General features: G+C 31.2%; 1 protein-coding gene across 1 annotated transcript; it reads right to left on the bottom strand.

Moving 5' to 3' along the window:
* Positions 1 to 20,543: 20,543 nt before the first annotated feature.
* LOC124913998 (probable LRR receptor-like serine/threonine-protein kinase At1g05700) lies at positions 20,544 to 43,932 on the bottom strand. The gene is made up of 15 exons (XM_047454460.1): positions 43,657 to 43,932; positions 25,900 to 25,942; positions 25,617 to 25,816; positions 25,250 to 25,575; positions 24,646 to 25,049; positions 24,431 to 24,563; positions 22,575 to 22,646; positions 22,398 to 22,469; positions 22,250 to 22,321; positions 22,028 to 22,167; positions 21,706 to 21,917; positions 21,488 to 21,614; positions 21,348 to 21,410; positions 21,043 to 21,232; positions 20,544 to 20,966 (listed from the first exon to the last, which is right to left on the bottom strand). The coding sequence occupies exons 1-15, from the start codon at positions 43,930 to 43,932 to the stop codon at positions 20,552 to 20,554; spliced, it is 2,745 nt and encodes a 914-aa protein (XP_047310416.1). The 3' UTR covers positions 20,544 to 20,551.
* Between the last annotated feature and the right edge of the window lie 14,462 nt (positions 43,933 to 58,394).

Genomic DNA, 58,394 nt, shown 5'->3' with positions numbered 1-58,394 from the left:
TTTCTCTCTCATAGTATCTCCATTCAACTTACTTAAGAGTCTTCAACTTCTATCTCTTCAACATTCTTTAGTTTTTGTTCAAAGTCTCCAATAACAAAAAAATGTTATATTTTTCAACCTCTACCATATAAGTTACATGACTATGCAAGTAAGTAATGTTTTCATTTAATAAAGTTATGTATGTTCTTCATCTTTTACAATCTTATATTTATTTATTAACTTAATCTTCAATCTTAATCTTTATTTTTGTAGTTTCTTCTTCCGTTTTAAAAGCAAAAAAATTAATTTTTTTCAGTGAGTTCTATAAGTACATAAGTAATACTTTCATTATTTCTAAACTTTTTTGTTTAATATGTGAAATTTCTGAATTACTTGACATTTTCCTATTATATATATATATATATATAATTGATAGATATACTTTTATTATATATAAATTAAATAAATCACATTAAACATTGTATAAACCAGTGATGAATTTTTACAACTCACAAACTAAGGTTCTAAATTGTAATAGAATATTAATATTATTAAATATTTTTTATGAAATAATATATAATTTAATAAAGTAATACAATAAATAAATTTATTTTTCATAAGACAAAAATAAAGGGTCAAAGTATTTTTTTAAGGAATATTAAAAGTTCCTTATATTTAGTTCAATATATTAGTTCAAAAATAAAAGAATTTTTTAAATACTATGTTTAACTATATTTAGGGAATAATAGTTCAATATATTAGTTAAATACTTTAATCTTAATTCTATTTTTTTATTTGTTAATGTTGATTTTTTATTTATTGATTTTGTAGGTTGTAATTGACCTGTTGAAGAAGTGTATTCAAGAAGAATGTTTTTTGTGAGAAAATTAATTTGATAATTTTTGAAGTTTTTGTGTTTAATTAAAAATTGTGTTCTATCACTTTTAAGTTTATTTATATTTTTATAGTATGGATGAATTTATATTATGTAGTATGGATGAATTTATATTATATACTGTAAATAATTTTATATCTATTGTTTAATAATATAATATTTATTAATAGTTTTAGGTTAATTATATTTTGTAATAAACATATTATATTTAATTTATATAATTTTAATTAATTAAAATATATATTTTTTAATATTTAATATCGGGTAATGGGGTACCCGTCGGAGATCGGGTACCCGACAAATCGGGGATGGGGATATAAATAGAGATACCCGTCGGGTTCGGGGTCGGGTAGTAATTTAAAAATCGGGTTCGGGGATGGGTACTTCACTACCTGGCGAGTAGGGTACCCGTTGCCATCCCTAGTTGGGGGTGAGCATAATGTCCAAGATATATATCATGTATCCGGAGGTGATAAATTATATGGTAACAGGGAGGTGAGACCTCCTAATTATGAACTATCTAGGGCATTAATCTGGAAAGGGCAAGATCCTGAAAATATGAGTTGATTATTTTGGACCAAGAGTAGAAGAGATTGAGATTCTTGAGGACTTCTTAGGCCTTGTTCAGTAGTGTTTTGAAAAAAATTAAGAGACAGAAAAATTGAATGTTTGAGTAATGATTTTGAGAAGATAATAACTATTTTTGGTAAAATGATTTAAAAAATATTAATATATATAAATAAAATAAAAAATAATAATTTAAAATAAAGATTATTTTAATATTTTAAGTAATGAATTGAACGATGTGATTGATAAAAGGAGAGTGAAATAATGTTTAATTTGTATGAGATTTTTTAAAAACTCATATGATCTTATGTTAACTTTAATTGATTTGATAGCTAGGACAATACATACAATAATTTCATTATTAATAATTTTCATTATAAAGTCTTAAAGAGGAAAGTCATAGATCATTGCATATGTAAATATTTAGAAAAAAAATCCATTGGTTGGGCAAGAGAGATGCTAAATTACATTGTGTTATTATCTATGATCATGTATATTATAAGGCTCACCTAGGCACATATCTACAAATTATAGTTAGTGTTAGGTAAAAAAAAATGAATTTAAAAAATATAAAGAAAAAAACATAATCATGGGTTTGCTTGGAAAGGCTAAACACATGCCAAATTCACATTCAACCCGATCCATGTTTGGAAACATGTTTTTTGGAAACATGTTTTTATTAAGAGTAATGATAGGGGTTAATTTGATTCTACCTTTACATGTACTGGCTCAACATGTACAAATAGGAAAGCAAAAATAAGAAATGTTGGTTTTCTTTGGTAAAGAAAGAGTTAGTAAGATATTCGATTTTCTCTCCTATTTACTATGGCGACGAAGAATCAAATTTTCACTATATTTATTCATTTTTCTACTTCTTCTTCCAAGTGCAGGATAACCTCAAGGGGTTGTGGGTTTTTTTCCTACCAATTGGAGCCCTCCCTTCCCCACCCCCATGGGGATGGTCTACAGGGTTCATAACTACTCCTCTTACTACGGGACGCTTCCATAGCCAACGCTATTAATGACTTTTGGTTGATTCAATCAATTTGAGACCTCAACCGACTCACGAATGTTAAAAATAACCTCCCTCAACACTTCCGTAGCGAAGAAATCACTTCTCAAGCTTCAAATCCGAAAAACACAGAAATCCGCCATTGAAGCTCAAAACTTCTGGATTTTTGGAATTTTCACCACAAGCCTTAAAACTCGGATCTAAATATCTAGAAAGTTTCCTTAGGTCTAAGGAGTGTTCTCCAATACTTGGTAATGTTACAATCAGAATTTTTTTAATTCAGTTTTCATAAGCTTGTATGTTGTCTGGTTCTTGAATTTGATGACTGGAAATCGATTTTATGATCATTTATGAGCTTTCTGTGAAAGCTTGAACTGATCAATCGGTCTTAAAAAACCCAAATTTGAATTTGGAAAATCAAAAAATCAGGTTTTTTGTTCTTGAGCTAATCTTCAAAACAACGGCTCAAAAAGTTTCCCAACATGTTTCTAATGATGTTGGGTAACTGTTTGGATCATTTTTCATCGAAATCAAAAATTTTAAAATAATTAAAAATTTTGAGTTCCAAACAAACAGCTAGTGTTCTTGTTTTGGTACCAATCAATATATATATATAAAGTATAAGGAAGCTATCGACAAGTTCCTTACACTTCAAAACAACTTTAAAACCCTAAACCCGATTTTTGGCTACAAACTGTTTTAAACAAATTGATCATCACCTAGGTCGATTGATACATTGGGATGATGTTCTAAATGTTCCTGAGAGATTTGTGAAGTTACACATGCCTTGAATCAAAGAATTCAAGCCTTCATCAAAATTGAAAAATTTATAGTTTTGATGTTCTTGAGGATCGAGAGGTCCGACCGAGAAATTTAATCTAGGATCGAGGTTTTTCATCCAAGACCGAGAGGTCCGGCTAATGTTCTTCATCTAGTACCGAGATGTTCGATCGAGGCTTTTCAGCTAGGACTGAGAGGTTCAACAGATGTTCTTCATCTATGATTGATAGGTTAAACCGATAATTTTTTACATCCGACCAAGAAGTCTGACCTAAGAACGAGGAGTCTTGTACCCGACCGAGAACTCCCGAACCATGACCGATGACTTCCACATATGACCGAGAGGTCCGACCGAGAATTCTGGCACCCAACCGAGAATTCTAACCCAAGACCGAGAGTCCTTAGCACTCAGACCGAGGCTTTTCATCTAGGACCGAGAGGTCTGATCGAGAGGTTCGACCAAGAATCCTAAACCCCAAACGAGAGGCTCTTAACCAAGGACCGAGGACTCTTAGCTCTCGACCGATAAAACGAACCCAGGACCTATGACACCGATCCTAAGGCCTGTTGGTTCCCATTTCCAAACTCCAAAATTATTTTTGTAATTTTTGAACCCCAAATCATTTTTTAAAAATCTCGGAAAATTAGAAATGATTTCAAAATATTTGGGGGATATTTCCACACATAATATTTTGATAAAGGCTCGTTATGATTTATATTTAAACCATAATATCTCTAAAGACTGATGTTCTTCAGGTATTTTCCTCCCTAGTCAACGTCAACCACAACAAGTACCAACATTTAAATAATTGTTTTTATAATTCTTTAAATACGCACAAACCTATGCATGCTTAGGAACGAAAGAATAATTGGTTAAAATAAAACATTATACAACCGATTTTCAATAGCCAAATTTATAAGTAGAGACCGTTTTCAAAACGGGTACGGAGGATGAAGCGCGAAAGCCCTTTCTCGAGTATTACCAAATTCTGAATTAAAATAAACTCTAGCCAATACGTTTATACACGTACGCTCTTTTTATTAATTATAAAAAATTAATTGACGACTCTATTTAAAATAAATACTCTTTTAAATTAATTATTGTTAATTAATTTAAAACATTTGATTTCTAAAAACTAAAATTGTAATTTAATTACAATAAATCCCCAGATTATTAAACTTGAACCCAAATTAATATTTTATAATTAATTTCAAAAGTTAACCGGAATTATTTAAAAATTTTTAAAATAATATTTTATTTTAGAAATGTTTTTGACACGCAACCGAGATTAAATATACAAACCTTGAACTTGCCATTAAATCAAAGGGTTAAATCAAAGTTTTTTTTGAGATTACATTAGTAATTTATTTATCCGTAATTTTTTATTATTAAATTAATATAAATATATTTGTAAATTATTAATATATTAGTATGTTCTAAAATTAATATAAAGAAAGTGAATAAAAAATATATTATTTTTAATTATTTATTGTTTGGTGTGTTTAATTTTTTTAAATAAATAATATTTAATTATATTACAATTAATTAAAAACACTTACTCATTAATTTACTATTTTAGATTAAATTTAATTGAACAGTACTTATAAAATATAGTTATTAAAAACACACCTATTTAAATATTGTTCAAAAGTGAGTAGGGTTCCCCATCAATTAATCATTTATTCTTAAAAAATAAAATAACATAGTATAATTGAAAAAACATTTAATCATCAATCAATATAGTTTTTTTTATGAGTCTTTCATAGTAACACATGAACATCTCAAAACTTTATATATATTTACAAAATAAATTAGAAACAAAATATAATTTAGAGTAAAAATAATATAATTTATACTAAAATTAATAATTTAAGACATAATAAATTTATTTTTCACAATTGTTTCTCTTTTTAATAAGTTTATATATTTTGTTATTTAACTTATTCATATTCTTCCTATTATGGCTTCCAATGTCAACTTCTTTATTTGATTAATGAATAATGGGATATAGGCAAAAACACATATTCTAGGTTTATAAATTAAATCACATCTCACATCAGCTGCATATTAAATACTTGTAAGTTTATTAAATTCAGACGTTAAAAACTCAACATTATCATATTTCTACTAGTGGGTGTGCCATAAAAATGGTATATTACTACTATTTTGACTTAATCCTAAAGACCCCACACCCAAATATATAATATGATGGGTTATTACTCATAATAATAATATTATTAATTGTTGATAGCTTCTTAAAATATCCCTAATCTAATAATACCATTTAACCAACCCACAAATTGAAATAAGTATAGTATAACTATTACCCATTGTCAACTGACTTTGTACGTTTGTACCTATGTTTAGAATGTTTGTATAAGTGAAATTCTCATTCGTTGAATGTTCGTGGAAAGTGACTTTCGTTTAAGGTTTAAGTGGGTTAGTTCTATTTTTTTTAAGTTCGTGATGGTTTTATTAATGGGGAGTGATAGGGGAGAAAATTTGTGAGAGTGGATGAGGGAGGGAACGACGTGTCACTCAATCACTGACCGTAAAATGAATAAAGGATAAGTAGAAAGAAAAGAGAAAAATTTTGTTATTTTTTCAGCGAATAAAATTGCACCACATCATTCCCTCTTAAATTTCCTCCTCCAATCATTTTGTTTAACATGTTATTTAAAAAGTGTGATAGTTTTTATTTGTAATTTTTGTTATGTTTATGACATTTTTTAGCCCAAAAAATCGTTGAATAAACTTTAATGAAAAAAATAAAGAGACTTTTAAGAGGAAGACATTTGTAACATAAACTAAGTTTTTTATATCATAATAATCAAATACAAGTTGTGTTGTGTTTTTCTTTTTAGTAATAAAGATAGTTCTATGAAAAAGACCTTTATAACGTAGACTAATAAGTTGACTCATATCATAATAATCAAATACAATTTGTGTTATATTTTTATAATAACCAACCTCAACTGCTAATTTATAACCGTTTAATTGTAATTAAATGCTCATATATATAGTTTTACTTTCAAAAGAAGCAACAAACTTTTGTCTTTATCTATTCAAACAAATCCTACTAATTAATTATGTTGATATTTGATTATTTTGATGGTATTCATCTATTTTAATAGCTAAGACCGAATATGTCGGATAGCTGTGATACACTTAAATTCTCAGGATTTTTAGTTATAATAATATTTAATAATATATATATATATATTTAAATATTAATCACTTTATATTTTTAATAAATCATCAAACAACATATAAGTTATTACTTAATTAAATATTTATAAGTTTAATATTTTTACATAAAAATAATTTGAATTTTAACTTAATTCTAAATTTTAATAAATTGTTTTATTTAAAAAAGAATTTATTTTAAACTAAATTAGATAAATAGATTATCTCTACAAATTTGTATTAATATAAAATATTAAAATTTAACTAAAATAAAAATAAGTACATAAAAATCTAAACCCAAAAAAACATCAATACATATAAGAGTGTTTAATTTTAGTTTTTTACTAAATTTTCTATAAGAAAAAAAAACAGTAAGTAATTTATATTTTTATTTGGTTTAATTAATAATTAAATAAAAAATAAATAAATATGTAAAGAAATGAGAAAAAAATTTAAAAAAGGATAGAAGATAAATATGAATAAAAAAAGCTAGTGAAAAATGTTAACATTATCAACTTAAACACTATTAGATGAAGGTAGAAAATAAACTACAAGTCATGTTTTTTTATTAATAATTTGTTAGTTTTGTAGAAGGAACAATCTTAGAATTGGCATTGAAATTGAAATTGAAATTGAAATTGAAATTGAAATTGAAATTGAAATTGAAATTGAAATTGAAATTGAAATTGAAATTGAAATTGAAATTGAAATTGAAATTGAAATTAAAATTGAAATTGGAATTGGAATTGGAATTGAAATTGAAATTGGAATTGGAATTGGAATTGGAATTGGAATTGGAATTGGAATTGGAATTGGAATTGGAAGGTCCAATTCCAATTTTTATGTTTGTTAGACACTTTAATATTAAGAATTGGAATTGGAAATAACTTCTAATGGAATTCAATATAGTGTAATTTGATAGTTCTCAATTCCAATCTTTTTAGGTCGGAATTGTAATTCCAAATTAACACGTTTTTCATATTTTTGACATGTTTAACACGTTTTTCACACATTAAACACGTTTAACACGTTTTCACACGTTTAACATATTTTTATATTTTGGCACAATTAACATGTTTTTGACACATTTAACACGTTTTTTACGTCATTGACACGTTTAACACGTTTTTGACACGTTTAACATGATTTTCACATTTTTAACACGTTTAACACGTTTTTGGCACGTTTAACACGTTTTGACACATTTAACACGTTTTTCACGTCCTTGACACATTTAACACGTTTTTGACACATTTAACATGTTTTCACGTTCTTGACACGTTTAACACGTCATTGACACGTTTAACACGTTTAACATGATTTTCACATTTTTAACACGTTTAACACGTTTTTGACACGTTTAACACGTTTTTGACACGTTTAACACGTTTTGACACATTTAACACGTTTTTCATGTCCTTGACACGTTTAACACGTTTTTGACACACTTAACACGTTTTTCACGTTCTTGACACGTTTAACACGTCCTTGACACGTTTAACATATTTTTGACACGTTTAACATGATTTTCACGTTTTTAACACGTTTAACACGTTTTTGACACATTTAACACGTTTTTGGCACGTTTAACACGTTTTTGACATGTTTAACACGTTTCGACACATTAAACACATTTTTTACGTCCTTGACACGTTTAACACGTTTTTGACACGTTTAACACGTTTTTCACGTCCTTGACACATTTAACACGTCCTTGACACGTCTAACACGTTTTTGACACGTCTAACACGTCCTTGACACGTTTAACATGTTTTCACGTTTTTAACACGTTTAACACGTTTTTGACACGTTTAATATGTTTTTGGCACGTTTAACACATTTTTGACACGTTTAACACAATTTGACACATTTAACACATTTTTCACATCCTTGATACGTTTAACACGTTTTTGACACATTTAACACGTTTTTTACGTCCTTAACACGTTTAACACATCCTTGACACGTTTAACATGTTTTTGACACGTTTAAACTTATTTCACGTTTTTAACACGTATCACATGTTTTTGACACGTTTAACACGTTTTTAGCACGTTTAACATGTTTTTGATACGTTTAACACGTTTTGACACATTTAACACGTTTTTCACATCCTTGACATGTTTAACACGTTTTTGACACATTTAACACATTTTTCACGTACTCGACACGTTTAACACGTCTTTGACACATTTAACACGTTTTTGACACGTTTAACATGATTTTCATGTTTTTAACACGTTCAACACGTTTTTGACACGTTTAACACGTTTAACACATTTTTGACACGTTTAACACGTTTTTCACATTTTGGCACGTTTAACAAGTTTTTCACATGTTTAGAACGTTTAACACATTTTCATGTTTTTAACACGTTTAAAATGTTTTTAACATGTTTAAAACGTTTTTAATACATTAAACACGTTTAACACGTTGTTGACATGTTTCACATGTTTTTTTACGTTTTTGAAATGTTTGATACATTTTAAACACATTTAACATGTTTTTCACGTTTTGACACGTTTAACAAGTTTTTCACTTATTTGGCACATTTTAAACACATTTAACACGTTTTTAACACTTATTTTACACGTTTTAAACATGTTTAACACGTTTTAAACCTATCAAAACATGTGAAAAACATGTTAAACGTATTAAAAATGTCAAAAACGTGTTAAATGTGCCAAAAACGTGAAAAACGTGTTAATAACGTGAAAAAACGTGTGAAAACGTGTGGGAAAACGTGTGTAAAACGTGAAAAATGTGTTAAACTTGTCAAAACATGAAAAACATGTTAAACGTGTCAAAAATGTGTAAAACATGTTAGACATGCCAAAAATGTGTTTAACGTGCCAAAAACGTGAAAAACATGTTAAATGTGTGAAAAATGTGTTAAATGTGAAAAACGTGTGAAAAACGTGTTTAACGTGTTAAATGTGCCAAAACGTGAAAAAATGTGTTAAGCGTGTCAAAAATGTGTAAAACGTGTTAGATATGCCAAAAACGTGTTAAACGTGAAAAACATGTTAAACGTGTGAAAAACGTATTAAACATGTTAAAAACGTGCTAAAACGTGTTAAACTTATTAAAGTGTGTGAAAATGTGAAAAACGTGTGAAAACGTGAAAAACGTGTGAAAACGTGAAAAACGTGTTAAACTTGTTAAAACGTGTGAAAAACGTGTTAAACTTGTTAAAACGTGTGAAAAACGTGTTAAAACGTGTGTAAAACGTATGAAAAACGTGAAAAATGTTAAAACGTGTGAAAAACGTGAAAAACATGTTTATCGTGTGAAAAACGTGTGAAACGTGAAAACGTGTGAAATGTGTGAAAATGTGTTAAATGTGCCAAAACGTGAAAAAACGTGTTAAACGTGTCAAAAATGTGTAAAACGTGTTAGACACGCTAAAAATGTGTTAAGCGTGTAAAAACGTGAAAAACATGTTAAACGTGTGAAAAACGTATTAAACGTGTTAAAAACGTGCCAAAAACGTAAAAAACGTGTAAAATTTGTTAAAACGTGTGAAAAACATGTTAAACGTATTAAAAATGTCAAAAACGTGTTAAGAAAACCAAAAACGTGAAAAACATGTTAAACGTGTAAAAATGTGTTTTAAGTGTGAAAATGTGTTAAACATGTCAAAAACGTGTTTGAACGTTGCAAAAACGTGTAAAAATGTGTTAAACATGTCAAAAACGTGTTAGAATGTCAAAAACGTATTAAACGTGCCAAAAACGTGAAAACATATTTGAAAAGTTAATATTTTGAACCGATATTTTATTTTACAAACATAGGAATTAGAATTGAATTACAATTCTATCAATTTCCCAAACATAGGAATTGAAATTGAATTACAATTTTATAATTTTTTCAAACATAGGAATTGAATTGTAACTCAATGTCAATTCTCATGGAATTGAATTAGAATTTCAATGCTAATTCCAATTCCAATTCCTCCTCATCAAACACACCCTTTTAGTTTTTTTAGGAATTCATTTTCATTCAATTATAATAAGAGTTATATATATGAAATTAATTAGTAAATAACCCTTTGTTAGTCTAGAGGGAAGGAGGAGGCTAGAGATACATAGAAAATAAGATCTTTGTTAAATCATTTATAATTTTGTCCTAACTTTATTGAAATAGTGAGGACGAGCCACATGCAGGGAAACACGTGCCTTGCACGTGTGGTTCTGAACTCTAAGTCTCTGCGTGGCCCAGACAAGTGCAAGGCATGCCTTTTCAAGGCGGAAGAGTATCTAGACTCATAACCCCCTATGTTGTAAGTGGTAAGGGGAGAGTCTTACTCATAAAAAAAGCCCTTTCCTCTTTCTTTAAAAGGTAAACTAAGAAGGAACCCAGAAGAAGGTAGCAACTAGTTTTAATCCATGCATGCCAAAGCCGTCAATCCTAGATTGAACAACCCACCGCTCTGTGGGGCTTGAAGAACTGCCTTGATTGAGGGAGAAACGCTTTGGAAGAGGCAATTTGTTACTGAACCGTCTTATTAGAATAAGAAGAGCATATCTGACACTCTCATTTTAGCCTCTCATCTTTTCTAGATAAACAAAACTCGAGGTGCAAGACTTACAGAAGTACCGAAGCAACCACAATATGCACCACTTCCAATAAAGAAAGACAACTACAAACAAGAAAGCTCACAGAGCGGTTACAGTTCCTGTCCCGAAAGCAGAAGTAATTCACCTATTTATTGACCATAGAAAGTTTCGTTGAATCGTCAGATAACATTTACAAAATTAAAATAAATAATTGATAATCTAGATATAAAATCGCATAAATAATTTATAAAAATAAAACTACTAGTGAAAAAATCCAACGATCATGCGATTTGTTGAGGATTTCTCCAAAAACAAACTCATTTGAGTTCTTTAACGATGAGTGTTGAAGTAGAGCAGGTCAAACTAACCAATAAAATAGTGTCAGAAGAATCTCTACCAAATATTTTAAGCATTAGTTAAAATTATCTTTAGCCGATGGTTGGTAAACAACGCGGAAAATGTCATGCCAAATAGGGGTGTTCAGTATTTGGTTTGAACCGAATATCCGACCGAATTCATATTCATCGAATTCGAATAAACTGAATTCAAATTACATTTTCGGTTTTCGAATCGAATTCTAAACCGATTCGAATTTAAATACGGTTTTGGTTTGGTTTTCGAGTTTATGTTTCAATACTTTATCAGAAACGGTTTTCTAATAAACCGTTACCAATACTCTATCAGTAACGGTTTCTCACCTAAACCGTTACTAATAGTCTTCTAGAAAAGTTAATCTATAGACATATCAGTAACGATTTTCTCATAAACCGTTACTAATACCCTTAATTCGAAGAAAAAAGTCGCTGGTATCAGTAACGGGGTTTCCCTATATCCGTTACTGAAGATTTTTATCAGTAACGGCTATCTGTAGCCTTTATTGATATATTTGTAACAGTAACAGTGTATCTTAACCGTTACTGATAAAAATTATCAGTAAGAGCGTTCGAACACCGTTACTAATCTTCGTTACGAAAGATTATTTTTCCACTAGTGCTCATCTCCAACTTTAAGAATATCTAAATTCTTCACATATATAGTTATTTTACTAGTAATATCCCTACTGTCATCAACACCTCTCCACTACAATATATTATCGTCGTAAACACTATTTTACTTCCATCGTTCAATTGTCGAATATTGACGGTGAGTCACTAAACTTAATTTGCGTTATTTATATTTTTTTATATAATTTAATAGATAAGATTTCTTATTTATTTTATTAACTCTTTTAAGAAATTATTTTTATCTTATGGGTAGGTGATGTTCAATATATGGTTTAAACCGAATATACGGCCGAATCTGAATTTATTCAAATCGGTTCGGTTTTCGAATTTTCTTAAAAAAATAAAAATTCAAAGATTACTAACTGAAAACTTGAATAACTCAAAAACTGAACCGATGAACACCCCTATTGTCAATTGAAAATGAACCATCTACATATATGTATGTAGAGTTGACCATGAGTTTTGGGTTTCCGTAACCCCACGTAGAAAAAATATGCATTTTTTTTGTTGCCTTAAATTTAGTTTAAAAAATTATTTTTTTTGAGATTTAATTTTATAACCAAATAAAAATCCGAAGTTTTATCTTGATCTATTATGCTAAAACATTTTATGTTTAATTTTTTTTAACTAAATATCTTATATTTTTAGTAATTTTTTGAGTTGCTTTAACCTCAAAAAATTATCATCAACACAATCGGAGGGTGTGAGCAGCAAATGGCCCATCAACGATTAAAAGTATTATTCATGATATTATAAATCTGAAACAAAAAAACCGGTCTAACTAAACAGAATGTCGAACCGTGAAAACGCAACATCAACTCAAATTTGAGTGATGAAAAGAAAAACAAGGCACCCTCCTCCGATACTAAAAAAAGTTATTGGAGGGTCAAAAAATATTAATTTTTCAATTTCTCTAAAGTTTATTTTTCTAAAATAAAATTTTAAATTGAGATTTTTTAAAATTAAAATGATTTATATATAAATATATAAATAAAAGTATATTTAGTGAATTACAAAATAAATATTTCCTGGCCTAATAATCAATTAATATTGATTAAAATATAGAATTACCTGATCCAAATTAAAATATCACGTATCTATCTCTCTTCTTTTCTTTTTTTCGAGTTCCAAATTAGTAAGTTTTCTTGATTTATAAAGAATGGTTAACTTCGTCTAAAAACCTTTTTAGTGTTGCAGATTTCTACTAAATACAAATTAATAATAGTAGTGGACCACTGGAGTCTGGACCCAATCTTTGGGCAAAAGTATCTCCATTAAATATATAGATTGGATTTTTCGCCAAGTAGATTTCCAACTCTTAATTTGGTGGTGTTAACAAGAGTTTTTAATGATTGTTTTTCATTCCTTATTGTTGTCAATTTTCCATAATTACTTTGTTTTCCAACCATGTTAGGGAGTAGGGACAATAAGGAGATTATGAATTCCATATTAATTTTTTTTTATGTCTTTGATTATCTTAAAGAAATAGTGGCTAAATTAAAACTCGAAGCTAGATAAATAAACTTGTCTCTAAATAATAGAACCACCACCTAACGTTGTTCTTTGCTAAGTATCTTATTTGAAATAACCCATTGTTTGGGAACACAACTTAAAAATGCAACAAATTAATATAGTTTTTCCGACACGACAATGCGCCGCTAGGATTATCCGGCGCATATGACGCGTCGTTGAAAGATGCATCAAAAGTTTACTGACGTTTAATCTAGCACAGGTATGGAATTTTATGAGACAACAAAATATTATTGACGTTTGTCTAGCGACATTTTCATCATTTGGCGACGTGTTTAAAAAAACATTTATGGAATTTTTTTAAAAATTATCAAATTTAAAATATATATTAAATAAAATAAAGATAAAATTTTAATATTAAAATTATTAAGAATTTAACTTCTTTTTTTTAATCAAGGTGCTTAGACAACTTTCATCTACATACACCAATGAAACTTGAAGAAATTAAAATATAATTCATTGTAATTGAGAATTTCATTATCTAGATACAAGTTTGGATGTGTTAATTTCCTCAAAATCCTAGATTTGATTCTCATTAAGTTTTTAATTTGCAGATTAATCCATCACAAAACTTAAAACGGTTAAATTTTAAAATAAAATTAAAAATAATATATATATCTTGAATTTAGAACCAAACAAATAAGCTAATAAGTTTAGAAACTTATAACATTGCATTTATATAATTTTTTATTTATTAATTTCTCATAACTTTAATATAATATATATATATATATGAACACAGTTTTCTCCAATCAACCATCCGAGAACGGAAGAAGACGGGAGAGGAGGGAAGAAATATTCCTCTTAGATAACTTGCCCCTTTAAAAGAAAGTAAATCACAATCAAGTTTTGAAAACATTAAAATTAAGTTTTTAGAATATGACAATTAGTATCTTGAACGAATGGAAGAAGCCGGAGTGAAGAAGCGGGGATGGAAGAAGAGGGGGCGACGGGTGAAGAAAGCTTCATCTTAAATACCTTGTCTCTGTAAAAGAAAGAAAATGACAATTAAATTTTGAAAATATTACACTGAACTTTTGAGAAGATGATGACAATTGTTACATTGCAGGAAAGGAAATAACAGGAATGAAAGAAGCGGGGGCGGGGGAAAGCTTCCTCTTAGAGGAAACTTTCTTCCTCTTGTATACCTTCAAACTGCAAAAGAAAAAAGATTTAATAAACTAAATGTAATGTAATGTCTGATAAAATAAAGTGTAATGTCTGAAAAACTAAAGTGTAATGTTTGATAAACTAAAGTGTAATGTCGAATAAATTAAAGTGTAATGTCTGATAAATTAAAGTGTAATGTATGATACACAAAAGGGTAATGTCTAAAAAACTAAGTGTAATGTTTGATTAACTAAAGTGTAATGTCTGATAAATTAAAGTGTAATATTTAATACACTGAAGTGTAATGTCTAAAAAACTAAAGTGTAATGACTGATAACTAAAGTGTAATGTCTGATACATTGAAGTGTAATGTCTGATACACTAAGTGTAGTGTCTTATAAACTATAATGTAATGTCTTATAACTTAAAGTCTAATGTCTTATAACCTAAACTGTAATGTGTTTCTAACATTTGAAGTCTAACATTTCTTACGGTCATTGTCTAACATTTTATTCACTATCTAAAATGTTTTAATCGATTCTTACCTTTCAGTTTCAGCGTTGTCAGAGAACTTACTCTTCTTAGATTCGTTGGCTTCGTTCTAACTCTTCCTTGTTTTGTTCGGACTCTTGGTTGTTTTGCTCGGACTCTTGGATCTCTTTGTTCGGACTCTTCCTTGCTTTGTTCGGACTCTCCCTAACTGTGTTCGGACTCTTCCTTGCTTGGTTCTTAGTCTTCTTGGCTTCGTTATTTTTCAATGCATAAAATATCACGATTTGTTTCTCTGAATCATAAACATCACAGAAGGTCACGAGTTAAACAAACAACTGTACTCAAGTAATTTAGAAGAATGAACATTTTTTACCAATTCGAGATTGAAGAACGAAAGTTTTGTAGAATGTAAATGTGACTGGATAGAACAAAGCGATGACGGTTTAGGGTTTCTAGACGATAGGCGAACGATGGCGACGATAAGCGAACGAACGATTGAGGGTATTGAATCTCCGGACGCGCGCGATAGTTTTGGGGATTATGTGGGTTTTGGATTATGGGGTTAATAGAAATACGAAACGTCATGGCGTGCTCTGATATTTGAAAATGAATTAAATTATTGTTTCTACACGTTGACATGCCACGGGGAATCGCTGCCCCAATTGCTCTCCCTATCATTATTAAAATAAAATAATCCAAGAACACTGACAATCCGGTTGAATAAATTTAAAAAAAAATATAAAATCATATATTTGGACAAAATATTTTTAAATGGTGTACAAATATAAGAAAGGATCCCAATTTGATAAATAATTTTATTATTCTTTCCAAAAAAAAATTTATACATCAATAAACTATACAATTGAATTCAATACACATCAAAATCAAACAATAACTATACCTTTTGTTGGAATGTTAGTTTTGGGATAGTTTGGGGGGTTATTTGTAAGAGTGCTTTTATGCCTCTATATAACTCTAGTCTTTCATTTAATAAGAAGAGCTTTTTCCTTTTAATATAAAACTACTTGGTATCAGAGCTAGGTTTCAGATCTAGGGTTTTGTATCTAAAAACTGTGCAACAGCCGCCGGCCTCACCAGACCTCCGCCGCCCATATCAGGACCTCCGCCCACCAGGGGCGCCGCCGCCTTGCTAGGGGCAAAACTGACCCGCCGGTGAGGGTTTGGATCTGGTCTCCTTGATGTTTTGAGATAAGAACGGGTTAAAAGGAAGAGGAAGAAGTTCGAGATAATGAGTTTTAGATCTTACGGGTTAAAGATCGTGTGATCGTGGTTTTGGGGAAGAAGGAAGATTTGACTCAATCTCGTGTAGATCAGAGTCGGATCGATGACAGGTGAGGGTTCGAACATGGGTCTTGCGATGAAAGAGGCCTTGGAAAAAACTGAGTGGTGATGAGATCGCAAAGTTGATGAGAGCATTCAGCTTTGCCTCTAGTGACACGGCACCGAAACCAACCCCAGCACCTAGACCAGCACCCGCACTAGCACCTAGGGTGGAGCTTCCCCCGATTGATGTGAAACTCGATGGTCCAGCTTCGTATCTACGCTGGTCACGTCGAGTGCGATACACACTAGTAGGGAGGAAATAAAAGGGGGCTACCGGGAAAACCTGATGGTAGCAGGTGAAGATAATGGAGATGGTGTGCAGGAGGAGGAGCTCTCTGCGGAGAATCAAGAGCTCTTGAGATCCTACTCCCAACTTCTTAGGAGAAAGGGAAGAGGTGCGGCAGAGAATGCATCTACCTCGGGTAACATTGTCACTTATGCTCATTCAGTTGCAGGTACTAGTGACACCCATGCTCTTGCCTCTATATCTACCGTTGGTTCACCATGGATTATTGATTCTGGTGCTTCCAGACATGTTACGGGTACTGTTGGAGAATTTTCTTCTTATACTCACCTGGAAATCCCTGAGAGTATTCGAACAGCCGATGGTACGGCCCAACCCGTAGTGGGTAAGGGTACTGTGCGATGTACTGACTCCTTGACTTTGTCCAATGTTTTGCATGCTCCATCTTTTCCAGTAAATCTCTTATCCATTAGTTCTATTATCCTCCAACTGAAATGTGTTGTCACTTTTGATATTCCCAAGGTGATCTTCTAGGAGAAGGGAACGGGCAGGAGGCTTGGGACTGGCACATGGCGTAATGGCTTGTGGTTTCTTGAGAGAAAAGAGATGGACTCAGCCCTCGCATCTGTGGTGGAGAGATCTGGAGGAGTGAGGAGTAGTGTGGAAGACTTGTTGTTGCTCTACCATAGGAGAATGGGTCATTCTTCTTTTAATATGTTAAGTCGTTTGTATCCAGCTATGTTGAAAAAAGCTAATAAAGAGAGACTGGTTTGTGATGCTTGTGAGTTTGGCAAGCACACTAGGAGTTCGTATGTCAGTACATGTAGTAGGAGCACCTGTAGTTTTGATTTGATACATTCTGATGTGTGGGGACCTTGTTCCACAACTTCTGTTAATGGTTTTCGATATTTTGTGTCTTTCATTAATTGCCTTTCTCGTACTACTTGGCTGTATTTGATGAAAAACAAAAATGATGTGTCTGCTTGTTTTAAAAATTTTCACAAAGGGGTTCAGACTCAATACGGGGCAGTAGTGAAGGTATTGAGGTCTGACAATGGGACAGAGTACACAAACAATGAGTTCAGAGAGTACTTATACTCTCAGGGAATCCTACATCAGACCACGTGTCCGTACACACCAGAACAGAATGGGGTGGCAGAAAGAAAGAACAGGCATCTCCTTGAGGTAGCAAGAAGTATGATGATCTCAATGAATGTACCAAAGTACTTGTGGGGACAGGCAGTCCTGACAGCAGCGAGACTGATCAATAGGATGCCCTCACGTGTGTTGGAGTGGAAGTCCCCGCTTGAGTTATTGAAAGGTGAGATTAGTGATAGTCTCCCCTTGAAGGTATTTGGTTGTGTGTGCTTTGTGCAGAACAACAGACCAAATGTGGGAAAACTTGATCCGCGAGCGGTTAAATGTATCTTTGTGGGATACTCGGCTACTCAAAAAGGCTACACATGTTGGAGCCCAGTGGAGAGGAGGTTTTTTGTTAGTATGGATGTCACGTTTCGAGAGCATGAGCCATACTATTCTTCCCAGGATACATCACCCTTTGGAGACTCGCTTGATAATGGAGATATGAGGCGAGAGGGGGAGAGTAGCAGTGGTAGTGAGAGGAGGATGGTGGGCGTGAGCGATGTCCCTTGTGCACCGACAGGTGAGGAGGTGCCAGAACGAGGCGGGGATGACCCCGATAACGGTGATACTCAAGCTCAAGGGGAGCTGCGAGTATACATGAGGCGAAGGAGGCAGATTGAGGATACCATGCCTACAGTGCCGCTTGTGTCAAGTCCCTTGTCCCTACCTACCCCGACTTCTGAGACACCACTCGCTGAAGAGGAGTACACAGGTGATATGATTCCTCCCTCTTCCATTCTCACTCACATGTCCGTAAGGAGGACTCCTCGCCTCAATGCGGGAGTTCCCCCTGATCGATACGGTTTCCCACATAATATTGCCCAATTTGTTTCTTACTCTCACATCTCACCTGCACACGGAGCATTCATTGCATCTCTGGACATTGTCTCTATCCCTAAGTGTTGGCAGGTTGCTAAGGAGGATCCAAAGTGGAAAGTCGCCATGCTTGAGGAACTTGAGGCTCTCGCAAAGAACAAAACCTGGAAGCTTGTGCCATTACCACCAGGGAAGAAGGCGGTTGGATGCAAGTGGGTTTTCACTATGAAGCAAAGTCCAGAGGGTCGGGTTGAGCGTTATAAGGCCCGGTTGGTGGCAAAAGGGTACAGTCAGACGTACAGTATTGACTATGATGAGACTTTTGCACCCGTGGCGAAGATGAGTACAGTGCGGACACTTGTTTCCTTAGCAGCGAATGAGAGTTGGAGGTTACATCAACTTGGTGTGAAGAATGATTTTCTTCATGGTGAGTTGTTGGAGGAGGTATACATGGAGGTCCCACAGGGTTTTGGCACGAAACAAATGGAGGGTAAGGTGTGCAGACTTAATAAATCTCTTTATGGGCTGAAGCAGTCCCCTCGAGCCTGGTTTGACAGGTTTAGGAGGGCTATGGTAGGCATGGGGTACCGGCAGACCAATGCAGATCATACAGTGTTCTTCAGGCGACATGAAGTTCACATTACGATGCTGGCAGTGTATGTGGACGACATGATTATCACTGGTAATGATGAGGGTGAGATTGCATTATTGAAGAAGAGGTTGAGTAAGGAGTTTAAAGTGAAAGACTTGGGGCAACTCAAATATTTCCTTGGGATTGAGATAGCTCATGGTGCAGAGGGGATTGTCTTATCTCAAAGGAAGTATGTGCTGGATTTACTTACAGAGACATGTATGCTTGGGTGCAAGCCTGCGGTGGCCCCGATCGATCAAAAGTCTAAGCTAAGTGCTGAGGCAGGAGAGCCAGTTGATAAGGAGAGGTACCAGAGGTTAGTTGGTCGCTTGATTTATTTGAGCCACACTCGTCCTGACATCTCCTTTGCGGTGAGTGTGGTGAGTCGCTACATGCATGACCCTAGGGAGGGTCACATGGATGCGGTGTACCAGATCCTGAGATACTTGAAGAGTGCACCAGGCAAGGGGTTGATCTTTCGCAAGAATGGGCATTTGAGTATTGAGGGATATTGTGATTCAGACTGGGCTAGTTGTGCCGATGACATGAAGTCCACGTCTGGATATTGAATGTTTGTAGGAGGCAATCTGGTCTCCTGGAAGAGCAAGAAACAGTCGGTAGTTGCGAGATCCACAGCCGAGGCAGAGTACAGGGCTATGGCTTTAGGTGTTGCAGAGATGATATGGTTGAGAGCTCTGTTGGTGGAGCTCAAAATGGACCAAGAGGCACAAATGAAGCTGTGGTGCGACAATAAGTCAGCTATTAGCATTGCTAATAACCCTGTGCAGCATGACAGGACCAAGCATGTGGAGATTGACAGATTTTTCATCAAGGAAAAACTGAATAGCGGACTACTTAAACTAGGATATGTAACTACTAGAGAGCAAGTGGCTGACTGTCTCACTAAAGGGCTTAGTTCGTTAGAATTGTCGAGACTATGTGACAAGATGGGCCTTGTGGATATCTTTCGTTCGTAGGCTCATCTTGAGAGGGAGTGTTGGAATGTTAGTTTTGGGATAGTTTGGGGGGTTATTTGTAAAAGTGCTTTTATGCCTCTATATAACTCTAGTCTTTCATTTAATAAGAAGAGCTTTTTCCTTTTTATATAAAACTACTCTTTTATAATTTGTATCTCTTACCAAATATCATAATGAACCAATATCAAACACCCAACCACCTTATTATTATTATTAATAAGTTATATGTACAATAGCACAAATGTTTAATTATCATCATCTCCTTTTTTTTCTTTTCTTTTTTACCTTGCAAGAGGACCCGTTAGCTGCCCATTACTCACTAGCCCCATTGACATAAAACCGCCACTAACCGAACCCATTGATCTTGTGTCATGACGGGCTATCTCGCTTGCCAAACAATCCTTTAGCTCCATCACAACTTGAGTCATGTTTGGCCTCCTCACCGATTCTCGCGAAACACAAGCCATTGCCAATTCCACAAGTTTCCATAAACAATTTGTGTCAAATTCTCCCCTTAGCCTATTATCAGCAATCTGATTAGCATCAGCTGTTGATATCATTTCATCCACCCATTCGATTATATGAGCGTCGCCTTGCCTCCTCGACACTGCCGACTTCCCCGTCACTATCTCCAAGAGGACGATTCCAAAACCGTAAACATCACTTTTTTCTGTCACCCTATTTGTCATATAGTACCTAGAAAGACCCTCATGCAAAGAAATCAAAATCAAGATGTAAACTTATAACAGTGAAAAAATATCAACTAACTTACTCTGGATCAACGTAACCAGGAGTGCCAACAACAACCGTGGAGACATAATTGTTTCCTTCTACAGGGATTGTCTTTGATAACCCGAAATCAGCCATCTTTGCTTCAAATTTCCCGTTGAGTAAGATGTTGGAAGACTTAACATCTCTGTGGATTATTATTGGCATACAGCCGTTGTGCAAATACTCCAATCCTAAGTAAGTATATATAAATATATAGTCAGAAGAGAAAATTTAAGAGTTATAATACAGCATATTAGACATACAATTGATGAAATGAGTAATTAGTTAGATTGAAATTTGGTAGACCTTGTGCTGCATCGACTGCTATTCGAAGTCTTTCCTCCCAATTCAGTATTTGTGAGCTTTTCTCTGTATCATTCATTGAATTATTATTATTATTAATTGAAATACATATATATAGAAGTTGGTCCATTTAATTTATTTACCTGATAAATTAGTTTCTAGATTTCCTTTTTCCATGAACTCATAGACGAGTCCCATTTTATCATCTTGGTCGCAATAACCGACGACAGAAGTCAAATTCTTATGATTAACACTCACCAAGAACTTAGCCTAGATAATAAATCAAGACTCTAAACTGAATGAATGAATAAAGAAGGAAGGAAGGAAGGAATGTGGTTTTCAAAACATGATAATTTGTCACCTCGGCTTGAAATTCCTTGTAACTTTGTGTAGATGACTCAGAAAGCATTTTCACAGCAACCGGGGTGTTTCCGACATAGCCACGATAGACTGTGCCAAAGCCTCCTTTGCCAAGAACCGTCTGGAAGTTGTTTGTGATATTCAAAATCTCAGAGTAACTGAATTGACAGTTCTTAATCTGAAAGTTGTTAAGTTTAATCCTCGGGCTTTGCACTGTATATATAGGAGTTGTTTATTAAAAACAGTTCAACAAATTAGTCCAATATATATAAATAGGCAAGGCAGATATATATGTGTGACTGATCGAGTTCTTTAATTATTACCAGTTGGCTGCCTTGTGTTCCTTTTGATGCAATACAGGAGAATTGAAGCAGCAGCTATAATCAATATGAACCCACCAATAGAAGCAGCTATTACAATAACATGCTTCCTTGGTGGTGTCGAATTTTCCTTGCAATCATCACTTTATTGTGTTGTATTTAAGAAAAATTGTTATATGAAAGGCATAAATAATACCCAAAATATATAAAATGAATGAAACAAACCTGATTAAATTCTTTATATTTGCATGGAGTGATGATGGCATTGGACATGTCAAGTTATTTCCCTTCAAATTCCTACCATAGAAAATAACTAACCAAATATTTTTCCCATTAAAATTTAGCCAGCAAGTAAGTATATATATATACTTACAATACCCGCAAGGAGCTAAACTGAGATAGAAAAACTGGAACATCCCCGGATAGATTGTTATTTGATAAATCCCTGTGAGTCAATTCCAATAATTTCATCTTAAACTTATAAATACTCTAGTACAAATCAACGTCAAGATTTTGATGAGCCTATATTATAAAGAGGAGAGGCACTTACAAAGTTTGTAATGATGTGAGATTCTGAATGAAAGGAGATATCTCCCCAGTCAACCCACTTGATGATAAGTTTCTGCACAAATAATAAAATCAAATATTTAGACCTACACTTAAATAATGAGATAAGTTAATTAGAGTTTATTGAGTTTAAGTTTGAACACGAATTAAAAGTTATTTAGTTTTATTAAATTAAAATTTACCTTATAAATATGTTATTGTATATAGAAATTTTATAAGATAAGACAAAATTTTAGAGAGATAAACATTGTGAGACAAACTTTATATTTCTCTTTTTTCCATAGTAAATTTAGGTGACGGATGAAATAAAAATAACTCTTTTAAGTGAATCACTATAAATCTGTGTATTTTGTGTTCTTATTTTCTTGCATTTTTATATATCATTTTCAAACAGATCGGATTTCGATACTCAAATCCTAATCATTGGTATTAGAGCTCTTCGGCTAGATCAATTATGCGAAAATTGATTTAAAAAAAATAAAAACGTGTGATTTTCTTAAAGATTGGGAAAAGATTAAAAGGAAATACAAAAGTTGGTACACACTAATTTATGGGACCTCCACACGTTTCTTCTTTTAGAGAATCACATTTTTACGTGATGTTTATACATGATTCGACAAGAAAGATATATGTTAGTTTATGAAGAACATGTCTGATTATTTGTTGTTTTCAAAAAGTGAAAACTTTGGTTGAAAATAAAACAAAGTGTTTGGGATCTGATAACATAAACGAATAAATCAATTTGTATTTTAGATAATAGTGTGATGTGAATGAGATAAGTATGGTGAAAACTGTTTCCCGAATTTTTCAAGAAAATGAAGTAACTGAACAAATGAATCACACATTGAACGAGTGTGTTAGAAACATTAGATTGCACACGACTATACATAGCAATGCAATGAGAGGTGCTAGCAGATTTATGAGTAACCCGACTAGACAACATTTGAAAACAGTAAACTGGATATTGTAATACTTAAAGAGAGGTATGAGTCTCGCTTAGTATTTTTTAAAATCTAACTTTGATTTAAAATGATAGGTTGATGCTGATAGTGGTGTTGATGTTGATAGTAAAGAGAGCACAAGTGGGTACATCTATATTTTTAGAGGTACTACAATTAGTTGGGTTACAAAATTATAGAATATTGTTATTCTTTCTAGTTATGAGAAAGAGTATATTGTTGTGAGAGAGAATTCTAAAAAGATGATTTGGTTGCAATTTTGTTTTGCAAGAATTGGGATAAGATTACGAGAGAAATGTGTTGTGATGCGACAATTATAATGTCATTCATTTGACAAAAAATATGTTTATCACATAAAGACAAGGCATATAAATATTTGTTATCATTTAATCCGTTTAGTTTTAGAAGATGAAATGTTAATACTTTAGAAGATTCCCGAAAGTAAAATTCAGTTGATATGTTAACGAAATGTGACAAACGATAAACTAAAGTTGTGCGCAATTTCAATTGACCTTCTTAATTAAGACTCTAGATAGATAGTCGTTACTGATTGAGAGATGATTAAGTTAGTCTTCAAGTGAAACTTGAGCTGTGAAATATACACTTATAATAAACTTTACATAAATTAATATTAGAGTTTATAGAGTTTAGGCTTAGGTATAAAATAAATGTTATTTAAATTTTATTATATTAATGTTTATCATATAAATATGTTATTGTTAAGGATTTATAGTTGTTTGTATTTTTTTTTATAGTAAAATTATGTGGCAACCAAATCAAATATGTAGCTCTTTTGAGTGAGCACCCAACTTATAACCCTAATTAAATAAAGCTAATTAACTAGATGGAAAATAACTTGAATTAGTAGTGCTACACATACAAGGAAATGATTTGGGGTGGATTGTAGCTGCACTTGATCCCATCCCAAATAAATGGTTGCGGGCCACAAGGGTCCCCTTGCCAGTTGTTTTTCAACACTTTGTATGTTGACTTTATTCCCATAATAGCAGCAACTATATATTTATAAATATGCATAAGTTTCTAACACAATTAATCTGAATTGAATCATATCGGTAGGTAGATTAATTTACGTACCGTCAGTATCACTGGTCTGAGTATTTCTTGCTTTCATGATCGCGTAGACCTCGTAGGCATTCAAGAGAGGAGGAAGCAAAGAATTTTTGGTCCGAATTAGAGAAAATGCATAAGTTGAGCTAACATCTATTAATGGTACCACAATAGTTTCTATCTGGAGAAATTTAGGAGAATAAGATGTCTGAAAGAGCTTTCCGTTGATATAAATGTCAAATTCTCGCGAAGCCAAGGGAGTGAGCTCGGCAAAGTGTAAGTAAACATAAAGTTGATCACTAATATTATATGGGCTCCATGTAATAACCATGGAATCGTTTGGGTTTTGGGGAGAGTTGGCCGAATTAATGACTAAGTAAGGGAGCATGTAATTATTAATCGTCATGGGAAACTCGGTGGTGAGCCTATTGCTGTTTATCATGTTCCAAGGCATCCAGATGCGGTCATAGATATCATTTATATACCTGATCGATCGATTATATATATATATATATAGAAAAACAAATCTTAATAATTAGTGTTTTGGGGGTTGCAAATTTAATTAACATTTATAATTAATTAATTAATTGATCGTCTCCAGTTCCATTCTAGCTAGCTAATTAATACGTACCTATACCAGTCAACGTTTGATGAACCCAAATCCCACCTTCCACGAAACTTGAGAGAATAATCTGTCTTGTAAATATTATCATCACTGAAAGGCCTTATCTCTAGAGCCGATATAAAAGGGATTCCAGAGTTGGTATTGATAAGACAAACTTGAATAAAATCTGACTTTGGTACATATATGATCTCTTTGTCTACTGGACGAGACTCGTTGTAAATTTGCACGGTGTCCCACAGGTCAACTCCGATCTCAAGATCAAAACTAGGGAGTGAATGATTGTTGTTGTCATAGTTTGCATACAAGAATCTCCCCCTTATTAGGAATGTTGTTCACTTGTTCTTGATCCAAAATTGGCCTGAGGTGGTACTACCTTTAAAGTGTAGCAGTTTCTAGTTCCTTTGGGGAAGCTTCTAACATACAGGAACTGTTGATATGTTGAGTTTGATTGGTATTCAGGGGCGACCATTCGACTTACTCCTGTGTCAATGAAGTCATTGTCTGAAGTATATCTCAATCCTGTATCCCTGTCTGTATACCCATTAGGCCGACCACAATCTAAGCTTATAAATCCTGCAGTACATGACAAGAAGGATCGTGAATAAAAAGGTGTAATTAACTACATAATCATTAATTAGTTAATTAATTTGTCAAACCTGCTTGATCATCCTGAGCATGTAAATTAGGAAGTTCAATGAGCTTCAACAATATTACAATAAGAAATTGGAATCTTATCACACAATTAATTGCCATGGATCGATCTAGCTGACCTCAAAGCTGGACAACTAGTGATCCATCTGTAAGATTTACAAAGGCTATTGTTGAATGTTTGTCATCTCCGTATACATATATAGAGAGAGACGACCTAAGAATTAACATTGGGGTATATAGAGATTAGAGAGGGAGGGACCCAAGAATTAACAATGAGTTGGCCTAATTTAATAGAATGTGTAAGTTTATATTATAAAATTTAAATAAGTTGAGTTATACCCAATTTTAAAAATATAAAATCCATGCGTGAAACAATCGACTAAAAAGTCACCCTTCATGTTATTGCGTAAGTCAAACAATCGACTAAAAAGTCACCCTTCATGTTATTGCGTAATTTTGTTTTCACCTCCTATATTACTGAAAATACTTGCTCCGTAATAGTGGTAAAAATGTAATGTTAAGTAAACATTTTATCTAACAATTAGAGTTCAATTATAAAAAATAGAAGAAAAAAATTAAGTGCGTCTAAAATGATAAATTTTCAAAATTATAATATTTAATCAAACATAATAAAATCAATTATAAACATCATATATATATATATATATATATATATATATATATATATATATATATATATATATATATATATATATTTAAGAGATAGAAATTAAGGAAGAAAATTAAAAAAATAATTTAAAGAAGATGAGTTTCTACCTCTTTTAGGAATTAGAAAAATAAATATCCAAACTTAAATGAAAATAATTAGACAATAGAAAAGTAAGAAAATATAAATTAGTAGAAATAAAATTTAAGACATTTTTAAGAATGAATTGTACAATCAATTTTAAATAAGAAAATCATTTTTAGTAGAATTATATATATATAGAGTGATGATAGGGGAGCGAAAAATTTATAGCGAATGGGGCAGCGAACGACGTGGAGTGCTATTAGACATGCTGACTCATTATTTATTTATTTCTCTTTTATATTTATTTATTTCTCTTTTATATTTATTAATAATATTCTCTTATTAATTACATTTTCCCTCTCTCTTAAATAAGACGTATTCAATAAAAATATTTATTTTTTATTATTAAAAAACACTTAATAATTTATCTTTTTAATTTTTTATTATTATAAATATTCTTTTTTTTTTAAATTATTGTAAATGTCACTATAAACACGCATTTTAATTATTTTTCTCTCTCAATAATTTTTTTCTTTTATTTATTAAAAAATATAAATTTTATTTTCAATAATAAAAATGATCAAATTAAAATAAATAATAATTAATTGTGTTAATTAAAATTTATATACAAGAGAATAAAAAAAATATTTTTTAATTCAATTAATCAATTCTATCGTCTATCAATTTAATAATATATATTAATAATAATAAAAACAAAAATTATTAATCATTTTACTCAACGGATTGATTCTCTTTTTTAAACTCTTAAGTGTTATTTCTATTTCTTTTCTCTCCTTAAAAATCTCTTTCTTTTAATGTCTGTTCATCCATCTTTCGGGATTTATTAGAAACTCAATCAACTATTGAAGCTCAATCAATTACATAAAGGTCAATCAACTACAAAAGCTCAATCAACAACATTCAACTAGCACGCCAGGTTAATTATTCTCTCTTAGTGGTATTTTATCTATGTTGAATATTAGTTGTTGGTGATTTGAGTTATTGAAAATAAAATTTATATTTTTCAATAAATAAAAGAAAATAAATTATTGAGAGAGAAAAATAATTAAAATGCGTAGTGACATTTACAATAATTTTAAAAAAAGAATATTTATAATAATAAAAATTAAAGAGATAAATTATTAAGTGTTTTTTAATAATAAAAAATGAATATTTTTATTGAATGCATCTTATTTAAAAAAGAGAAAGAAAATGTAATTAATAATATTAATAAATATAAAAGAGAAATAAATAAATACTGCTCATTCGTTACAAATTTTTCGCTGCCCCTATCATTACTTTTATATATATATATATATATATATATATATATATATATATATATATATATATATATATATATATATATATATATATATATATATATATATATATATATATATATATATATATATTAGAAATAAAAGTGAAGCTAATATGCCTAGGAGTGATTTTTAATTATATATACACTTGCATTTGAAAGGAAATGAAAATTAAAAAGAATATATGTATGAAATTAATGGGTGAGTTTAAGCACACCTCACTCTCGATACTTCCGTCCTTATATGGAATTTCCATGATATGATTTGACGATTGATAGGATTCAATTTATTCGTTCTAATTTATTCAATTAGAAAGAGATAGAAAGCATAAAGAAAATTGTATTTAAAGGCAAAATGTATTTTTTTTAACTTATTACATAAATAACTATTACACAAAAACTAAAGGCAGAAAATTAAACTAAAGACCTCTGCCTTCTTATTTTGTGAAATTAATATTCCACATCAGCAAAAAGCGGGCACATATTATACTTGGCCAAAACACTCCAATGCTTCCGCCCGCCCTCTTATCTAAATAATAAATTTTATTTATACTATTTTAAATAAATAACTAATTTATACTATTATAACTATATTCCTATATTATATGAAAATTTGAGATTTTAAACCCTTAAAACGTGTTAATATAATTAATAAAAAAATATATTAATTTATTTAAAATATATGTTTATTAATTAAATATATAAGTAATATTCCTGTATTATATATATTATTAAAAAAATTGAAAAATTTACCCTTAAAAACATGTTAATATAATTAATAGAAAATTATATTAATTTATTTAAAATATATATTTATTAATTAAATATATATATATATAACTAATATTAAATAAATTAAAATATAAAATATTTTTATAATTTAAAATATATTATAATATTAAAAACTTTGAGAATATATAACATATATTTCTATATTATAGTAAAATTTGAAAATATATAATTAATATTTTTATATTATAATAAAATATAAAATATTTTTATAATTTAAAATATATTATAATATTTTTATAATTAAATATATAATTAATATTCCTATATTATAGTAAAATTTTAAAATATATATTTATTTAATGTTATTATAATGTTACTTTAAATATAAATAATAGGAAAAAATATTATAATTAAATATATAACTAATAATCCTATATTATAGAATATATTATATTATATAATTATGAAAATGTCAGAGGAGGGCATGACCGGCATAGAGTGCACTGCCCTCTTTTTTCTTTTATCTACAATGCAAAAAATGAAAAAAAGCAATGACCTGCCCTTTTCCATGCTGTCCGGCACAGGTCATGCATTGGAGATGCTCTTAAAAATATTTTATATTTTCTATTAATTCTATTAATATATATAATACAGGAATATTACTTATATATTTAATTAATAAATATATTTTTTAAATAAATTAATATATTTTTTATTAATTATATTAACACGTGAGTTTAAAATCTCAAATTTTCCTATAATATAGCTCGAATATTAGTTATAATATTCCTATATTATAAATTAGTTATTTATTTAAAATATTATAAATAAAATTTATTATTTAGATAAGAGGACGGGCGGAAGCATTGAATTGTTTTGGCCAACTACAATGTGTGCCCGTTTTCTGCTGATGTGGAATATTGATTTCACAAAATAAGAGGGCAGAGGTCTTGTGCGCTGCTGATGCTCTAATGACCAAGTATATAAGAGCATCTCCAGCGTATGACCTGTGCCCGCATGGGACAGCGTGGAAAAGGGCAGGTTATTGGTTTTTTTCATTTTTTGCAGTGTAGATAAAAGCAAAAAGAAGGCAGTGCCCTCTATGCCGGTCATGCCCTCTTCTGACTTTTTCATCATTATATAATATAATATATTATATAATATAGAAATATTAGTTATACATTTAATTATAATAACATTAAATAAATATATATTCTAAAGTTTTACTATAAGATAGGAATATTAATTATATATTAAATTATAATAATATTAATTATATATTTAATTATATTTTATTATATTTTATTATAATTTAGAAATATTAATTATATATTCTCAAATTTTCCTCTAATATAGGAATATATGTTATATATTCTCAAATTTATTCGTTTTTAATATTATAATATATTTTAAATTACAAAAATATTTTATATTTTCTATTAATTATATTAATATGTTTTAAGGGTGAAAATTTTAAATTCTCCTATAATATATATAATACAGGAATATTACTTATATATTTAATTAATAAATATATTTTTTAAATAAATTAATATATTTTTTATTAATTATATTAACACGTGAGTTTAAAATCTCAAATTTTCCTATAATATAGCTATAATATATAATATAGGAATATTAGTTATAATATTCCTATATTATAAATTAATTATTTATTTAAAATATTATAAATAAAATTTATTATTTAGATAAGAGGGCGGGAGGAAGCATTAGAGTGTTTTGGCCAACTACAATGTGTTCATAAATTAAATGGTCATAGAGTGGTGAGCTCCTAATTATGATAATATTATTAAAATTTTAGTGTCCAAATTCGACCAGCATGAAACCATTTATAAAAACGTAAAACACAATAATAAGAACACGGTAATACATAGATTAATAGTGGTTTACTTAAAAAAGTTAAGTCGACTTCAACTGTTACCTTATTTCACAATAAATAATAAAAAAAATTTAGAATTTTTACTCCCATTGTTTATCTTTTTAAAGTTCTGTATCTTTTATTAATAAAATATTAACTAATAAAACATAAATAACTATTGATTAGACATAAACTTATTAAATGAAATAAGCATAAGTGGAGTTTCACCTACACCCCCACTAGTTGCGGAGAGGGTCAGGAGGCCCTATCCTGGTAACATTTTGTTGTTGTAATTGAGAACTCGGTTGAGTATATATATATATATATATATATATATATATATATATATATATATATATATATATATATATGATGATGACTCTTCACATGCTTTTGAGAGTAAAAAAATTATCGATTAATAGGTAGAGAATAATTGATAGTTTCGATGAGAAAACTTCTCAAGACATGGGGTGAATGAAGTAGCGATGAATAGAATCATGAAAACATTGAAAAATGGGGTGAATGAAGTAGCGATGAATAGAATCATGAAAACATTGAAAATTCAGAGAAAACTGCAAGAAGAAAAAAGACAATATATATATATATATATATATATATATATATATATATATTTAACATGGTGTGAATTATGATGCTAAAGGAAAAAAATGAGAAATGAATTTTAGTACTAAGATGACTAAAATGAATATCATGTGAATAATTTTATTTTGGAGGATTTGTGACAAAGTAATGTTACAACTTCATTTTTATTGGTTGACTATATTGATCTTTGGTCTATGTGATCATGATGAGACTAACATTTTAATGAAAAATGTCCACTTAAAAATATAAAAATAATAAATAATAAAATAACTATATATATATATATATATATATATATATATATATATATATATATATATATATATATATATATATATATATATATATATATATATATATATAAAACTTAAAATAAAACATGACCCAATGTCAACTTCTTAATTTGATTAATTAATGAATTCGATATAGGCAAAAACCACATAAGATCTTCTGCTACCGAATTGAGTGTTCCCCTGTTGCGGACCAATCAAAACTCAGCATTATTATTATATTAATAAATTAAAATTGGGTTGAAAAGGAAGAAAGAGAACTCGGAACCCGTATTTTATTCCGGGTTCAGCAGAAACAGAAATGAGTGAAGCTTCATTCGCTTCACTCTGTTTTACATGACCTTTGAAGAGACAGTCTACACTGTTTTACATAAGGTTGTCCATGTAAAACTGATTGATATATATTCACTCAGGTGAATATAAAATACATTCATGTAAAATCAGTTTATATGATAAAAGTGAAGCAAACTTCACTTGATATTAAATTTGTAAGATATTTAAATAAATTTACTTTAATTATTTTATATGATTATATATTAAATATATATATATAAACATGTTCAAATTTTTTTTTGTAATATATTTAAATAAATTTGTAAAACAAAATATTTTAAAATTTATTTGTAAGATATTTTTAAAAAAATATATTTAAATTATTTTATAATTTATATAATTATATATTAAATATATGTAAATGTTCATTAAAACTACTAACACATTTATGTAAAAACATTTATATGTTGGTGTAAAAGCATTTATGCCTTCATTTAAGTCTGCAAAAAAAAAAAAAACAAGCGCTACCAGGTGAAGCTAGCTTCACCTGGGTATTTACAGCGCTCAAATGAGTGAAACAAGCACTACCAGGTGAAGCTTGCTTCACTCAATATTTACAGCGTTGATAGAAATGAAGCAAACTTCACTTGATATTTACATTTGTAAGATATTTAAATTATTTTATTTTAATTATTTTATATGATTATATATTAAATATATATATATATATATATAACAATATATTCAAATTTTTTTTTAATATATTTAAATAAATTTGTAAAACAAATATTTTAAAATTTATTTGTAAGATATTTAAAAAAATTATTTAAATTATATTTTATATAATTATATATTAAATATATATAAATGTTCATGTAAAACCATTAACACATTTATGTAAAAATATTTATATGTTCATGTAAAAACATTTATGTTTTCATGTAAGTCTGCAATAGAATAAAAAAAAAACGCTACCAGGTGAAGCTTGCTTCACCTGGGTATTTACAGCGCTCAAATGAGTGAAACAAGCACCACCAGGTGAAGCTTGCTTCACTCAATATTTACAGCACCGATAGAAGTGAAGTAAACTTCACTTGATATTTACATTTGTAAGATATTTAAATTTATTTATTTTAATTATTTTATATGATTATATAATAAATATATATATATATAACATTTTCAAAAAAAATTGAAATATATTTAAATAAATTTGTAAAACAAAATATTTTTAAATTTATTTGTAAGATATTTAAAAAAATTATTTAAATTATTTTATATTTTATATAATTATATATTAAATATATATATAAATGTTCATGTAAAATCATTAACACATTTATGTAAAAACATTTATATGTTCATGTAAAAGCATTTATACATTCATGTAAGTCTGCAAAAAAAAAAAAAAACAAGCACTACCAGGTGAAGCTTGCTTCACCTAGGGATTTACAGTGCTCAAATGAGTGAAACAAGCACTACCAGGTGAAGATTGCTTCACTCAATATTTACAGCACTGATAGAAGTGAAACAAACTTCACTTGATATTAAATTTGTAAGATATTTAAATGAATTTACTTTAATTATTTTATATGATTATATATTAAATATATATATATATATAAAACAACATGTTCAATTTTTTTTTTGTAATATATTTAAAAAAATTTGTAAAACAAAATATTTTAAAAATTATTTGTAAGATATTTAAAAAATAATATATTTAAATTATTTTATATTTTATATAATTATATATTAAATATATGTAAATGTTCATGTAAAACCACTAACACATTTATGTAAAAACATTTATACGTTAATGTAAAAACATTTATATCTTCATGTAAATCTGTAAAAGAATAAAAAAACAAGCGTTATCAGGTGAAGCTAGCTTCACCTGGGTATTTACAGCGCTCAAATGTGTGAAACAAACACTAACATGTGAAGCTTGCATCACTCAATATTTACAGCGCTGATAAAAGTGAAGCAAACTTCACTAGATATTTACATTTGTAAGATATTTAAATTATTTTGTAAATATATTTAAATTAATTTGTAAAACAAAATATTCATTTTTTTTAATATATTTAAATAAATTTGTAAAACAAAATATTTTAAAATTTATTTTTAAGATATTTAGAAAATATATATATTTAAATTATTTTATATTGTATATAATTATATATTAAATATATATAAATGTTCATGTAAAACCACTAACATATTTATGTAAAAACATTTATACGTTCATGTAAAAACATTTATACCTTCATGTAAATCTGCAAAAAGAATAAAAAAACAAGCGCTATCAGGTGAAGCAAGCTTCACCTGGTAACTTGTTTTTATTTTTTTTTATTCTTTTGAAGACTTACATGAAGACATAAATACTTTTACATGAACATATAAATGCTTTTACGTAAATGTGTTAATGGTTTTACATAAACATTTATATATATTTAATATATAATTATATACAATATAAAATAATTTAAATATTTTTTTTTTAAATATCTTAAAAATAAATTTTAAAATATTTTGTTTTACAAATTTATTTAAATATATTATAAAAAATTTTAAATTGCTTCACTTCTATCAACGCTGTAAATATTGAGTGAAGCAAGCTTCACCTGGTAGTGTTTGTTTCACTCATTTGAGCGTTGTAAATACCCAGGTGAAGCTAGCTTCACCTGGTAGCGTTTGTTTTTTTTTTAATATTTTTTGCAGACTTAAATGAAGGCATAAATGCTTTTACATTAACGTATAAATGTTTTTACATAAATGTGTTAATGGTTTTACATGAACATTTACATATATTTAATATATAATTATATAAAATATAAAATAATTTAAATATTTTTTTAAAAAAATATCTTACAAATAAATTTTAAAATATTTTGTTTTACAAATTTATTTAAATATATTACTAAAAAATTTGAACATATTTATATATATATATATATATATTTAATATATAATCATATAAAATAATTAAAATAATTCATTTAAATATCTTACAAATTTAATATCAAGAAGTGAAATTTCACTTCTATCAACGCTGTAAATATTGAGTGAAGCAATCTTCACCTGGTAGTGCTTGTTTCACTAATTTGAGCGCTTTAAATACCCAGGTGAAGCTAGCTTCACCTGGTAGCGCTTGTTTTTTTATTCTTTTGTAGATTTACATGAAAGCATAAATGCTTTTACATGAACGTATAAATGTTTTTACATAAATGTGTTAGTGGTTTTACATTAACATTTACATATATTTAATATATAATTATATAAAATATAAAATAATTTAAATATTTTTTTTAAAAATATATTACAAATAAATTTTAAAATATTTTGTTTTACAAATTTATTTAAATATATTACAAAATTTTTTGAAAATGTTATATATATATATATATTTATTATATAATCATATAAAATAATTAAAATAAATTAAATTAAATATCTTACAAATGTAAATATCAAGTGAAGTTTACTTCACTTCTATCAGTGCTGTAAATATTGAGTGAAGCAATCTTCACATGGTAGTGCTTGTTTCACTCATTTGAGTACTGCAAATCCCCAGGTGAAGCAAGCTTCACCTGGTAGTGCTTGTTTTTTTTTTTTTTTTGCAGACTTACATGAATGTATAAATGTTTTTACATGAACATATAAATGTTTTTTAAGTAAATGTATTAATGATTTTACATGAACATTTATATATATTTAATATATAATTATATAAAATATAACATAATTTAAATAATTTTTTTAAATATCTTACAAATAAATTTAAAAATATTTTGTTTTACAAATTTATTTAAATATATTACAAAAAATTTTGAACATGTTATATATATATATATATATATTTATTTATTATATAATCATATAAAATAATTTAAATAAATTAATTTAAATTTCTTTTAAATATAAATATCAAGTGAAGTTTAGTTCACTTCTATCAGTGTTGTAAATATTGAGTGAAGCAAGCTTCACCTGGTGGTACTTGTTTCACTCATTTGAGCGCTGCAAATACCCCGGTGAAGTAAGCTTCACCTGGTAGAGAGCTTGTTTTTTTTTTTATTCTATTGCAGACTTACATGAAGACATAAATACTTTTACATGAACATATAAATATTTTTACATAAATGTGTTAATGGTTTTACATGAACATTTATATATATTTAATATATAATTATATAATTATATAAAATATAAAATAATTTAAATAATTTTTTTTAAATATCTTACAAATAAATTTAAAAATATTTTGTTTTACAAATTTATTTAAATATATTACAAATTTTTTTTGAATATATTGTTATATATATATATATAATATATAATCATATAAAATAATTAAAATAAACTAATTTAAATATCTTACAAATGTAAATATCAAGTGAAGTTTGTTTCACTTCTATCAGCGCTGTAAATATTGAGTGAAACAAGCTTCACCTGGTAGTGCTTGTTTCACTCATTTGAGCGCTGTAAATACTCGGGTGAAGCTAGCTTCACCTGGTAGCGCTTGTTTTCTTTTTATATTTTTTGCAGACTTAAATGAATGCATAAATGTTTTTACATTAACGTATAAATGTTTTTACATAAATGTGTTAGTGGTTTTACATGAACATTACATATATTTAATATATAATTATATAAAATATAAAATAATTTAAATATTTTTTTTAAAAATATATTACAAATAAATTTTAAAATATTTTGTTTTACAAATTTATTTAAATATATTAAAAAAAAAATTTGAACATGTTTATATATATATATATATATATATATATATATATATATATATATATATATATATATTTAATATATAATCATATAAAATAATTAAAGTAAATTTATTTAAATATCTTAAAATTTAATATCAAGTGAAGGTTTCACTTCTATCATATAAACTGATTTTACATGAATGTATTTTATATTCACCTGAGTGAATATATATCAATCAGTTTTACATGGACAACCTTATGTAAAACAGTGTAGACTGTCTCTTCAAAGGTCATGTAAAATAGAGTGAAGCGAAGGAAGCTTCACTCATTTCTGTTTCTGCTGAACCCGGAATAAAATACGGGTTCCGGGTTCTCTTTCTTCCTTTCAACCCAATTTTAATTTATTAATATTATAATAATGCTGAGTTTTGATTGGTCCGCAACAGGGGAACACCCAATTCGGTAGCAGAAGATCTGATCTGGGCAAAAACAAATGTTCTAGGTTTATAAATTAAATCACATCTCACATCACATCAGCTGCATATTAAATACTTATAAATTGTATAAAATTTCGAAAGGGCTTGTTTGATTAGTGTTTAAAGCTGCGTTTGAGCGTTTGTTTGCGTAATAAACTCACCAAAATAAATTATAATCAAACATATTTTGCGTTTAAACTCAATTATCTCTACCTCTCTATTCAATATTTAATCTTATAGTCTCAGCGTTTTTATCTATTTATTTTTAAATATATTTTTATTTATTCTCTGTCATCTATTTTATTCATTTTTAATCATTATTTATCCTCTAATCTATTTAATCTCTTTCTAATCATTTTATTCTCCTCTCATCTATTCTATCGATTCTAATATATATATATATATTTATATATTTATATATTTATATATTTATATATTTATATATTTATATATTTATATATTTATATATTTATATATTTATATATTTATATATTTATATATTTATATATTTATATATTTATATATTTATATATTTATATATTTATATATTTATATATTTATATATTTATATATTTATATATTTATATATTTATATAAAATTATTATAATAATAAAATATATATATAAGTACACTTTTTAATTTATAGTTATAGTTTTGAAAATCAAATTAGTCTCAAATAATTATTGAAAAGTACGTAATACAATTTAGATGAAACAAACGTGACAGAAATGAATGATAATAAGAAGATGACGAGAAGGCCCAAAAATGAATTTACAATTAAAATATTGGAATAAAGATGGAGGGTGAAAAAGTGAAAATATATATAATAATAATAATAAAAATTAAAAATATAAACTAAAAACAAAAGGTTAATTTCAAATAAGAAAGAGGAAGGAGACTAGAATTTTAAAATATTGTTATATATATATATATATATTATATCATATTTATATTAAATATATTTAAAATTATATATTTATAAAAATTAATATATTCATATAATTTATTTTAAAATATATTATTTTTTTAATTTAAGTCATTTATTAATATTTAAAATTATATATTAATAAAAAATTATAAAAATTAATATAATTCATTTTCAAATATATTATTTTTAATTTAAATCATTTATTAATATTTAAAATTAAATTAATAAATATATATAACATTATATATATAATATTAATTATAAAATTATATTATAAATATAAAAAATATATAAATTATACATATAAATTAAATCAAACATACTTAAGTTTAACTGTTAAATAAACTAAAATCATATCAGGAAGGAATGGATGAATTTGCATCAGTAAGCTGAAAGGAAGCTAAATTAAACTAGCCAGTTAAAAACTTAACATTATATGTATGTTAATGGGTGTGCCATAAAAATGGTATATTCTATTATTTTGACCAAATCCCCAGTACCCCTCCCACATGTATTATAATATGGTGGGTTATTAATAATTGGTGATAACTTCTTCAAATATCCATAATCTAATAATACCATTCAACCCTGCAAAATGAAATAAGTAGAGTATTATAGTTGGTTGGTTGCAAATTATTTAAATAAATTTTAATTTATTTAAATAATGTTGAGAAAGTGAGTTTTTTTTAATACAGATATTTATATATTATAATATATTTTTTTAAATAAAAAATATTTTGATTAAAGTATTGAGTGATATAATTAATAGGAGATGATATATTAATATATGATTATAGTTGAGTTTTAGAAAAATAAGAATCAAATTCGCTATTATTATTATTATTATTATTATTATTATTAGCAATTGTTTGCTAAATGACTTTGTACGTTTGTACCTTTCTTCTATTTCGCTTTCAATTGAGCCCTTAGGGTAATTTTTTTTATCTCGTTGACCAAGGCCTTGTTTGATGTATGGGTTATTTGGATAAAGCCCGGGTTTTTTTCCAAATGACCCTGGTGTGATGAAAAAGATAAAAAACCAGGTTTTTTAAATTTTATTCCTATTATACCCCTCTCTCTCCCTCTCTCCCTCTCTCCCTCTCTCTCCCTCTCTCCCTCTCTCCTCTCTCCCTCTCTCTTCCTCTCTCTTCCTCTCTTCCTCTCTTCCTCTCTCTCTATATATAATAAAATAATATTATATTAAATAAAATTTTAAATATAATAAAATAAATATTAAAAACTATATATATATATATTAATATTAACTTTTATTAATATATAAATAATTTTTTTATAAATACTTATAAATAATTACTATTATAATTCAAATATTACATAAAATAATATAATAGATTATAATTTTATTTATATTGTGTATTTATTTTTATTTAATATAATTAATATAATTTTTTACATAAAATTAATGTTATAAATATTTTTATTTAAATATATGTCACTTTATTTTCTAATATAATTATTTATTTACACTATTTAAAATTTAAATGGTATATTAGATAATATAGATTGTTATAATTTTATTTATATTTTAAATTTATTTATATTTAATATAATTTTTTAAAATAAAATAATTTATTAATTTAATTTATATAAAAATAAATTTTATAATGTAATAAAATAATATATATATATATATTTATAAATATAAAATAAAATATTTAAGTAAGGGTAATATGGGTATTTTAATTAATAAAAGTGTTGATTTGATTGATGATGGGATTGTTGGGGGTTTTATCCCAAAAACCCAAAGATCAAACGAGGCCCAAATAGAATAGCACAAACTATTTAATTAAATATTTAGGACAGTTTGATTAAGAATTTATTTGAAATGGTAAAAGCCTTTTTCTGTTAATTTTTTCCTTTTTCGTTCACAATTCATTGCACAAAATTTAAGATTGAACGGTTAAATTGTCAAATTAATAATGGTTTTTTTATGAGGAGTAAGAGGTAGGGAATTTGAAAGAGGAACGAAGGAAGAAATGACTTGTCACCAAAAAATGATAAGGGGTGAGGAGAGAGAAGAGAGAGAAAAATTGTTATTTATAGAACGAATCAGATTGCGCCACGTAATTTTCTCTCAAATTCTCTCCCTCAATCATTTCTCTTTTTTGTCGTAGTCAATTGAGATTTAAACTTTACAATTTGAGACTCTTTATGGTCAAATTATACAAAATAATGTTTTGTCTTAACAATTTCAAACACAGTTAACTTATTATCTATGTGACATTTATAAATAAATAAATAAATAAAATATTAATTTCACTTATTTAACTGCCGAATTTCAGTGAATTAGGGGTTTTGGCTACCGAATTTTCAAGAATCGATAGTTAAAACCTTCCTTACGTTGAAATTCGGTAGTTAAATTATTGACATGAATCTTTTATATATGATATCACATAGATAATATGTTAACCACATTTAAAATCGTTAACATCTAGAAGCGTTTTGAGTTTAAGCGGGGTCATGGTTTTGAGGGTGTTATGCAAACTCTCCTTATAAAAAATAAAATCATTAATACAAAACCTCATTTTATATAATTTTAACAATAAAGAGCCCTAAATTATAATATTTCAAATAAAATATCGACAAAATATTTAGCGATAAAAATAAAGAGATGTGTAAGAAGAAGACTCTTATAAGTTATAACATAGACTAACTATGTGTTTTCTTTAAATAAGTGAATGAAAATATGAATAAGATTGATAAACATTGAGAATGAGAATAATTAATAAGAGTGCAATATTTTGTTGTAACTATGTATTTATTTTTATTATATTAATAATGTTTGAAGTTATTAAAAAAAATTATTATTATTATTTTAAAACTAGTATTAATATCTCAATTTCATTTATCATTATATTTTATTTAATTAAAAATTATTATTTTTTACATCCTAACTTTTTAAAACATTCAAAATAGTAAATATGTCATAATTTAATAAAATAATAAATTATAAACAACTAATGTCTAATAATATTAATTACATTTTTTTAAATTAAAACATATAATTTATAATAAAATATTATCAATCAAATATAAATATAATTTTTTTAAATATTATATATTAATAGGATCAATCAGTTAAAGTTAATTAATAATATATATATATATATATATATATATATATATATATTATATATATATATATATTATATATATATATATATTATATATTATAATTATTTTATTAAAATATTTCATATTAATTTTTCTTATATTTTTTAAATAATTTTTTATATTGTAAACACTAAAATTTTACGTACCCAATTTATAAATTAAAAAATAATTATTTTAAATATTTTTGTATAAATAAAATCAAACACCAAAACCTAATTAAATAATTAATTGAATTAATTATTGTAATAAATAAATCCTAATTAATTAAGAATCTGTTACGGTTTAATTTGTAACTTAGTGTATTGTGTTCTTGATTTCAAAAATCGAGTTCTTGATCCCTAGGACCGAGTGAAAATATATAATCAAAGTGCAGCGGAAGGGTTTTGTAATAAAGAATTTGGGATGAGAGGAAAAGAAGAATCAAGGATGAGAAAAGAAATATTGTTGGTCTATATCAAACAGTCGAAGACAAATGTTCAAAACATAAAATAATATAGGGGTGAAGGACTTTCACAAAGAATTTGATATATTCATTCATTTATTCATGGGTTCTCGGGGAAGAGAAATCAGCCTTATATAGTTGTTGTCTTGCCCCAGAATATTCAGTTACAACAACTACTTGAAATAACAGAATCCACTTTGAGAAGTTTGAGAAATAACATAAAAGGAATACAAAACAACATTATTAAAACAAAAACAGAAACTAGCCTATGTGCTCAATTGGACAGATGGAGGGTGCTGGAATTATATTTGGACCGCAGACTTTATTTCTGGACCGTAACATTACCCCCCCTTCAAAATTCGTCGCCCTCGACGAAAAGACCGTGGTCTGGTCAACCTCTAATGCGCATGCTCCTATCATCAAAGATGACTCTTTTCTCTCGCTAGTCGATCGAATTTTCAGCATGTCCATAAAGTGTTGGAATACAGGACTACGGTCCTTAAAAAGCCTTTGATAACATCTTTTCAGTAGTGGGGCTAGTCGGGACCTTGTCGTCTTTAGAACTGTCGGGTCAGTCTCCACTCCGCCCATGTAGGAAATTCTTGTGCACTCAAAGTTGATTTTTCTGTTGTTGAGAGCTGACCTTTGTTACTGCAATGTCGTCAGGACTTGGAGCAAATATATAAAAAACTTCTTTCAACTCCGATTATACTCTAGAGTGTCTTCAAAAACCCATGCCAAGTCTTTTTTTCGAACCAACATCACAGGGGCAGCAAAAGAGCCATGACATCTAATTATTCTCCTAACTTGTGGTCAGTCTTCGAGTTGCTGGAATAGAGTATTAAAGACTTCAAATAGTTGTTGGAGATCTTCATGAATTTCTTCCAACGTCATTGTCGCAAGTGAAATAGTTTGGCTTTTATGCTGACTTTTTATTTGCACCCTGGCAGCAACACTACATTTTTCCAAGGTCTTTTCCAGCTGGTTGACATGCATCATATTGACCTGTTCCCAAATAATACCCTTTAGGACCGTGGTTCTGTCTTGATTCTCATAAGAAAGGGCCAGCTTTTCGAAATTCCAAGATGAGGGACCTAAAGTAATTAGTCATTCAATGCCCAACACAATATCTTATTCGTCCATAGAAATTACCTTCATTTCTGTTTGGTAGTAATTGCCTTCCATCGACCATTTCAAGTCTTTGCAAATGCTAGAGCATAAAATATTGGATCCATCAGCCACTCTAACCGATTGCGCTTGGGTTGCCATTCTTTTGTGGCATATTTTCTCCAAAATCCTACTATTGATAAAATTATGGTTGCTGCCTGTATCAATTAGGATCACCACCGACAGATTTCCGATCTTGCCAAGAATCTGAAGTGCTTGAAAAGTTTTAGAATCGGTCAATGCATGTAAGGATATGGCTAGTTCATTTCCTATCCCAAGAAAAAAAGTAGATCATCAAAAACAGGTTCTTGAATGGGTTCTTGGACTTCTTGATGATTAGCCAAGACCATAAATAATTTGGATTTGCACCTATGGTTGGGCTTCCACCTTTCATTACAAGTATAGCATAGGCCTTTCTTCCTTTTCTCGTCCATTATAGTAGGGTCTAACTGCTTCATGTAGCCCTAATTTATGCTTGAAGAAAATGCATGGAAAGAATTCTTAATGTCGGTATTCCGGTTGGTGCTCGGCCAGGCTGTGTTAATATTGGATGGCTTGGGCAGCAGCGGCGCTTCAGCGCTGTACAAGTGTCCACTGCTCATTAAGGACATGTATGTTACTTCTTGGACCTTGGTCATGACCATGGATTCGTTTAGGACCCATAAAATCGCAATCTAATGCAGTTCGCAATCTCATCCCTCAAGCCGGACAAGTAGCAATCTATTACGTATTCCCTTGGCATGCTATATAATTTTTGAGAAATCGACATGTATTGTAGATTGTATTCTTGAATAGAACCAACCTGTTTCAGATTCATTAATTGTCTCATTGGAGTGTCATGTAGAGAGCCCAAATTGCGTCATTAGGTCTCTCCTAAACACAACCCATGTCAATGCTTCCGTATGGTCGTAGTTCTGGAGATATAACCCATACCACATTCTTGCTTCGCCAGAAAAGTGAATGGGGACGATTTCTAGTTTAGTTGTGTCCTTAGTCTTGTCCACCTTGAAGACTTACTTGGAGGATATTAGTCAGACCTCCACATCGGCCCCATCAAACCGAGGAAAGTCGATCTTGGTTAGTCGGGTTGGAGGAACATAGTGTTGGCCAGGGTGGTGGGACATATATGGGGAAGGACTATAGAAAGAAGGATAATCATAGGGTCTGGTGCGGGGATCTTGGCCATTTCCAAATGCACCACTTTCAATGGCTACCAATCTTTCTTCAGCAGCATCAAACCTTCTGTCCGTTGAAGCTTGCATAGTAGCCGTTTGTTGGGACAACCCTTCGATTAGGGTCTTTAGAGCATCCATTTCTTCTTACTAGCGGGTTTCTATCATTTAGAGAATCGTCTTGCTCTGATACCAAGATTTTACGGTTTAATTTGTAACTTAGTGTATTGGGTTCTTGATTTCAAGAATCGAGTTCTTGATCTCTAAGACCGAGTGAAAATATATAATCAAAGTGCAGTGGAAGGGTTTTGTAATGGAGAATTTGGGATGAGAGGAAAAAAAGAATCAAGAATGAGAAAATAAATATTGTTGGTCTATATCAAACAGTCCAAGACAAATATTCAAAATATAAAATAACATAGGGGTGAAGGACTTTCACAAGGAATTTGATATATTCATTTATTCATGGGTCTTTGGGGAAGAAAGATCAACCTTATATAGTTGTTGTCTTTCCCCAAAATATTCAGTTACAACAACTACTAGAAATAACATAATTCAGTTTGAGAAGTTTGAGAAATCACAAAAAGGAATACAAAATAGCATATTAAAATAAAAAACAGAAACTAGCCCATGTTCTCAATTAGACCGATGGAGGGTGCTTGAATTATATTTGGACCGCAAACTTTATTTCTGGACCGTAACAGAATCATGGCCAAGAAAAATAAATAAAATAATTTGGGATAAATAATATACTCATTTTATCTCAATTTAATTTTAGAAAAATAAAAAAGAATTAAAATAAATAATTTATGATAAATGTTGTATCCATTTTATCTCAAACAAATTATTTATTAAACCCAAAAATATATTAAAAAAAATTTTTGGCACAACATATGTCATATTTATTAAAAAAAAATTTAAAATTAAAAATAAATCCAAAAGGGTAAAAGGAAATTCAATTTCAAACAAATCCTTAAATTAAAAATAAAGCAGGATCTTGTGTGGCCTAAATCCGGAAGAACCACTACAGCAGCATGAACCACATTCATCATATGAGCGTTGGATTTTCATTCAACGCCCAACAACCATCCGCATTGTCCGCTGCAATGAAGGAAGCGCGCTCGCGAAGCACATGATCATCAAATGGATGCCTCAACGTCGTTAACCGGAATGCAAAGAAACGCCCGATTACGGACAGAACCTAGAAAAAACGCGAATGGAGCGTTCCGCGTTCGAATTTACGCCTGAAACGATATCGTTTAGCTATGTGTTGTCACCTTCCTCGCGACGACGAATAGATAAGATCGAAAATCATCTTTGATTTTTCAAAGATAGAACTTTATCGTTTCTCCACCTTTTGACTTCGTTCAAAAGGTGAAATAATCATCATACTCTGATGATCATTTCCCCTACATTTAGGCACATCATTTATGTAGGACAAACCGTCTAGGTTTGTCTTTTACTCAATGTGGTAACTGTCGGTTAGACAATTGTCTGTACTTGGAAGATTGCCTTTCTGATTTATCCTAAAGTGGAAAGATCTTGTAGGACTGTCTTCTGCAGCCTACAGACTTTCCTCAGACTTGTATGAATATGGAAATGTTCAGTCTGTTCCTTTGGTATCATTCTCAACAGATACCCGAAGTATCTTCTTATGCTGGTCGGTTATTTGGTTTAACCGAATGGCTTCCGGTTCTCAACCGGATGGTTTCCGGTTATTTGCCTTGGCTTCTGGTCGGTTAGATAACTTGACCGATTGAGTTTTCTTAACCGGCTCAGTGATCTGACCGGTTGGTTTTCTCAATCCGGTTGGGTACTTTGACTGGTCCGGTTCTTTGTTCCTGCATGGGAGGTTTATTTATGTTAAGTTCTGTTGACCGATCTAATTTTATCTAACATGGTTCGGTAGTTCGGCATTTTTGAAACCGGGTGGTTGTTCAACATATACCTCCTCACGTAGGTCACCGTTCAAAAACGCACTTTTAACATCCATTTGGAAAACCTTAAAGTTTTTGAATGCAGCAAAAGCTAGAAAAATCCTAATAGCTTCAATCCTAGCTACAGGGGCAAATGATTCTTCAAAATCAATGTCTTCTTCCTGTTTGTAACCTTGTGCCACCAATCTGGCTTTGTTTCTCGTGACCAAACCGTCTTCATTGAGTTTATTTCTAAATACCCATCTTGTTCCTATGACCGGTTGATCTTTCGGTCTAGGGACTAGGTACCAGACTTTGTTACTCTCGAACTAGTTTAATTCTTCTTGCATTCCCAAGATCCAATCCGGATCTGACAATACTTCATCCACTCTTTTCGGCTCAATCTGGGATATAAAGGCGGAATTAAAATATTCCTCCAGAATTTGACGCCTAGTTCGAACAGGTTCTGAAGGGTCACCTATAATTTGCTCAGGAGGATGTTTAGTGTTCCTTTTGAAATTCGGTTCAGGGATGTCTACCAGATTACCGTTTACTTGATCAAGGCTAGACATATCGGTAGGCTGAACAGGGATTTCAGATCGACCAATTTCCTCGGTTTGAACCGAAGTGTCAGCTTCCTGTCGTGGGACAGCTTGATCCAGCTGGGTTTCAACATTACCCATCTGGTCATGGACAAACCGCCTGAAGACCAGAATCTCATCTTCACTATCAGAATGGATATTGTTATTTTCCAATCTGTTGTGCAGATCAAAGCATGATGAAGTGTTGCTTTCAACCGATTCATCGAAAACAATATGAAGTGATTCCTCCACGGTGAAAGTCCTATTATTATATACTCTATATGCTTTACTCACTACTGAGTAACCTAACATGATCCCAATATCGGTTTTTGCATCAAAAGCAGAAAGATAGGTTTTACCATTTATGTGAATATAGCATTTACAACCGAAAATCTTAAGGTACTTAAGGTTGGGAACCCTGTTAAAATAAACCTCATACGGTGTTTTGTTGTGAAATTTGTTAATTAAAGACCGGTTTTGTGTGTAACATGCGGTATTGATAGCCTCAGCCCAAAATTTCTGAGCAATGCCCGAATCAGCTATCATGGACCGTGCGGCTTCCTTGAGAGTTCGGTTTCTTCTCTCGGCCAGGCCATTTTGTTGAGGAGTCCTAGCACTAGACAACTCGTGTCTAATACCGGATTCATCAAGAAATGCGGTTAAAGTACTGTTGGTAAATTCGGTACCTCTATCACTTCTAATGTTGTTAATGCGTGTTGATTTTTCATTTTGCAAACGTTTAAGCAGTGTGATCAAGTTTGATGCGGTTTCACGTTTGGATGATAAGAATATTACCCATGTAAACCTAGAGTAATCATCAATAACTACCATAGTGTAAAGCATACCTCCTAGGCTAATGACCTGAATCGGTCCAAATAAATCCATGTGAAGAAGATCTAAGCATCGGTTAGATTGAATGTGTCCTTTACTCTTAAAGGTTGACCTAGTTTGTTTACCCATTTGACATGCTGAACAAACCTTATCCTTATTAAATACTATGTCAGGAATTCCGTCGACTAACTTTTTACCGCGAATATAATTTAAGGTTTTCATGTTCAGATGGTTTAGTCTTTTATGCCACAACCAGGTTTGGTCAGTCTTAGCTATCATGCATAAAAGATATTCTACCTTAGTTTTCTAATCTACCTTGTAGATATTTCCTAGCCTATTTCTGGTTAGTAGTATGATACCTTGAGAGTTCTTAACTAAACATGCATGTTTAAGAAATTCTACCGTGTATCCGACATCACACATTTGACTAATGCTTAGTAAGTTAAAACGTAGGTTTTCAACTAAGAGTACATTATCAATTGTCAGGTTACCATGGACAATCTTACCCTTGCCCACAGTTCTACCTTTTGAGTTGTCACCGAAAGTGATTAGTGCACCGGTTTCTATTCTGATGTCGGTTAGCAGGTTGTTGTTCCCGGTCATATGCCTGGAGCAACCACTATCCAAGTACCATTCAGAGTTTCCTAGCCATTTCTTTAAATTCTGCAAAATGTACACATTTACAACTATTTGGTACCCACATTTACTTGGGTCCACATGCGATTAGTCCCTTGGGCATCTAGACCTTGACAAACCGGACAGCTTTCCTAGTCAGGGTTTTAACCGTCCTTCTGACACTCGATTTTGGGTACTTCGGTTTTTCTACGAAGGCCTTAAATGAGGGTGATTTTATGTTTGTCCTATGCGGTTGAAGATTGACTCTCCTATTGTTGAGCAGGTTGGCTTTCCTTTTTTCAGGGTGAAGCCACTTTTCGGAATCGGTTGGACCTACATAGGTTAGTTTTTTTGCCGTATAGTATGCGGTCAATTCCTCTTCAGCGGTTAAGGAACTTCTAATGAAACTTATAAGAGGAAGGTCACCCTTTGTAAACCTTACTTTGTCTACAGGTTTTTGGTTTTTGGATCTATCATTTTTGTAACCTAAACCAAACATGCAAAAAGGGTGTCTCTTATAGCTACACATCTTCTTTACCATGTCACTAGATCTTTTATATGCGGCCATTTTATACTGAAGTCAGACATTTTCTTCCTCGGTTAGTTCTCGAGCTGGCTCATTAGGCTGTTCGGTCTTAAGCGATGGTTCATGTGCTAACTCGGTTTCTAAGGTAGATGTTTCCTCAAGTTCTATGATCTCTGGTTCGGTTAGAATGAGTATTTCTGGTTCTGTCAGAATGGGTACTATAGGGTCGGCTCTAAAGTTGAGTTGCTTAGGTAACAGGGCTAGTAGGTTCTTATACTCTGCTACCATATCATTCAATGCATTGTATAACTCATCTTTAGTAAATTCTTCACAAGGAGAGTCAAATACCTGTTCATCATTTGCCATGAGGCATGTAAGTTCATCATCGCTGTCACTGTGAGCCCATAGACTTTCTCCATCATCGGCTATTAGTGCTTTCTGAACCTCACTTCCTTCACCGGTTTGTTGGTAGTTATTTCGGTTGTTTTGATTGTCCGGTTTCCGGTCATCCCTCATCGGTTTTCTGCATTCCCACTTGAAATGTCCTAGACAGTTACAGTTATAGCATCTTACATTTGATTTATCACCATAGTTGTAGTTTGTCGGTTGGCTTCTTTTCATGAACCTCCCAAATTTCTGTGCGCGCATTGCCATGGCATCCTCGGTGAACTGTACCACTTCATTCGGGAACATGACCAAAGAACATTCGGTCAAGTCATGCTGAAGCATATCCGGTTGGAATACGTACCAACAGATCAACAAGTAACGGATATCTTCACCAAACCTCTACAGGAAGCTAAGTTCTCTCAATTCAGACTTACACTCGGTTTAACAGATATTAGTCAGATCATCCCTAAGGATGCTTAAAAGGGAAATCTGTTCGGACAGACAAAACCGGTAGTTCCTCCTAAATTGTCGGATTTCAAATCTTCCAAAGTATCTATGGAAGAACCGCCTGGTCTATCAGTCAGAGTAAACCGACCGGTTACTTAGTGCATGCACCAAATAACCGCATCAGGACGAACAACTGATAACTGACCGGTTCGGAAACAGTTTATCTTAGATTATTTGATCTTCGAACAAAAGTGGAATAATTATCTGTGTTTAAACTTATCTGTTCTGAAACATTGCCTTTTCAAAGTAAAATGGTCGCACCTAAAAAGACGTGAAGATTTGATATCTTTCATGGTCTAGGTCTATGACCAACATCCTAGGCTGTAGACATGCTTATTTCATGCAAAACTCTTTATCCTATGGTTAATAGACATTATCACCTGTGATACCTGGATAATAGGCTCTTCTCTCCACTAGTATATAAGTTGAACAAACCTTAAACAAAACAATCACAAGTTGTATAACTCTTCCTCTCACTAAGACAAAATGTCTCAGTTTCCAAACATCCTTCAAGTGGATTTCAACTCTGCTCAAAGCACTGAGCACTATGAGGTCTTCAAGATGATCAAGTCACTTGAAGATACTGGTCTCCAAAACTTTCTAGATGACAAACATGTCATCTATTCTGAGTCTGTCCTGGAGTTCTTTTATAACGCCAGGGTTTTTCGTGGAACTCCTCACTTTGACACTCACATCCAGTCAAAGGTAGGAGGAATCGTATTTGACTTTACCGAAAATGACTTTGCGAGATGCTTTAACCTACCAAAGTAGGGGCTAACCGATCTCAACATACCGGCCGAACTAAAAGCCGAGATCTCCTTAGCCTTTGCCCGGTCAAGCCATCTAGTGGATGACCACGGTGCTAAGTCACTATTGAAAGCTGAATACCAGCTTCTCAATGATGTAATCGGTCGAGGCATCCTGGGAAGGGATGTAACCAACACATACTGCACCGCTGCCTTCAACATGATGGCTGCTATAACTACTGGCACACCGATCAATTGGTCGAGGGTACTGTTCGACGTCCTAGTCTGGATGATTGGCGTTCAAACAGTCGGCCTCGTTCCTCAAATAAGTTGTCTGCTTCTGGAGCTTGGAGTTCCAACATGCCCGGGGGAAGGGCTGAACCAAGCCCAAGTACTTACCAAGGAAGTAACCTACTCTTTCTATGAGCGGTTTGAGAAGGCTTGGAAGAGGAGGAACCGTCACATCCACTCCAACGGTCATACCAACTCAAGCGGATATTAGGTCACTCCTTTCTACACCCCGTCATTTTGCTGCACGCACCGGCTGTATCTTTGTTCAACTCTCTTTTGATCATTTTGGATTCATCTATGATTCTCTTCGGTTTAGTCTAAGTTATCTTCGGTTTCAATCGGTTACTTTTCAGTATGTTGTTGCATTAGTCATTAATGAAAAGTAACATTTAATTAATGAAGTAACCCCCAACTACATGAGTAATTACTACCCAACTAACTTGGTTACTTTTCAACTAAATCCTACCTCGAGCTCCGCAATCAGTCAAAAGCAACCTCTTCCCAACACATTTTGGAAACATAAATATTCTCTTCTCCAATAAGACAAAACTGACATTCAATGTTAATATTTTCCCTCCAAAACCGAATCTATATAAAGGGCTATCTCCTAATCAACTCAACACATCCTAAACACAAAATTCTCTTGAACTCTCTCTCTCTCTTAGCAAAGTTCGAATCATGCCGAGCCGAACTCTACCAAACTTCCTAAGCATTGATTTTGACTCTTGCTTGGAAATCAGTGATCAAGAAACAAAAGAGATGTTATTTGAATCCCTCATTAACACTGGTCTTCGAACCTTTCTCGAAGAATCCGGCCCTATACTCCTTGAGGATGTTAAGACCTTTTTTAGAAGTGCTTGCATCAGAGGAAACTATATTGTTTCCACGGTAAGAGACCATACCTTCTGGCTGGATGAAGCCGAAATTGCTCAGATGTTCAATCTGCCCACCGAAGGGTTTTCGGACTTCCCACCTAGGGAAGGAAGTGCCGCGGTATCTTACTCTTGGCTGTTCTCAGGAACCGGGAGGCCGGTGGAGAACAACGGGCCAAAGACCTGTCTTCGGTTCCACATCCAGCTCCTACTTGAAATCATCAATCGCTCGTTAATCTGCCAATTCCCTAACCAGCGGTACTCCAAAAAGGTGTATAATATGATGACCTACATCATGAGTTATGCTCCCATAAACTGGTCATCGGTCATATTCAACAACTTGAAAACTATGTTGTTGATCAAAAGAGGTCTCGGCTACGCTCCTCACATCAGTCGACTCATACTCAAGTATCGTCCATAATTTGGACCGGGTGCACCGACATCCTTCTCAAACATTCTTGATGTGGATGAGGTAGAGGATAAGTTCTCTAGGATGGTTATTGCCTATGCGGTATTCTTATCTCTTTTGTATTCCTTTCCTTTTTCTATTTCCAAACCGATCCATATATCGGTTTCTATCTTGTACCTTCATTCAATGAAACTCTATTTCAGTCCAAATGACCGGGTCAAAGTAACAATCAGAATATCCATCTAAGTAACCGGTTAATATTATTAAGTAACTTCATTTTCATTGAAATATCCGGTCAATATCAAAGAAACTGCGTCTTCGCATTTATGTACGGTCTCAAAAAGAACCGCTTAATCAAAAGTAAATTTTCAGAACACTCATCTAAATAACCGGTTAAATCAATAGACAAACCTGTGCTCGTAGAACTTTCCGGTCAAGATCAAAACACCGCATCATTGCGGTTCACAAATCACTTCATAATACGGTTTCAAAAAGGGATTGCACCATCATAACCGAAATCAAAATTTTTGGAGGGAAAGATTCCCGCCAAAAGTTCCCGCTCAAAATTCCCGCCTCTGATTTACCGCCCAAGGTTTGCCGCCAAAATCACTTGGAGGGAAAATTCCCGCCCAAGGTGATGGGACGATTTGCGACGGTTGAGCTCCCAGACCGCGCCTATAAAAGGGACTCTTGGCCATTTCATTTTTCTCTTACGCGAAATAGCTTTCTCTCTCTAAGCTCTCAAACTCTCTCACAGCGGTTATCCTTTTGATCTTTCAAACTCTCTTAATCATCAACAATGGGTCGTGACTCGGCATTGTTCAAGCACATCATCCAGGTGGACTTTGAGGAAATCAGACAGAACGGTTCGGTTCCGGTAAAGGAAGTCCTTACACGGATTTCTGAAGCCGGACTCAAGTACTTTCTAGGCGGTCCTTTTGTTCTCTACAAGGAAGCGGTTCAAGAATTCTTCAAAACCGCAACTCTCTCTAGCGACACAATAACCGCAACCGTGGGTGGTAAACAATTTGACATAACCGAAGAGTCGGTTGCGGAAATTTTACGCCTTCCAACAGATGGACGCAACGCTTCGATGGAACTAGATCAAAGAACATTCGAGGCGGCTTGCCAGATTCTCTCGGTAACCGGGGATCCGGTAAAGGTATCCGGTAAGAAGTCATCGCTGCGACCAGAATATATACCGATCTGTGACATCTTCACTAAGTCGGTTCAGGCGAGAGGTGGAAATTACGACAACCTCACCAGGGCCAAAATCGAGATGTTTATCGGCCTACTGAACGGGATGAACGTCAACTAGGCAAAGGAGATTTTCCACAATCTAAAAGACATGGTGAAACCGGATTCCGCCTGGTCATGGGGATACGCCATCCCACTTGGGAAGATCATGCTCCATAACAACATCAACACCGGTCCTGGTGTTCTTCTCTCCTCAAGCAAAATAATAAGATCCCGACAATTTCTGGAGAAGAAGCAGCCGGCCCCCGGTTCTACAGGTGGCCGAAGGAAGAAATCTACCACCGAGAAACCGGCTCCGGTAAAAGGCAAGTCCGGAAGCAAGGACAAACAACAGATGGAATCTGCGGAACCGCACTCTGAAACACGAGATGAGGAAGATTCGGCCTCCACGTCTGACCGAACCGCCTCACATAATACCGATGACAATCCATCCGATAAAGAAATGGGACCGACTGAACAGGAACAATCGGCCAATATTGAAACCGATAAAGAAGACCGTGAGGAGGAAGAGGTTCCCGTTGACAATGACCAAAAGATAGCCGCGAACATTGTACGCAAAATCTTGGAGGAAATCGATCTGCGAGCTCAAGCGGCTGCCGAAGTATACCGTGAATGGTTCGGGTACCGATGCGACAAATTCTTCAAACAAATTCTACCGGGCCTAACCGATGGACAAAGTTTCAGAAGGCTGAAGGAGATGGAAAAAGACGTTATCAGACTCACAAACGCCGAGGATCCTAACGAAGCCATGGACCGACACGCAATAGTGAAACCGCGTGCTCGGCTACAAAAGCTAACCGTACACATACGAAAGCTTACAGAAAGGTATGTTGCGGGAACACCGAAGGCTAAGTTACAACTCCTGGTGTTGGATATGCTTGAGGTCAAGAAAGGATAATTCATTGACGAGATAGAGCAGATTGAAGCGGTGCGCAGACAGCGAGGTACAGCGCACTCTCCGCGTCTTGAAACCGATGACGGTCAGAATCGAGGTGATACATCTCCTCTGGAGGATCCAGTCATCAACGAAACTGATGAAAGGACAGAGACTCCTTTCACCGGGCTACTTGAAACCGATCAACCTGGGGATTCAGAACCGGTTGTCACCGAAGAAAGAGTAAAGACTCTTATTCAACCATGGAAGAGGAAAATCAAGAAAGCCGCGCGCCAAACAATCTTTTTAGCCGAAAAAACGAGGGATGATCTTGTGAAGGCAGATGCCCGGATCACAGAAATCGAAGCCGACTACCGGGACGATACTACTCTGCACAACGAACATCTTAAGCGAACCGAAGACTTAGAAGATAAGACCTCCAAGATGGTAGATGACTTGGAATGGTTTCAAGAGAAAACTGATCAATAGTTCACAAAGGTAGATGAGGACCTAGGGCGGTCAAGCACCGAAGTCGGTTCAACACTTGACAGGGTTATAGATCTTGAAAAGAAGAATGCAAGTCTTGAAGAGCGCAACGACAGACTTGAAGCCGACCTTAAGGCGGTCACCGAACAGGTGACTGAGTTGATAAATGCCAAGATTAATGCTGATAAAGCGGTTGAATAGGCAAATGCTCAAGCGGCTAAAGAACTTCAGGATGCCTTGGATGACCAGAACCGGACAGAGAAGGAAGCACCGCGATCATCTGATGCGAACTTCAACGAACGATTACGGATGTCAATGGCCAGAGATCCGGAACTTGCAAAGTCCGTAGCAGCTCAAGCGGCCGATGATGCAGAACGGTTAAATACTGAAAAACGAAGGCTCGCCGAATTTGCAAACGCTCACAAGAAGTCCAAGGCGGCTTCCTCCTCTTCGGTTCCGGTAAAACGAAAAAGGAAAGTTTCTGCAAGAAAAATGCTGGAGAGGATCACCGAGACAAATATCGACACTCCACCGCGCAAACCGAGGATGAAATCGAAGAGAATCTCGAGCCGCGATCTACAAGACAGCGAGTCGCCCATGCGGTTCCAATCAGCACGGTCGGTCAACCGCAAGCTGGAGGTTCATCTTCAAGAACGGCTCAACCGGATGAGGAACAACCAACCGATGAGATGATGAAAGACTTCCTGCCATCCGAATCAGAATAGGGGATTTCTTTTCTTAGTCTATGTTTTTTTCGGTTTCCACATATATAATACTTTCCCCTTTATGGTTACTTTTATATATATAAAGTTATTTTTGAAACCGGCCTATACTTGCAATCTTACATGGTTTTGATAATTTTAAATAAAATAATCAAAAAGGGAAAAATTGATAAGATAGAAGATTAGAATCTTCCAAAATTTTTCTCAAAATTTTTCCAAATTTTTCGAAAAATTCTCCCAAGTTAGTTTCAAAAATCCGGTCAAATAAAGAATCGGCCTACGTTTGCAATCTTACATTATTTGATAATTTTAAATAAAATAATCAAAAAGTGAGAAATTGTTAGATAAAATTAGACCGGTCAACAGAACTTAACATAAATAAACCTCTCATGCAGGAACAAAGAACCGGACCAGTCAAAGTACCCAACCGGATTGAGAAAACCAACCGGTCAGATCACTGAGCCGGTTAAGATAACTCAATCGGTCAAGTTATCTAACCGACCAGAAGCCAAGGCAAATAATCGGAAGCCATCCGGTTGAGAACCGGAAGCCATTCGGTTAAACCAAATAACCGACCAGCATAAGAAGATACTTCGGGTATCTGTTGAGAATGATACCAAAGGAACAGACTGAACATTTCCATATTCATACAAGTCTGAGGAAAGTCTGTAGGCTGCAGAAGACAGTCCTACAAGATCTTTCCACTTCAGGATAAATCAGAAAGGCAATCTTCCAAGTACAGACAACTGTCTAACCGACAGTTACCACATTGAGTAAAAGACAAACCTAGCCGGTTTGTCTTACATACTGGATGAACAGACTGCCAATTCTGAGAGGTTGACCGTCATGTCTGAAAAGTTGACCAACTCACAAATGTTAAAAATAACCTCCCTCAACACTTTCGTAGCGAAGAAATTACTTCTCAAGCTTCCAATCCGAAAAACACAGAAATCCGTCATTGAAGCTAAAAACTTCTGGATTTTTGGAATTTTCACCACAAGCCTTAATACTCGGATCTAAGTATCTAGAAAATTCCTTAGGTCTAAGGAGTGTTCTCCAACACTTGATAAGGTTACAATCAGAATTTTTTTTATTTTGGTTTTCATAAGCTTGTATGTTGTCTGGTTATTGAATTTGATGACTGGAAATCGATTTTATGATCATTTATGAGATTTATGTGAAAACTAGAACTGATCAATCGATGTTAAAAAAAAATAATTTGAATTTGGAAAATCAAAAAATCAGGTTTTTTGTTCTTAAGCTAATCTTCAAGAACAACGGCTCAAAAAGCTTCCCAACATGTTTCTAATGATGTTGGGTAACTGTTTGGATCATTTTTTTTATCGAAATTAAAATTTTAAAAATAATTAAAAAATTTGAGTTCTTGAATTGGTACAAACAAACAGCCAGTGTTCTTGTTTTGGTACCAATCAAGTATATATATATATATATATATATATATATATATATATATATATATATATATATATATATATATATATATATATATATATATATATATATATATATATATATATATATATATATATATAAAAGGAAACTATTGGCAAGTTCCTTACCCTTTAAAACAACTTTAAAATCAAAAACCCGATTTTTAGCTACAAACTGTTTTGAATGAATTAATCATCACCTAGGTCGATTGATACCTTGGGATGATGTTCTAAATGTTCCTGAGAGCTTTGTGAAGTTACACATGCCTTGAATCAAAGAATCCAAGCCTTCATCAAAATTGAAAAATCTGTAGTTTTGATGTTCTTGAGGACCGAGAGGTCCGACCGAGAAATTTAACCTTGGATCGAGATTTTTCAGCCAAGACCAAGAGGTCCGACCGATGTTCTTCATCTAGGACCGAGAGGTCAGACCGATAACTTTTTACATCCGACCGAGAAGTCTGATCTAGGAACGAGGAGTCTCGTACCCGATCGAGAACTCCTAAACCATGACCAATGACTTCCACCTAGGACCGAGAATTCTAACCCAAGACGGAGAGTCCTTAGCACTCAGATCGAGGCTTTTTATCTAGGACCGAGATGTCTGATCAAGAGGTTCGACCAAGAATCCTAAGCCCCAAACGAGAGGCTCTTAACCTAGGACCGATGGCTCTTAGCTCTCGACCGATAACACGAACCTAGGACCTATGACACTGATCCTAAGGCCTGTTGGTTCCCATTTCCAAACTCCAAAATTATTTTTGTAATTATTGAACCCAAATCATTTTCTAAAAATCTCAAAAAAATAGAAAATGATTTCAAAATATTTTTGGAATATTTTCACACAAAATATTTTGATAAAGGCTCGTTATGATTTATGTTTAAACCATAATATCTCTAAAGACTGATGTTCTTAAGGTATTTTCCTCCATAGTCAATGTCAACTGCAACAAGTACTAGCATTTAAATAATTGTTTCTATAATTCTTTAAATACGCACAAACCTATGCATGCTTAGGAACGAAAGAATAATTGGTTAAAATAAAATATTATACAACCGATTTTCAAAAGCCAAACTTATAAGTAGAGACCGTTTTCAAAACGGGTACGGAGGATGAAGCGCGAAAGCCCTTTCTCGAGTATCACCAAACTACGAATTAAAAGAACTTTGGCCAATAAGTTTGTACATGTACATGTACGATCTTTCTTATTGATTCTAAAAAATCAATTGACGACTTTGTTTAAAATAAATAATTCTTTTAAATTAATTATTTTTAACTAATTTAAAACAATTGATTTCTAAAAATTAAAATTAAAATTTAATTATAATAAATCCCTGGATTATTTAAATTTGAACCCAAATTAATATTTTTATAATTAATTTTAAAAGTTGTTAGGAATTATTTAAAAAATTTTAAAATAATATTTTATTTAAAAAAAAATTATGACACGCAACCGAGATTAAAATACACTAACCTCGAACTTACCACGAAATCAAAGGGGTTAAATCAAAGGTTTTCTGAGATTACATTAGTAATTTATCTATCTTTATTTTTTTATTATTAAATTAATATAAATATATTTTTAAATTATTAATATATTAATTTGTTCTAAAATTAATATAAAGAAAGTGAATAAAAAAATATATTATTTTTAATTATTTATTTATTGTTTGGTGTGTTTATTTTTTTTTAAATAAAGAATATTTAATTATATTACAATTAATTAAAAACATTTACTCATTAATTTACTATTTTAGATAAAATCTAATTGAAGAGTACTAATAAAATATAGTTATTAAAAACACCTATTTAAATATTGTTCAAAAGTGAGCCCATCAATTAATCATTTATTCTTAAAAAATCAAATAACATAGTATAATTGAAAAAAATATTAATCATCAATCAATATAGTTTTTTTTTTATGAGTATTTCATACTCACACATCAACGTCTCAAAACTTTATATCTACAAAATAAATTAGAATAAAAATATAATTTAGAATAAAAATAATATAATTTATACTAAAAAATAATTATTTAAGACATAATAAATTTATTTTTCACAATTGTTTTCTCTTTTTAATAAGTTTATATATTTTGTTATTTAATTTATTCACATTCTTCCTATTATC

The sequence above is a fragment of the Impatiens glandulifera genome, chromosome 1 (genome assembly GCF_907164915.1).
Source record: "Impatiens glandulifera chromosome 1, dImpGla2.1, whole genome shotgun sequence".
Lineage (NCBI taxonomy): Eukaryota > Viridiplantae > Streptophyta > Magnoliopsida > Ericales > Balsaminaceae > Impatiens > Impatiens glandulifera.
This window is presented reverse-complemented; position numbering and strand designations above follow the sequence as displayed.

What these genes read in the sequence shown, in the direction of transcription:
- LOC124913998 (XM_047454460.1), bottom strand. Translation starts at nt 43,932, where the DNA reads ATGGATGCTCTAAAGACCCTAATCGAAGGGTTGTCCCAACAAACGGCT. An exon ending in TTGATGGGGCCGATGTGGAG is followed by an intron (nt 25,943 to 43,656) that starts GTCTGACTAATA and finishes ATATTGTTGAAG; the next exon opens with CTCATTGAACTTCCTAATTT. An exon ending in TCAAACGTTGACTGGTATAG is followed by an intron (nt 25,050 to 25,249) that starts GTACGTATTAAT and finishes CATGATAAACAG; the next exon opens with CAATAGGCTCACCACCGAGT.